The 67,169-nt window shown below is 38.6% G+C and overlaps 2 protein-coding genes across 3 annotated transcripts; one reads left to right on the forward strand and one right to left on the reverse strand.

Annotated features, from left to right (window-relative positions):
- Positions 1-22,776: 22,776 nt before the first annotated feature.
- AGBL5_1 (Cytosolic carboxypeptidase-like protein 5) lies at positions 22,777-29,015 on the forward strand. 2 transcript variants are annotated; one of them, XM_051213324.1, is made up of 6 exons: positions 22,780-22,973; positions 23,008-23,140; positions 23,175-23,280; positions 23,314-23,423; positions 23,463-23,573; positions 27,053-29,015. In XM_051213324.1, exons 1-6 carry the CDS (start codon positions 22,949-22,951, stop codon positions 27,384-27,386), a joined length of 819 nt encoding a protein of 272 aa, XP_051069294.1. In that variant the 5' UTR covers positions 22,780-22,948; the 3' UTR covers positions 27,387-29,015. The 2 variants fall into 2 exon arrangements, with proteins under 2 accessions (XP_051069293.1, XP_051069294.1); XM_051213325.1 differs by having other exon boundaries at positions 22,777-22,973; positions 23,175-23,573.
- A 2,511-nt stretch (positions 29,016-31,526) lies between these two features.
- Positions 31,527-57,170, reverse strand: MS3_00010607 (uncharacterized protein; the record flags this gene model as incomplete). The annotated part of the gene is made up of 10 exons (XM_012940866.2): positions 31,527-31,654; positions 33,147-33,293; positions 35,607-35,844; positions 37,295-37,419; positions 38,647-38,685; positions 39,543-39,798; positions 41,269-41,378; positions 54,627-54,698; positions 55,345-55,600; positions 57,072-57,170. 10 exons carry the CDS (start codon positions 57,168-57,170, stop codon positions 31,527-31,529), a joined length of 1,470 nt encoding a protein of 489 aa, XP_012796320.2.
- Positions 57,171-67,169: the final 9,999 nt, after the last annotated feature.

Raw genomic sequence — 67,169 nt, forward strand, 5'->3', positions numbered from 1 at the left:
TTTGCTCTTTACGGGCTCTGATTGGACATCGAAGCATTATTGTAGCTAATGTTTTAGACACCCTATTATATTAAGTGATTCCTCTGTGATTGTCGCAAGTGAATTTTTTTCCTTCTTATATATAGGGTGATCAAAAATCTAAACAAGTCAGACTAGATTATGTCCACTGCCTAGATTTTAACAAAGATTTCAGTTAATCTATCTGCTAAAACTGGACCATTGTAAGATCCATTTTGAATGCTTTGTGTGTTTGTGAAAATCCCTCCATGTATATACTTGCACTTTGTTCCTATGGGTGATCTTATCCGCAACGCAACCATGTAAACTTAATGTATCGCACACTGTCGTTTGTGCGTTCAAGTAACCACAGATTTTGCCATTTCATAATGTATTTTTAATTAAGCAACTAGATTATGTAGTTAATTTTGATCTGTTTTTAATTTTTATTCGCCAAGTCCGACTGCGTTACACTGTATGTCCATCGCACGCTGGGATGATGCTGTTGCTGTCATACATTATAAGATAACGATAAGTATGTTTGGTGTTTATTTCTAAACTGTACACCGATCACTGACCATATTTCATGATCACTGTCATTAAACAATTTCCCCAGCAATAACATCGGTAGCAAGATAGCTAAGTGTCTGAGCTTTTAGTTGCCCGCAAAACAGCAGTATACAGTCTTAGAAGATGAGTGTTCTGTGTCTCAATTAAATGCAGCTGGCTGTGGACAAATCTTAAGAATCTTTTTGACAACTGGGACTTTTAGTTTATCAGACACTCTGCTTGTATGTTTTCCTGTTAAACTAGACGCAGATGCATGGGAATACTTAAATGGGAGCAAAATGATAACAGCATTGCAATACGGTACTAAGCCCATGATATGCTTTGCGCAAGTAATAGTAGCTGACCTTATCTAATATTCATGAACTCAAGGTAAATCACAACTGCATAAATTCTTTGCTAAAAAACATGTGATTTGGTTATTTATATATTCCACATTTCTGACTAAATTCATCAATATTTTTTCATTTAGAATGCAACAGTAGTGAGCCTTCACAGACATTAAAAACTGTTTCGCCCTTGGAACTATGGCCCTATGGAACTGTTTACGGGAGATCCAACGAACAGCAGATGATAAAAAGGATGCTGGACTTCCATTTTAGTCTCACAACCACTTCCGGTATTTTGTGACTTCTTTTACCCTTTCGTTTGGAAAAAAACAACAAAAACTGCAGCTTAACATTACCAATACAACTTTTAAACGGGAACTTGGTTTAAACCTTTGTTTGACATTCGATTCTTAATGAAAGTTCTTGAATAAATTTTTGAATCTAATGCTACCTTGTTTTATCTGCATAATCGTTGCAAGAAACTTGTGATAAGCGAGCCTCTCAGCACCTAGTTCATGTGTTCAAATGGTTGTGGACTGAATAGAAGCTTTCGTTTAACAGGCTTCCGTGCCTAGTAGCAGGGGATCACCAATACCTCAAGGCAGGAAACTAGGTATGTTAACAATAAAAGAGGAAAAAGAAATCGGTAAATCATAGTATGGTACTATACTTAGTCCTTAAGAATAAATCCAGTTGCCTCTTAAAGGACTCCTGGGAAGTCGCTTGGACTAGCTCGGCCGGCAGAAAATTCCAGCATTTGACTTCTCTTAAGGGATAAAAGTTGTGCCTACAGTCCATTCTGCTATGTTGTGTCTCTAGTTTCTGGGTGCTACCCCTTAGGTTAGTGTTGGAACTAAGCTTAATTTGGTGTTCTAGGGTATGTCCAGGAGTGTTAAGGTTATTGTAAGCCATTAGGTCACTTCAAAGACGTCTATAATGAGTGGAGGCGCTCTTCATAAGGTGATTTGGTGCATATCTTCGTCATTTCCTTGGGAGACCTATAGACTCGGGTCCTCTCATAGCTTATTCTTACCACCATGGGTTGTCACGCCAGCTGATGGATGGACACGCGTTACACATCCTAACCATACCTGCTTCTTATCTTATAGCTTATAATTCAAATGCCATATGACAAGCATGCAATGCCCCTACCCGCACTAATGGAACACTAGTAACTCAAATGCACCCCGTATGGTACCTTACACTGGTTTACGCACTCGCTTAGCTCTTTAGTGAAAATCCCATGAACCCCCCTACCTCCATCAAAACAAATAAGTCTGTACTTGCAGCATATAGCAATTTTATTATTCAAAAGTAAGATATAACAGTTAGAATTGGAGTGAAATGGCAGTATACAGCAGATGCACGTGGTACATGTCTTCATCGATCAACTGAAATAGAGAACACGGATATTAGCTTAACAGGCTTATTTAGAAAGACTAGTGTCTAATTTGAACTTACTGCGTGAGAAAGTTATACTGGAACTACGAATGTTGGAGAAATAGAGCTTCTCGGGGCGTACGAAGCACTCAGACTGTAGGACAGTTGTCCAAAAATAATTCGAATATGATGGTGAAAATTTGCAGGTACTTTTCATCGTAAGGGTGAACATATTGGGTACCAGTTGATATCATACCGTAAGAAAACACAAATTTGCGAGTGGTGAAATATGATCTATAAAAAGTGAGCTTAATAACAGTTAATTACCTTTTTACTCCCTGATCATGACCCTTCGGCTTCCTTTTATGGCCAAAACAGCAAACATACACAAGACACTGGTAGCAGATTTCCGGCTTTTCAATGTTAAGCTTGCTTTAACGCACTGAGTAATGAGTACAACCCCTCTATTACTGTTATATGGCATATTTTTCATAACAAACCCTCTGCAATAGATTGGTAGCATCTGTGACTTCATCTATAATTGTCGGAAGTCTGGGTCCTTTCGAAATCAGTACCGACATACCCTACTGCTGGGCACTCTGTATTAGTTTGACTCGTTGGTGGGATAGTGTTGTCCATAATAATGAAGAAAATTAAAAACCGCAGATTGTTTCCTTTCATTTTGCCGATAACATCCTAAAGGACAGTTAGGAACGAACATGCGAACAGTTAGAGTCACAGGCGGCAGCAACAATTATTTTAGCTAAATAAAAACGAACTTCGGCTTCGGATATCTAGAAAACAATGTAAAACATAACCGATTGTCGTTTGAAAACGTAAGGTCTTATGTTAGTACTAGCCAGCTTAGCTGAATAAATACAGTGACTTCATTAGCAGCAGGTAAAACCCAGAAAACAAAGCAAAATCAGGAAAAATTTTGCTCCAACGTTCAGAGTATTACACTAACTTCTGGGTTTTAGCACACTGAAACATCAAATTCTGTAGCTACACAAAAGAAATAGCGGAAAATAACAGAGAACGAAGAAAGCCGGCCGACATTTTATAACACAAGATTAGCCAGATTGCCCGAAGAAATACATTGACTTGAGTAGAAGCAGCAAAAACCCAGAAAACATCGCTGATTCGAAATAAACTTCACACCAACATATAGAACATTACACTAAATGCGGCATTTTAGCACACTGAGACATTAAATTACATAGCTACACAAAAAAATTAGCTGAAAGAAGCACAGAACGAAGAAAGCCGATCGCCATTGCTCACAAAGATGGCAGATGTAACAATTCCCGCCTCATCCTGATTGGTTGCTAAGCTGAAGGGCACATTTACGAAATTGAGTTGCGTTTAATTGCAGCCTGTTCCTATTGATCCTCTTAGTTGTACATTGTTAACTTTTTGGCTACATTTGAATTGTTAATATTTGTATTTTATTATAGTTTTCGTTTTTACTACACCTTCACTAATTCCCTATGTTTCTTCCCGAACTGCACTTATGTTGTTTTACTTTATACTAAGTCTGGGCGGCAGCGTTTTTGGTTTATCCCTGCTTTTGATTGCTTGACCTGTGTTGACTGGAATTGTGCATTTTGGTTGTGAATTGAAGCACTCTTCCAGAATTGAGAACACTCTGTGTTATAGAGCGACCAATTATTACCTTTTGAACGAGTCTGCACGTGATCTATCCAGACAGGATAGAATAACAGTTATTTGTGGTGATTGTTTAGATTTGATCAATTGAACGATTATTGGTTGGATAGCTGAGTGGTTATATTTGTTTAGGTAATAATGTACACTTAAATTTATGATAAATTATAGAACCGTCATCGTACCCAATTACATTGTTTTGGTTTCAATCGGGCGAGGGTGCGTATCCAACTCATCCAGACAGCTGTCCTTCACTCCAAACCGTAGTTTGGATCTTACAACCATCATTCTTAATACTCTCAGAGTTTAGTCCATCAGGTCCTGCTGCTCTTTCTTGCTTTAAATTACTCATAGCTTTTTCAACTTCATTATGAGCTGCAGGACTTACTTCAGGGATCTGCCCATCAGACTTACAACAGTTTGCCATTCAGGTTGCTTAGAGAAAGTGGTTAACTGAAGTATGAATGAAGACTAGTCGAACTGTTCCCGAAAGTGGTCTACCTATCGGTTCAATCCCCTGAATTGGGAGTGAATAATAGTTTTGCCTTTTTCCGATAGCCTAACTAACAGCCAGGTTTTTAATACCTATCTCCCCGTTAAATATGAATAGTCTGTAGTGACCTGCTTTTATCATGAGAACGCGATTGGTTTAATGGAAACAATTATTATCATAAATAATTGTACCAGTGATTGTTTCACTGTACTTCTTTGTTTAACTGTACTAAAGACATTCTTCCTGCCGTTGATTGTGACTTTGCACGCGCTTACGTTTGCTCAGTGATTCCGCTTGTACTTCTTTGCCACGAGATCGCCAACAAGTATACCTCGCTACAACCTCCAATCGCCTTCCGATATCTGGTACGCAACCTTCTTGTAGCGGTGATTATAGTCAACTGCGACTCAACGCCACGCTACAATTGGTGAACCCAAAAATACAAACACTTTTTAATCGAGGCCAAATCTTCCAAAGAAGCCAAATGTGGTGAGTCTATTACTTAAGTATCCAAGCCTGTTGCACATTTTGACATTGATATTTTTCAATATATAATATTCTGGCAACAACTTGAGATGACGGATAAAGATAAAAATAGTATTAATATAATAGATTCTGACGTACAGGTTAAACATTTTCGACATGTATCTTTGATCCCTCATGACCCGAAAGTTTGGCTCGCTGCATTGGAGTCTCGGGTCGAGAACCGTCGCATTACAGGCCAACGGCGAAAATACGCCTACGCTCCGAAATCTCTACCAGGGGATCACATAGTCGCTGTTCGTGAGGTCGTCTTTAGCCCAATGTGCCTAACGTTTATGATCGTCTCAAGGAGACAATCGTCCATCATTTCCTCCCATCGAGGGAGGAACGGTTGGGGAAATTATTAGCACATTGTTACGACCTTGATGTTTGGCTTTTCTATCACGCGACTTATCGACCAATCAGAATACGATTTATACAATCTTCGCACTAGGCCGAACCAATGACGTTCAACTGGTATGAGCAGTTTAGCGTCCTTATTGGTCTTATGTCCTCCTAGCCCTTCCACTTGAGTCCAGAACACATTACCAGCTTCTGTAATATGAATCGAATCGTTTATTTCAGACATACTCGGTTTATATATCAATCAGACAGACCACAACGTACCATGAAATAGAAAATAACATATGTACACAAATAAGCCAAAAAGTGGCTGTGAACGAGAGGGACAGCAATTAATAGACTGAGCACAACTTCAGAACCGTAAATCGTACAATAATAAATTATAGGTCGAAATAAAGCTCATAATAAGCGGAATATAAATATACATAATCTAATTGTTCAATAGTTTTACAGTAAGCATATTTATAGAATATTAGTCCCTTAATAGTCCTCGGAAGTTACCTGTAATTTAATCTTCACCGGGATATAACACACGTCACCCTCTGGGTGATGCTAAGCCGAGCCACCACCTCACACGCCTGCAATCCCTTGCAGGACCTACGGCAGCTGATTCCGAAATTGTTGAAGAATTGTGGCTCAAATCGTCACCAGCACACATCCAACCAACGATCAAGGCCCTGCTCGAGGACGCATCACTCATCCAGGTGGCCCTCATAGCAGACAAAATATTTGCAAAACTGGCAACCGGGACAAGTACATAGACGCCTCAACGTCATCTTCGAACGTGGATGTCGGCACTAGTCACTTCCCGGCTCAAGGTGATAGAGACGGTTGCATTCATACACGTCGTAACTTCCGAGACCGTTGAGAAATACTCAAGCCCTACGTCCCTCGAGTCAGATCACGCTCTCGGAAAGCCGCATACACTCGCCCAACGAGGGCATCTTCCAACACGGCTTCGTGTGACGATATATTCCACGCTTTATTCGAGGAATTCCCCAAATTAACTAAACCACTCAAATATATTCCATCGGTGACCAATCGTGTGGTACACCACATAGTCACCCGCGGAACCCCGGTCACGACAAGACCGTGCCGACTGGCATCGGACAAGCTAGCTTTCGCTAAACTTGAGTTTGACAATTTACTAGCTACTGGTATTAATCGTCCTTATCACAGCCCCTGGGCCTCACGCCTTCACATGGTGCGCAAAAAAGATGGGGTTCGTTGGAGACCGTGCAGCGACTACTGAGCATTAAACGTGGTTACATGCTTTGATAGCTATCCCATCCCCCACATACACGACATCGCGGCGTCTCTCAAGGGCACGACTATCTTTTCTAAGATCGATCTGGTACGAGCATATCATCAGATCCCAGTCGCTCTTGAAGATATCAAGAAAATCGCTATCACGACTCCTTTTGGTCTGTTTGAGTTCCTACGAATGCCATTCGAATTACGGAATGCTGCTTAAACTTTCCAAAGGTTTGTCGACAACATAGTACGAGACTTTGATTTTGTTCATGTCTATATTGATGATCAGCTAATCGCAACATCAAACGTAGATGAACATTATTAACACCTAATACTCCCATTCCAACGCCTTCCAGATAATGGAATAGTGGTCAACCCGGACAAGTGTGAACTGGGCAAATCAGAAATAATGTTCTTGGGTCACATCATTAAGCAAGAGCGTATTTTACCTTGTGAGGACAAAGCACGTGCAATAAGGGAGTACAACATGCCGTCCACACTCAAGAAACTGAATGCATTTCTCTGTTTGGTTAACTTCTATCGACGTTTCATCCCACACGCGTCAGAACGGTTACGACCATTAACCGATTTACTCCTCGATAATCCACGCAAATTAGAATTGAACGATGCCGCACGTAATGCATTTTCAGAGGTCAAAACGGTTCTGGCTCAAGTCACACTCCCCGCTCATCCTGACTAATCATCCACGCTTAGTTTAGCGGTTGATGCATCGGATTTCGCTATAGAAACTGTCATGCAACAAAACATCTCCAGTAGTTGACAACCTCTTGGCATTTTTTCACGACGCCTTACTCCCATGGAGACGAGATATAGCGCTTTTGGTCGAAAGCTGCTAGCAGCCTACTATGCAATAAAACATTTTCGGCACGTGGTAGAAGGTCGCAATTTCATCTTATTCACCGACCACGAGCCTTCAACGTATGCTCTGCATACCAAGTCTGACCGCTACTCACCACGACAGTGCAGATATTTGGACTATATCTCTCAGTTCACGACAGACCGTCACATTAAAGGCGGGTCGAACTATGTTGCTGATGCTCTGTCACGTATCCAAGTGAATGAAGTTACTTCACCGGTGCTCGATATTCCTGCTATGGCCACCGCTCAAACAAACGACCCTTTTTGTACAGAAGCACCACAATCCACATCCCTTCAGTGCTAGGAAGTACCCCTAGCTACTAGTTCAGATACCATCCTACGTGATACTTCTACTGGTCTTCCCTGACCCATCGTACCCTTTGTTTACTGTCGTCTCGTCTTCGATGCCCTGCATGGACTGTCTCATTCAGGTATCGCGGCTACGTTACGCCTCGTCGCTGCACGATACGTTTAGCCGTCCATGAATAAAGATGTCCGTGTGTGGGTAAAGCAATGCTTACAATGTCAACGATCAAAAGTGTACAGGTACGCAGTTGCCCCCATTACAACGTTCGCAACGCCTGATGCTCGCTTCGATCACGTTCATATAGACATTGTGGGACCATTGCCACGATCGCACGGGTATGATCACATAGTCACGTGCATCGATCGTTTTACAAGATGACCAATACTCGTCACGTCTATTAAGGCGGAGACAGTTGCTCACCGCCTTGTATAACGATGGATAGCACTGTACGGTTGTCCCTCGACTGTCACGACCGAACGAGGAAAACAATTCGAGTCCGCATTATTCTCTTCACGGACCCGGCTGCTTGGTACGGAACGCATACGCACTACCGCCTACGGCCCAGCATCAAATGATTTAGTTGACCCGTTTCATAACCATCTTTAAAGTGCTCTTCGAGCACACGAAAATAAAAATTGGTACGAAACCCTACCGATCGTCCTCTTTGGTATCAGAACGAGCTTAAAGGCAGATATTCAATGTTCCGCCGCGGAACGTGTATACGGCACGATATTGCTTCTGCCTGGGGAATTTTTCACACCACGGAGCGGCAACGATTTCGATGTATCGTACTTCGTCGATCAACTGTCTGAATTTATGCGAACACTGCCTCCAGCGTCAACTCCATTACAAGATTGACAGGTCGCTCTCCCTCGAGAGTTATCTACCTGTTCACATGTTTTCATACGAGCAGATTCGGTACGCAAACTTTTGCAACAGCCTTATGAAGGACCTCTTCACGTGATTTCTCGTAACGAAAATACCTTCAAGGTTGATCGACATGGCCGCGTCGAGATCGTCAACATTGATCGTCTCAAGCCAGCACACGTCGATGACAATGCCCTGAATGACAACTTAAGACCCAATGTTAGACCGATCAAACCTGCTAGCGTGATCCCTACATCTACTTCATATACCACGCTAGATACATCAGAGACCTCGTTCTCACGTCCTGGTCAACAGCACGTATCACCTGCACCATCTATGGACGAGACTTCCGTCTGACGTCCAGATCAGCAGACCACGCAGCCCTCGACGTCGGATGAAAGTGCAGGCTCACGAAGTACAAATGAGACCACCGTCTCACGTTCCGGTCGCCAAGTACGCCTACCCGTAAGCCTTCGCGACTAACCGCACAATCAACAACAGATACAATGCGGGACTATTCTTATACTACATTCATGATACACCTTTTTTTCTCTCTCATTTTGATTTTTTTTGTATCCTGAGCCCACACCTCCGACCATCACCCATTCAGTCAGCCTTGGCAAAAGCTGGCTTGATCACCCATGCTTTTGTCAACGCACTCAGTTGATGTTCTGGTTCCGAATATGTCTGGCATATGTTTGGTCCCGCAATTGGTTGTTATGGTCGCTTTTGGTTCCTTGGCTCAACGTGGTTTCGTCCTATGTCTGCAGCGTTTTCTGGTCTGCACCACTTTGAACGCAATCCCCAGATCCTGGATACGAATCAATCGGGTGTGGTATGCTAACTCGAGCAACAAATACAGAAAGGTTCTCCTGGTACCGTTCCACGTAAAAGACCTACGGTGGCAACTCGAGGATCAACGATCGCTTCCTGTTCCACCAACCCTTTCTTCCTAGAATTGCACGGTTGCTGATCAGTCTCACGAAAGAAACCGCCACGTATCGAAAGTGTAAATCTTTTCTAGCAGGTATCCTGCAGTGACCTATTTTTATCCTAATTCATGACTCACAACCTCGAAAATGGGAATCATTAGTTTGTAGATAAAGTGGTACTAAGGAATCACCTCATTACAGCCGAAAGCGGTTCGTGATGAGTTGCAAGCCAAACTCAACCGTAGCTCAACTCTTACCGTCTAGCCCTAACATCATACAGTATGGCTGATGCCAGTTGGTGATAAAAATCCCATGTGGTTATGACCACTTTTCTCTACTATAGGGATTAGTTCAACATATACGAGTTAATTGTCCATATCAAATCTATTAATCCATAATTCGTTATACTTATTATTAACAATTGACTTAGAACTAAGAAGCACTTTCTGAGTGGCTGACAAATTGCTTAGGATCGTCAGTGTGGCTTACTTTTTCCGCCTTTCCCACCTCTTTTGCATTATCTACTCGTTACTGCTCATGATCATTGAGTAGACCGTTCACCAGCTCTCATATTAGTTTCATTTACTCCTGGTCGTATTCTCAACCACGAGTCTTCGATCATCTATCGGTTCATCAGACACCGCCAGAATTCACCGGATTTCCCAACCGTTTAACATTAGTTGCTAGTAGATATTACTACTGTCTCTACAGCTGTATCTGTACCTATAATATCAAGCCACTTTGTGGTGGTTGTCATTTTTATGGCTAACTAACTCCTTCAGTGAGTCCTAAGGTTTTTACTAGCCATGACTTTTCTACATTCAGTGGAACGGAAAAATATGTGCTCGTAATGATGCAAAGTTACAGTCTAAGTACTTAATTCATAATAGGCGGTAGTCTCCTATGAAGCTTTTTCAACAATGACCTATTCCACCGTGGTCTACTTGCGTCACCGCGCGTCAGATGACGACTTTCCTTAGGCCTAACTTTGGTGCTTGCTATGAACAGATCATTGTCTAAACATAATTGGAGTGGAAAAACGTTTTTATATGTCCTCCGAGCCGTGGCGCCGTAAGATACAGTTTAGTGACTTTTTGTTTGGTTCAGCATACCCACTTGGAGACTGAAATCATCTACCACCGTTGATACATATGAGTGTTTGGCTTTTTGATGGTTCTTGGGTGGCTCTCGATGGAATTCCCTTTTGGCCTTATTTGAGCTGCACTCTATATGAGGATAAGCATGAAAGAAGAGTATGCAAAATCTTCGGTAAATTAGTTTTCTTGCTTAATTATAGATATTTAGTTTGGTAATAGAGCAGCAATCCATTCATGTAACAAGATATTTATAACTAATTCTAAGTAGTCAGTCTAAGTCGTACGAATTCGAATATTAACCATTATAAATAAATCCGAAAACGACTGAATTTGAATGTGGTTCCTTTTTATTCTGAATAATCATCTGTCTTCATCCCTTTAATTGTGCTAGTGGGTCCACGGTTCTCCTGTAAATGCTCCACGCTTCCCGTGGTAAAAGAAGACTACGTAGAGAACAGAAGTCGAATTTTCATACTAACTAGGAATAACCAAAAATGTTTATTTTAGGTCAGATGGATCTCTGTGAGCACAACTGCACGTTTTGCATTTGAAAGTTGAGGCGGAAGCCGAATATTGTACACAGGGTTTATCATTTGACAGAGACTCTGCAGTCTATTATTCCTCATATTGACCTTCAGTGAAATGTTTGATCATGCCAACGTCCATCACTATGTCCTACTTCCAAGTTAAGAAAACTTATGAGCATATGTTAACCGCATCACTTCATCTACCAAATTCTGACACTTTAAATATCTTATGTACACGCCGAATCAACCACATTCGTAGACAGAGTCCGCCTGTTCGAGCAGAAGAGTCTCTGCATTTGACTGCCTAATCGGGGTAACATGTAAGTAAGATTGGTAGTCCATAATAGAAAACCTCTGAAAAATCATCCTTTACACACCCTAAAAACTTGGAAAAAATCTTTATCTACTACCAGAAACCTGAAAGTGCTGAATTAACCGAAAATTTCCGGAGTCATATAACTCGGTTTCCCAAGTGCATCAGAAACTAGAGATAAGTAGATGGAACTGCTGTGATATCTGCGCTTGTTAGTCAGCCGGTGTTGTCGTTGATGAATCAGAGATTCTGATCATATAATAATGTTATGTATTTTCAGATAACCGTATGTTACATGGAGCATGCCAAATTACAGACAAGATCAAATTATTACAGATACTACATGCCTTACTTCATTAAGTTGCAAAGTAATGTTGATATGTTATGGGGTACACGAGTAATATAAACAGGGGATAAATTTTCATATTCAAATGGTTCAAATGGTTCAAATGGTTGTGGACGGAATAGAAGAAGCTTTCGCTTAACAGGCTTCCGTGTCTAGTAGCAGGGGATCACCAAATCCTCCAGGCAGGAACCTAGGTATGTTAACAATAAAAAAGGAAAAGAAATTGGTAAATCATAATGTGATGCTGTCCTTGGTCCTTAAGAATAGGTCAAGTTGCCTCTTGAAGGACTCCTGAGAAGTCGCTTGGACTAGCTCGGCCGGCAGCGAATTCCAGCTTTTGACAACTCTTAAGGAGTAGAAGTTGTGTCTACATTCCGTCTTGCTATGTTGTGTTTCCAGTTTCTGGGTGTTACCCCTTAGATTATTATTCGAACTAAGCTTAAGTAGGTGTTTAAGAGGATGTCCAGAAGTGTTAAGAATACTATAAGCCATTAGTAAATCACCTCTAAGACGCCTATATTCTAGTGGGTAAAGGTCTGGTGAACGGAGGCGTTCTTCGTAAGGCTTAGATTTGAGTCCTCGAACTGATTTCGTGGCTCGCCGTTGGATACGCTCCAAAGTGACCTTGTCCTTATGGAGTGAGGGGGGGAGTACTATGTTTCCGTACTCTAAATGGGGACGGATGAAACTATTGAAGATTGTATGGAAAGTTCGTCCGTCAAACTGTCCAAAAATGCGCTTCAACGTTACCAGTGCAAGGTTTGCTCGGAAGGCATTTTTGTCACAGTTAGCGTAAGACTTTAAGTCATGGGGCACCAGGACTCCTAAATCTTTTTCGACTTGGGATACTACTAGAGAGGAGTTTCCTAAGTTGTAACTGTAGTTTGCGACATGTCGCAGATGGACTACTTTACACTTTGAAGTGTTAAAGGTAAGTCCGTTATCGTCTGCCCAACTTTGAAGTCGCGTCAGATCCTCCTGAAGTGCCTGTGTATCGTCTTGGTTGCGTATCTCTCTCCAAAGTTTCACGTCGTCGGCAAAAAGTAGTAAGTCTGACGTTACCTGTTGAGGAAGATCATTTATGTAGATCAAGAAGAGAAGAGGCCCTAGTACTGAGCCCTGGGGGACCCCACTAGGATATTCCATAGCCTGAGATAAAGTGAAATTAACCCTAACCTTAAAGTGTCGATTTTTTAGGTATGAAGTAAGCCAATCGATTAGAGGTGGTTTGATACCTAGTCGTTTGAGCTTGTTGATAAGACACAAGTGGTTAACCTTATCAAAAGCTTTTGAGAAATCAAGGTAAATGACATCAACCTTTCCCTTGCAATCGAGGATGCTTGTCCAGCTGTCCACCGCAGTCAGCAGGTTGGTTATACAAGAGTAACCCTTCCTGAAACCATGCTGTTGGGGTGAGAAGAAATTTAAGGACAGTAGATAGTCATTTAAACCGTCGCATATCAGGGACTCCATGAGTTTTGAAGGTAATGACAGAAGAGCCACCGGCCGATAACTTGAAGGTTCATTACGTCGACCACCTTTGAAAATTGGTGTGATATGAGCCAACTTCCAGTTTTCCGGTAATTTGCCTCGGCTAAGCGAGTGTGAAAACATCACGCTAAGCGGCATTGCCAGGATTGAGGCTGCCTCCCTCAGTATGGCAGGATGAACCATATCCGGGCCAGAAGTGTCAAGTCTTAAGTGCTGCAATTTCCGGAACACCAAGTCAGCGCTTAGGTCCACTTCAGAAAGTCCTGTGGAGTTGGAGATGAGACTGTCGTCAATAAAGTTGATGTCAGCCGGTTGAAATGTTTGAGAGTAATGGGCCGCCAGAAGGTTAGCGGCGTCGCCATCGTTGTTGGTCGGGCCGTTAAGACCTAGCAGTTGAGAAACTCCTGTTTTGGCTTGACGAAGAGGCTGCATAACGGAATAGGCTTCTAGGGTTAGAGGCGAATTTGTCCATAAGCTTTGTTTGGTACTGAAGCCTGTCTTCTCTTATAGCCTTCGTGCATGTGTTCCTGATATGTTTGTATTGCCTATACGCTCCATCGTTATTAGTTCGTTTGTATTCCGCCCAACAGTGCCGTTTGCGGCTTAGGAGGCGAAGGGTACGGTTCTTGATTACTGTAGATGGCTTGAAGCTTTTGGGAACCGTTTGAGGAACTGAATGGTCTGTAGCACATAAGAGCGTGTGCAGTAAGAAGTCCCAATGACCATCCACATCGATTTGAGGGTGAACATCCCAAACCACCTGTTGTAGATAGTCATGTAGAGCTGGCACATTCAGCCGTTTAAAATTCCAACGCAAATTATTGTTGGGATACCTTAGCTTAGTTTTGATGACAAAACTGAAGGCTATGACGGCATGATCGCTTTTTCCCAGAGGAGCCAGGATTGAGAGGTTGTCGACTAGGAATTCTTCGTTAGTGAATACACAGTCTAAGCGCGATGGTGTCTGACTGTTTCTCCAACGAGTTGCCGACCTCACATTTTCATATAAGCCCAAGTCATCGATGAGGTTGAAGAACCGAGCTTCAATTGAGTTGTCGCCTCCAGTGTACGTGTGTTCCGCGAAGTTGACTCTAGGGAGATTAAAGTCCCCTAGAATCAGGATGTGTGTGAAACCGAGACGGATAGAGCGGGATAGTCCTTCCAGCATACGACTATCGTACTCGGTGTCGGCAGTTGGCTTCCTGTAAATGACTCCGACTAGACACCTGGAAGTACTAGACAATCTTACAGAGCACCATATGGATTCCTCAAGATTGTCAAACTCGAGGTTGTGAACCTGGTGCACCTCCAAGCAAGAGCTTATGTATATGGCTACTCCGCCCCCAATTCCTGTTTTTCTGTCGTTGCGGAACAAAGTCATCCCAGGCAATGCTAACTCTTGGTCCGAGAACTGAGAAGATATCCATGTTTCAGATATTCCTATCAGATGGGCCTTATTAGCGTTGCTTAGTTCACGTAGTTCATCCAGTTTGTTTGGTAGACTCGCGGCGTTCATATATAAGCAGTTTATGCTTTCAATTTGGAACGCGTGAGCTTCGTCCTGTTTTTCTGTATGAACCTTATGTGAATGGACAGGTAGCCCACCTATGTGAGGTTTGCCGAGGTGGTAGGCCCTGTCCTTTACACGTTTTTTTTATCGTTTAGACAGTCCACAAGTGGAATGGTCAGCTCCAACTTGTCTTTGTTCTTGGTCCTAACTTCGTATGGCCTATCCGGGTGCATGTGGATTCCAGGTGGCAATCGACGTCTATTAGCACGAAATGCTTCCAGAACTGCAGCCGCCATGTGGGAAGATGGGAAGGTTATCTTCATTAGACGGGGTCTAAGATCACCGTCCTTCTTGGCTAGTCTCGTCACATGCTGAGTCAGTATGTGTTTGAGCCTCAAGGACTGTTTGATGAATTTCCATTCCCTGATGTCAGAATTTGATTGAGTAGGGTCTGCATTTTCCGGTATACCTTGGACAATTATGTTTCTTCTGCGGAAAAACTTCTCACGAGATTCTTTAGGGACGTTTCGTATGATACTGCGCTCAGAGTACGGTATGTCGGGCAGTATTCTTACGTTACCATCTGATTTCAGCAAGTGGCTTGCTAGCAAGACGTCCTCTACGTCGGTAGCAGCCTTAAGTGTTACTCGGAGAAGCCTCGGGTGATTTAGATGCTTAGAATCCTTTCCTCGAGTGAGCCGGGTGACCGTCAAAGGCTCTATTCTAGGAAGTTCGAGCTTCTTGTTCAATTCACCCCAGAGCATCCTGTCGTTTTTGTCCTGCAGACTGAGAGGAAGATCAGGCTTGTCAACGAGGTTCATGATAATGAGAGAATCGTCACGAACTGTTGTTAATTTACCAGGTTTCACGATGGGTTCAGGTTTAGTAACTTGTTGTTTGGAGGTCAGTGTGCGTTTATGAATCATGGGCTCTTTATTGACCGGACGAACAGTCTTGGGGGTAGACTGTGCGACTAAATTACCAGTTATTTTCCGTGCAGCAACTCTTGGGTTGCTCGGCTTAGGCGGTGATGCCTGGTTCTTTTGGGCTCTCTTAACGTGGGTCGAATCACATGCAGGGTTTTTGGCAACCACTGTTGTGTTCGGGGACCCTGAGCTGGGAGACCCCAGTTTGCCTAGAGAGTTCAGTACCGTCGACGTAATGATGGTACTGAGCCTCGACACGTCGTCGTTAGTGTGGATGGATGCTCCATCGATGGAATACCTATCGATATCCCTGTTTTTTAGTCCGTTGCACTCTCTTGTTTGTATATCAGTTTTTTTACTATCGTATTCCAAGTTAACTGACAACTTGTTCCGAAGACTTGTCAGTAGGACAATGATGTTACTCAGCAAGACTACGGAGTCTGTGTTGCACGTGACACACACCCACTTTTGCTCTGACTTGCTGAGTCTGTTGTAAGCAGTTGCTGTCAGATCTGTGCATGCTTCGTGGAACCAACCTTTGCACTTGTCGCACTGCATGCCAGTTGTGACAGCAAAACGGCATCCCGGACGTTTGCATGAGTTTTTTATGACGGTGTTGAAGCAAATTATGTTATAGATGCTTGCAAGAGCCTAGGACCTTTTAAAAAAAAACACTAAAAAGCACACTGAAAACGGACAAAAATGGACAAAACGAGTGATATAAACTGAAACTAGTCTATACGTGAAAAACAAAAAAAAACCGAATAGTAAGCTGAGGCAAAACCACAGGTAACTATTAAATATAGTGAAACTCAAAAAAAAAGTAATCTACCGAACGTATAGCTCAGGATAGATTCTTTAGAACTGAAATGGTACTTTTGTTGCGTAAGAACACAGCAAAAGTTTGATAAATGCAAATCACGTTAGGACTAAACTTCCCGTTCGAAAATATGACGCGCTTTGTGGGGGTTGCTTTGTAACAAGCAATTAGTGGTCGAGAATGAATAAAATTAAAGTCCAGAGCAGTCAGTCGAAGACGTCAAGTTGAACGTATTAGTTTTTGCCTCTCGATAGTGTCATCGAAGTTATTATAACCGGATTTTATTTTTATAACTTTTATCGAGTCATATGTGAACCTCTATTTAGCGCAATCTTCTAGTTTTTCCAGTGGAAAAAAAGCCAATTCAAGGTCAGGGATATGAGTCGAAGAAGTATTTGGCATAAAAACTTTTCATCAATACCATTGATTCGTGACAACCCATTGAACCGTATGGAGCCGCAATTTAAAAAAATGTTTTGCCATACAAATATGAGTGAACTGAAGCTATCTTCCCACCATCTTATTTGCCTCCCAGTAACGTCACCCACCCTTTTTCCTGATGCTTGGCCCTCGTAAACGGGTGGAATACATAAATATTGTTTCAATTTAAGCTCTATGTCGTACACCTTGTTAGAATACACTGTCGCTACCAGCTCCATGTCGCAAGTAAAACGGACAGCTAAAATTTTTTATTCTGAGTTCAACGTCTATTTAGTATATCGCGCTGCCATTATGATAACTGATAGTGTAAGTTATAGGACAGAACAGTGTTGTACTTCATCAAATGCTTTAGTAAAGCTGAAGTAAAGAGAGACAACTAGCGTCCCCTCATCCCTATTATTTACGGTATAATCAACGTATTCTAGGTAACAGGTTATGCTTGACGTTTTCGAAATAAATTAATGTTGTGAAGACACAATCAATTGTCGTATATCTAGATGAGTGCTAGTTGCCTTCTTAGTTCTAGACAAGATAGAAGCGTTGTTAATCGGGTGCTTGTTGACTATATCCAGTCCGGGCTCCTTTCCGAAGTGTGAATAATGCAGTTAGTTCTCCATTACCACAGGAAAATGTTGTAGGGCCGGAGAAATTTCACTAGGCCCTAGCCAAACCATCCGGCAGTTCAATCACTGAGTACCTAACCGATCATCGATCCCTGTCAAGATCAAGGATGACCAACGCTCATCAATTAATCATACGCCCTGGACTGGCCCATGCGGTGATGGTCTTACTTTCGCTTGTATCTATAGTAATAATATGTTTCTGTAATAACGTTTTTTGTTTTGTACAGTCTTCAAAATACGTTGATAGGGCAATACACATAGGGTGCTGACCGCGAGATGTGACTCCGACGTTAGCTGGTTTGTCACAGCATTTCCGTCTAACTCTAATAAGCCCTCAATCATTCGATATAGATCATCTACATTGGTGATCTACAATGTATTAATCATGGGACAGATTAAATATTCCAGTTAGTAGGATATGGATTAGCACGTATTCCATAGTTGCCAAGCCTTTTTTACTTTCTCTGTCCTTATTGAGTTCCCTTTGACTCCTGTGTACTATTTTATACTGGTTATTAATATTCAGTAAACAGTTGTATTCCTGGAAATTTATACGCGTGTGTGGTAGTGCAGGTTTGTCGTGTAATATTCTAAAATACCTACATACACCTATAGAGTTTATGGTATTTATCATTATAATTACTTCCTTTTAATCTCGGTAGCAGTTATAATCAGTTGTTGAATCGTTCTTTAATCCTTGTTTAGACGCACTGGTCCTCATATTGTCTGCTCCTGGTTCTGCTTTTGCTTGTTGACAAATTGTTATCAAGATTAGACACTGCTATTTCCTGCCATTTGAACTATCATATGTTGTAATTATTCTTTATGTTACTATTACGGGGAGCCTTTTTTACTTCAGACTTACAGACATTCAGGGTTTCACAGATACCTCAAAAGTTGAAGCCTGTAGCTAATTTATGTATATTATTCAATAAAGAACTACTTTTAAGACGAATCGCTCTTTTTGTGAACTCCGACTTCGCGCATATCTCAATTGTGTGGTTTAAATGTTTCAATAGATTTTACAATAATGAGGTTTTTGATGACCTTGTTGCATCCATTACAACATTCAGTAACTTCCAGTTCTGTTCATGTATATACGCTGAAACTGCTGTCCATATGTTTGTCCTGAATTCATCTAAAGAATGTCTGTACATATTCTTATGAAATAACGTGTCGATTTTGTGGGATAAATTATAATACGTTTCACCTTTCCACCTACTTCGTGCTTAGAAATAGCTCCGATAGGAATCAGGTGACCGAGTAGGTAATAGAAACGGAGAGAGGATAACGCAGTAACTCACATACCTATTGTAATCCATGAAATCCGTGTCAAAATGGACAAAATTGGATGCGAATGGAGTTACAAATTCATTATTATCGATCATTTCATTTATTTGGTTGAATCAAAATGCGGTTGTACGGTAGAGTTAGCCGTGTCAGGGTCGTACAAAATTATATCTAGTGACAGTGGACTTTTAACATTTCATCATCTAGTCTCGCCATAATTGTTGATACCTACTTGCCGTAACAGGCTCATAATATTTTTGCATACATGATCAACAATATGCAGTCTGAGTTTGAAAGTGAGACACTATCAAACTGGGGTCATTCATTTAAAAAAATCAGTAAAATGATGTAATTTTTTACTAATTCAGATACACAGACTAGATAGCAAATGGGTTTGTGCGATAGAACTAGAGAATTACGGTCAAATTCAATACCAGTGCCATTGTATTAGTAGATCTGTAACAGCTTAGATTGGTTGGTTAATAGTTGACCTTAAACAACCAAGCATATGGCAAAACAATATAGTTCAAGTATTCATTCACTTCCTTACTTTGCACAGACATTATATTTCCTAATATCTTATATTGAATGTTGAGAGGCTTTGTTTGTCTGAACAAATAATCCCACGCCCCACTGCGACTGCGCGAAGATAAAAGAAAGACCTATTCACTACTTGTCTGGTTTCTTCTATCAATAGCACGAGGGTTACCTTAAGGCACGAAAGATCTGATCCAAAAACAGTGGATTTGTTACGATGTCATTACCTAATTTATAAGATCTTAAGTGGAAGTCACATCACTGCTAACACTGACTCGTCCTCTCATGAACTCAGCAATATGAAGTCTGGCACTTCTGAAGGACAGCGTTTGGGTTGAGGAGAAATTAGTATGTTTAATATAATAAGAAAGAGATTGTGTGACCACACCTGCACGACCGACCAATGCACTTCTATTCCATCCTCTAGTGTTCACCCTTTGACCCTACTTAAAACTGTTACCCCTCATATAGGAGCATAAGCCTCTCATCAGCATTCTCCATCTAACTCTGCCCTGAGAAATCCTTCACCGTTCTTTCCAGTTGCTCTTGATCCTTTTCATATCTGCTCTCAATTCTCGACACAGTAGGTTCTTTGGCCTTCCTCTTTTCCGTTTTACTCTCCAGGTTTCCAAGTAAGCACCTGCAGTTTAGTGAACTCATCGTGTGTCCTATCCTCTTCCAATATCTTTTCCTAATTTCCTCTTCAGATAGAAGTTAGTCTGTTCTCTTCCACAGTAGGTTGCTGTTGATGGTATCCAACTAACGAATGTTCAGTATCTTACGTGGGCAATTCCTTGCGCTTTTTTGGTGATGGTTGTGGTAGTTTTCCCAAGTTTCAGCTCCGTACAGTAGGATTGCTTCGACGTTGGTATTGAAGATTCTGTGATATCGGTTGATAGTTGTTTTGAGTTCCCTATGTTTTTCAACAGTAGAAATGCTATCGTTGCTTTGCTGATCCTCGCCTTTACATCTGCATCAGATCCTCCGGGTTCACCGATCATGTTACCCAGATTTGTGAAATGTTTCACCTCTTCCAGAGTTTCTCCACCAAGTGTGACTGGATTGGTGTTCTCTGTGTTTTATTTGAGGATCTTGCTTTTTCCCTTGTGTATGCTAAGGCCTACTGACAAAGATGCTACTGAAACACTGGCTTTTTTCATTTGTATTTGTTCGTGCGCATGGGACAGAAGAACCAGATCTGCGAAGTCCGGATCGCCTAGCAAAGTACAGGCCGCCCATTGTATCCCGTGCTCCCATCAGATGTGGAAGTCTCCACAATTCAGTCAACCACTAGAAGAAAAAGAAAGAATAAGCGGCCTTGTCCGACTCCCTTCTTTGGATGCGTCTTTCTGCTGGTGTCAATGCAGGATTTTACAGTGCAGTCTGTCGTATGAATTCCGGATGATATTGGCGAAGAAAGATCCATAACCATGTAAGTAGATGTATAATGGTGTATCCTATTCAACTGATTGCTCAATTATGATGCGTACTGTCGCGATTTGGTGTTTGCACGACCGATTCTTACGGAACCCAGCCTGCTAATCTAGAAGATGGGCGTCTACTGAATCTTTCAATAGTTTCAAAAACACTTGAAAACTTCTCCCTGACACCAAAAGCAGTGTTGTGTCTTTGTAGTTCTTACACGCGCTAAGATTTCCTTTTCTTGGTATCCTGACGAGGTGTTGTTCTTTTCAATCCGTCGGAATTTGTTTTTCCTCCAAAATCAACTTGAATAGAAACTGGAGCGTGTTTGCTGCTACTCCTGTCTTTGGCTTCAGTGGTTCAGCTAGCATGTTGTCAGGTCCAGCAGCTTTCCCATTATTGGTTCGCCTGCTGGTCATTCTGATTTCTTTGATCGTTGTCGGAGTGAGATCTATAGGAAGGCCAAGCATTTACATATGCTATGATACGGGCTGCCTAAAACTGATAATTTATTGTGAATAATGTACCTGGTTGAACTGCTATATAGTGAACCATCTCATCCTTATCTTAGTTTTAGGTCGGTTTGGAGGAAACTAAGCCAAAATACAAATTCATAGAGACTTACATCACTGGTACTTGATTGCTTTCTCAGCCATCATGGTCACATCTTCCGCTTACCGTATCAAGCTTTGAGGTATAATACAAGGCAGTAACTAGTCGCCCTTTACTATGGCTCATCATCTGTATCCATTCATAATGAAGTTTTCCGACAGGAAAGATCTTGTTCGAAGATGATAGTATCTGCTCCTTGTGAATCAGGAAACCCATAATTTTGAGTTTCAGTTTGTTACAAGATATTTATCTTTGCAAAAAACGTACATTTCAACATATCTTGTCCCCGAACCCACACACATTTGAGTTAAACTTTGTCGTTTCTCACTGGTTTTATCGTGATTTCGATCTGACTTACAGAATTCATGTTTTTAAATAAAGCGCTTCCTCGAATGTATCCAGTTAAGTTGGCAGCTCATAGTATAGCCTGATAACTGGTGTAACAGATTCTTCGTACAGAGGTGAGTAGTTTATTCCACTAGATTAAGGCTGGAATCATCAAGTTGGTCTGAAATACAGTTGGTTTACTGAAACTACGCAAATAGAATGTAGATGCTGGGGTATTTTGTTGATGGGACTAAATCATAAATTGGTACTCATGAAGGCGTTTGAACCTTTAGTGTTTAGAAGACGAAAATTTTCAAACGGACAGACAGTATCCAGGTGTATGCAACGTTCCGAGTTTACTGGTATGCTGATGAAAGTGAATTAAGTTTAGGGTGCTCTTAAGGAATGAATCTAGTGTCCGCGGAGTGTCACTAGTATCACTTGTGTCACCAGAACAATAGGTCTAATTCATTATTGTGAATTTGTCAAAATATGACTAACTAACCTATAAGGTCTTACATCGATGTCACATCATTGCCTTTACTGACTCGCCCTGTAGTGGCAGTCAGCAGTGTGACTTTTGAGCACTGCAACAGAATACTTTGAAGTTTACTATAGAATTATATGAAACATAGAGTGACCGAAACATGCTATCTGCATAAGGTGTTCCCGCTCTTACCTTTCTCAAACTTCTCCATAATGGATCATTCTGTTCGATAGATGTATTCTACAGAATCTGAACCTGGATAGAGTATTTTAGCAACGTTCTTTTCAATGAGGGGGGGGGGTTGTCAACCTCGCTAAACTTCTTTCTTTATCCATCCTTGAAATCAACAATAATTCTAGGAGTGCCTCAAGCAGAGTAATTGTTCGAATGATTTTTATTCATAGTCGGCTGGCCAAAATATTCCAAACATTTCTTCAAACCTGTGCTTAAATATAGGTCAGGTTGCGCGCCATCATTAGTTTCGTTACTTGGTCGGCTCGACCGTTTCATCGTGCGTCCTATCTTTTCTCTATGTTCTAGATTGTTCACTTTTAGTTGCAGTATCTCTTTCTTCACCGGCTCACTGAAAACAAAACGTGTATCATATAGGGCTTCTAGTGGATTATGTTTGGACCACACCCACCAAAATGTAAGTTTCGTATTTAAGTCAATCATATGTTTAGCTTTGGGTTACTGCATGAAACTTGCGCTACATGAGACCCTTCATAATATAAACCAAAACATATGTTTGACGACTAGGCTGTCAAGAACCAGTTATGAGGATTTGGTTGAAATGATTTCTCAGTTAAATCAACTGTAAAAATAGTATGTATTTTCTACTTACATTTAGGTGTATCACTACGTTTGAAGAACAGTGTTCTTTCGTAAAGTTCGCTTTGAAAAAACAACAGGAAAACCTTTTCTGGCGATTATCGGCTAAAGTCTTCTGTAGAATTGTAAGCTATTTGAATGAACTTCGAGAATACTAGTCAAAGAAAAACCGTTCAATATACAGAACTTTTGAGCTTATCGAATTTTTGCGGTTATATGATGAGATTATCCGCTTCAAGTCACTGATTGATTCTCAACCTGAGATGCCGTAGCTTGTTGTTTAATCAATATATCTAATATTCTTTAGGGATTTTGCTAAGGAAATTTCTAATGATCCTTGTTGTATCTGCTTGGATAGAGAGCCCGACACTGTTCTTGCTTGTATGCACTCATTCTGTCAACCATGCATTAACAAATGGTGAGTTAACTTTCTGATTCAGTTGCCGTTTTACTGCTTCTTTGCAGCTAAGCATAGTATAAATTCATTCGCTCAAACCCTAGATTCCACTCTTGGATCTTTGCATAGCGGAATTTCTGAATCCAGAGTCCTGTTGTTGAAGTTCCAAAAAATAATAAACATGGCTGTATTTAGGATATTCATGTAGCTCTTAAGAATATTGTTTCAGTATATTTGGATTCTAGATAGCAGGGAGTCCTAAATACACAATTGTTTTTTGGACTAGTCAGCTGTGTATACTTGCATCCCAGTGTTGATGTATTCATGGAATATCGAAGAGTCAACAACCAAAAATTACAAAGCGAGACTAAAGATTAGTTGATTTGATGCTCGTTAACTTGGACACATATATCCTTTAATGAAGCTGCCAAGTTATTAACTTTTTTTGTCGAAGTGTTTTCAACTCAAGAAACCTAGAATTCTTATGTGTAGAAATATGCTGTCGTACTTCGTGATTCGCTATTAAGTCCATGATCATGCAAGCATTCACCAGTAAGCTATGTCGACTGATTAAATTCAAAGTATTTGAAACGTAGCTTTTGTGTGGCGCATATATATTTGGCGCATTCTTGTGCCAATATTTGTGTTCAGATAAATAAATAAATTTTGTAGTGAAAGCCTGTTACTTTATCATAAGATGCTTCACATCAAGCGGTTTCGCCGTTTTATTACCGGTTGCCGACAGCTTATCTAAATGCCACTGTTTTTCGTTATACATTCCTGAAGCTGCGCAAATGTTCGACGTTTGGTTTACATTCTGAGTAAAATATACGAAGTTCATGATTTTTTGAAGTTTTTGTCATTTGTATTGTCTTTGGTTGGTGAGTTTCATAAATACGGACATAACGTTGTTCCATTCCTTACAACTCAGAGAATAGCAAAATACCTAATCAGTTTTAGAAGGGTTCCAAGTACGCGAATTTCACGGCGTTGTGAGACCCGTCATACTTAGTGTTCAAGATCATTTTATTTCTATGTTCACTTGTCAAGTAGACAAAAAACTTATCTGTCTTAGTTATCACACTTTACATGACTACATAGAGGAGTCACAAAGATGATAAACCAAGACTTAGAATCATAATAGTAAAAGTGAATTCAGGAAACAGTAAGGGTATGTAATTGCACGACATTTAATATACAATTGGAGATAATGTTTAAATAGACCTAGTCCTTGTTGGTCGTATATGCCACACATGTTTTAAGTGAGAAGTCTAAATATACCGTGATATTTGATATCTGCAGTTTTATGTACTGACATTATGTTAGACAAGCCATTCATCCATATATAAGAGTAAGATTTTATTGCTGTGGTAGAGTGTAATGGTCCGATGTATTGTTCATTTGATATTAAACGGCAGTATAGCATTCTTTGCTGGATGGTCTTTGAGGCACTTGAATACCAATAACGATCTAGGTATTCACACAACTTTATAACGGATTGTGGCTTCTGCTCAACTTGATAGCCAAGGGTGCTTGGCGTGATGATCCGATAGAGCTGTGTGAGGTAGAAGACGAAAAGCGGGAATTTTAAGGTCCAAGGGTAAAGCTGTACGATTTACTATGGCAGGATTTACTGACTTTGGTTTTTTAACAAAGAGCTAGCAGTTGTAGCGATGCTTCCCCATAATTAATGGAAGACATCTGAATACATTGACTTTATGTTAGGCTTTAGATGTCTGCAGTACTAATGCAACTATAATAACCAGTCACAAAATGGTATCGAGTAGCTGGAGTAAAAATAATAACACCAAATACATTAGAATATGTCTTGAAGAAACAAACTAGATAAGAACGGAAATTACGAAATGATGGCTAACATGTAGTTTAGTATGAAATAAAAAGTGCAGCTACGCCACTACTACTGTGACGGTTTGCTAGGCGTGTTATATAAGGTCAACGGTCACAACTCTCAGTTTTCGCCTGGGTCCCGATAGGTGGATTGCTTACACAGCCTAAACCCTCCGTAAACATTCTCACGGACTGATGCTTCGTTCGAGTCTTCAAGGTTTTTTTCAGTCTATTCTCATTCTACCCACTATGGCTCTTAATGGTAGGGCTTAACTGGGAATGTGACCTCTTTCTCAACTACTATTTGCATCAAAGCCAAGGCTTTTGTCAGTAGATCTCCCAACTTCGTTGCTGACGCTGCGTTTAAAATAAGTATCAGTAGTCCTACTATGTACGAGAAATGCTCTTAAGCTATCGGTGATCAAATGCTTTCATGCCTTCCACCTTCAACTATATTAAATAACCAAGCGCTGTATGTGATCAGTGACACGGATTCCCAAGTACCAGGTCAGTTTGTAACCGTGGTGAAATATCAACTGCCAACCAGCTCGGGTTTATGAGGCTCTCGTGAATCATTAAGTGGTTAACATGCTTGAGTAGTTCATTGTTTACCCTTAAGCTAGTAATCAGGACATCGCTTCAGAAGCTTCAGAATACATCTTAATCTCATACTTTCTTATATTGTTGCTCAGGCTGTTTAGATATCTCAGCATTTTATTACATGGTCTGTTTTCTGACTCACTAAGCATAATGGCACTTTTATACTAAGGATAGTGGATCCATTCTTCAGTTAATCCACTACTGCTCTAAAGTCTAGTAATTTTCTAAGTATTTTCATCTAGATTAAGTTTGTTGTCGAGAAATGAATTGCCTGTCTTATTATTATATTACTATTTGACAACATAGCAACGATAGATTTTAGATAACATTGTGATTCAAGTATTTTTTGATATAATAGAAGTATCCATTGTGGTTTTTTTTAACAATTTAGATTTGAAATTCTTTAAATATACTGAATTGTTCGATTCCACTGAAAATGAGATTCATTTACTTGATAAACTCTTTGAGACTGTTTTCTTTCATAAGTATTACTGCTGCTCTAGCTGTCGTCAATCAAGCTGAAGTACATGTGAAAAGATATTTTAGAGTGATCTGTTTTTTCTTTTAAACGGTGAGTAATGAATACGCACATGTCTTCGTTACATTCATTGTTTCATATGCATACTGAAATACAGAGTAGAATGCTGGTTAATATACTTGCTACTTGGTAAGCTAGTCGACATTTTGTTTTTACTGTCACAGTTGTAATAATGTAATGAGTTCATCTCATTTTATCCACTCTTTTATCCACTGAAGCCATTTTTGGTGCGTGCTGGAATGCATTCCCGAAATCCTCGGATTTCCAATTATGCATAGTTGCCTTCCATAGGTATTGGATAGTTATATACAATCTACTGGTTACAGAATGTTTTATATATTAAGATGTCAAAATACCTACATAGTGAAGGTCAATAAAACTATAGTTATCTTAAGTGTGCCTTATATTCGGCTTCAGTAAGTCTTATAAATAATTCATTCACTTATGTGTAATATCTAAATATATTTTTATGTTCAAGCTTATTTACCTGTACTTTAACATTACTTTTATTTAGGGCCGGAATTAGTTACCAGTTGCCGTCAGCAAGTTCAGAATCGTCTGTTTCTGGTCAAGGATCCAGCAGCTGCAGACCTTCAGATGTTAATCGCACGCAGTGCCCCATCTGTAGGTCTACGTACACAAATACCTCTACATCTTGGGAGTTGATTGGCATTCAGTCTCCAAAAAATCATAGATATCAAATCTCAGGTATTGTTTTTCGTTTAATCTCACGTACTGGTCGACCGTCAGATACATTTCCTGAAGTTGATGATAATGGTACTGATTCCAAAGAAGAAACATCTTTCACCGTTATTGGCCATAAACATAATCCAACAGAGAATGTTTAAATTGTCTATTAGTTTCATTGTAACACACTGTACAGTAACTTCAGATTACTACACACTTTACTCCTATCTTCAATAACACATTACATCTGATTTTTTATGAGCACAGGTGTTTGAAATACTTAATCAAAGTTTTCCACTGAACGAAGAAATGATATAGTAACCACCAACCTTTTACCAAAGCCTTGAGAAAAGTATAAAAGTTAATTAATACTTTTCATAATTTCCTGATCCTTATATTTATGACATTTGATATGTATGATTAAACTCTCTACTTATATTTGGATATATGTTTGTCCAATTTTGAATTCTAAGCAAGTAAAGTTGAGTCACTTATTTCCTCTGGTTAAATCTGAAAAATTCTTTTCCGTAAATTACCGACTCTAATATTAACCAAACGAAGTAAAAATTGACATCACGTGTTAGATTCATTATCAATAAATAAATGAAGTCATTCATTTAAATTAACATAAATACCAAACGGAATCATACTTTGATTTCTAATCATATAACACTATCGCCATTGTTAACTACCGTTTAAATATCCGGTTCTCGTATTAGGATTTCACCACTGTCAGTTTTTCAAATCTCACAATGTGCGTCGTAAATTTGACCAAATATTTGGGATTATTTTTCCAGTCACTGATTAAATGAGAGAGATCTTAAAACTAGAAATGAAGATTTATACTAATTTATGCAACATATTCATCTTATGATAGATGCTTAGATGACGTGATAATTTCCTAAGAAAAATCTGTCTGAAGAATCATCGGTGAAAGTTGCATTACGTATTACATAATACGTGTGGTTTAAATCAACTACGTAGAACGAAACGACTAACAAATATTTCTCTGTCTTCTGTCAATATAAATTAGTTTTGTGTTGGTTGACAAAAACTATCTTTGAAGACTGAGTTTAAGTCATAAGATTAATAGTCTGTAGTATAATGACATATATGAATTATTATAAGTTGCTTCTCACGGACATCATATGAATATATTAGTATTAGTCCCTTTTGATTGATGCTTAATACGTTCAGTTTGAATCTCTTGTTTACTCAGTGTTATTATTTAGTTTAGTGGTGGATTGTTCAGCTTAAAGATTAATTTTAATTATTTAAACGGGTGTAAAAAGTAAGAGTATAAAATGGTGTCTTCGTTTGGGACTTGAATCTGACTTAATTGTGATGAGATCTAAGTATCCTGAGCTCGACCTTATGTAAGAGTGACTGTAAGGGTTTTCTACTTTTGATATCAATCTGTGATAAAAACTGACTTTCTATTGGATCTTAGTCATTTGTTTCTATGTTTCTTTCTTGAGTCCAACTTTTATTGTGAAATTAGTTTCTTCAATTTCTCATATTATTATTTGTATTGACTATTTCGAAAATTCTATTTTCATTTCTTCAACACAATTGTACACACTTGATTGATTTATCAAAAACTTTCATCTAACCAATTTAATTTATTGAATCATATGTTAATGTATCCATTTTTCGCATGAATAGTAGAAAAGTAATACCATGTGGTATTAATGACCTTCAAATTACTTTGAAAAACAAACACATTTTATGTTAAACCTCAATTGTTTTCATTTTTAATTAAAATAAATCTGTTCAAAAGAATTCAATAAGTTAAAATTCACATATTTCGTGAAGCATGTAAGTTTAAAAACGGAAAAGGCTTCGAAAAATGACATTTAAACCTGTTTAACAATAGTAAATTTTAGGAACAGTTATTTAGATCACTTATTTGACACAGTTTGTCCCATCTATAAATTTGAATAAAGAAAGAACAGTGATCGTAGAAGAATGATGTGGATCCAATTATTTCATAGATTCTCTTCAGCTACATACCATCTAAAATAGTACTAATTATTATGTAATATTTAAAGTTACTATTCTTTGAACAATCAGTCGATTGATCATTTAGGCTAACCCACATGTTGAGTTCAAGGTTGGTCATCGAGTCTGTACAAGCTTAATAAGATTTCCTCGTCTTCAACTCTTTAAAAGATCAAAAGTTTCAGCTTTCCATGGAAAGAAGCTTGAATACTAGATACAAAATAAGTATGTTTTATGTCAATATTTATCGTGGTATTGAACTATTATCATTGTTTTATTTTCATTTCATATATTTCGTATTTGAAAATGTGGTCTTTCCATTATTTCGTTTTTTACATTCCCATAACTCAGTTGTTTTTGGTATCATTTAAATTTCCAAAATAAAATTACAAAAATGAGACGTTTACCAAGTGATTTGGTTATCTAGCATCCCCAACATCTAAGCCACCATTAAAAACAAGAAGCACTAGACATCTATTTCATCCTAGTATGAGACTACCTAATGCACATCCTCAACCCCTCTGCAAAGGATAAAACCCGGGATATTTGGTCTCGTATGCAAACGCTTAATCTCTTGACCACAGACAGAATGTAGTGCTGTACATGCCTAGCTTTCATCAATTCGCGATATTGTAAGACCACTTTCCATAGTCTGGGGTAGATAACCGTCTCACACGCAACTTGGCTGAAGTCTCCTAGTCACACCGTGCTACCAAAGATAATCTTGCAGTACTGCGAAGTGATTGAAGTTAGAAATGTTCACCATCAAATGCTACAGTTGTGGACTAAAAATTAGACTTTCGCACGCTAGACCACCTGGGTTCTAGGATGAAGGAATTGTCTTACGCTTCCTGGTTTTCAATGGTAGTCTAGCTAACATTGGTTGGTGATTTAAACTACAATATTAGATTGTTTTCATGACGTAATCATCTACATTAACTGGTTGTATCTCACGAAATTAAGTTAGAAAATTATATACATACATAATAGTAGATTCGTCGAAATGTGATACTTTTCTGAATATAGTGTCTTCACTTGTGTAATGGAAATTAGCTAGGTACTTGATTTATCATCAACAAACTATGGTTTAAGGAATGAACTAATTCTTATAGCAGACTATAACGTACATGTGTTGTTCAAATGGAAACGTAAGAGAATTTCAGATTTACATTACTCAGTTTTTAAAAATCATGTCCTAAATCTTAAAAATAAATAGCTGTTTATTTCTTTTTATTTTATTGAAAAAACCTTTCAAAACTATTCGAATTTTCACTAGAAAGCAACCCATGATTTTGCTATAACCATTTAGTTCACACTATCTTTTTAAAAACAAGGACTTTTATGTTGTGGATGGAATCTTGTCTTAAAGTTAATAATTTCCTGTCATTCAGACACCGTTTTATGCGGAACAAACAATTTAAAATGCCACCCGATTTATTAACTGAAATCGTAAAAAGAATCTCAATAGATTGTAAGAAAATAATAGATTATTTAGGTTTACATATAAAACAAGAAAACTGAAACTGAGTCTTCAGTACAGACGTCATCAAAGACTCACTGAGCTCGTGAATATTTATCAACGATACTTATTGTTCAAAGGTACATAAATGAAATCTTGATATGTTTATGGTAAAAACATTGTGTTTGAAAGTTTATTCAGTTAATCATTCCTACTATTTTATATCAAATACACAAATGAACATGATAGGATATTGACTCATTGGAATTGTTTTATTCAATTTTATTACTGACAGATATAACATATATTAAACCTCATAAAATCTCGTTTTAAAAACAATGGAAAATTTTTATTGTATAAGTAAAACTATGAAAAATGATAATAAAAGGGTATATACTTTTCTTTTTACAAATACAAAGATTTCTACATACAGAATTGAAATAAATTTAAGAGTATGTTTTTCACTATTGTGTAACATATCAGATGCCAAAATATGATTCTGTAAATTAGAATCTGAACATCGAAAGAAATTATAATATATAGGGAAATTGGCATAAAAATTTATAAACAAAGCCGACAAAAAATGGAATTGTTTATATCACATTTAATTAAATACATTGATAGATTGTAGATGTAAAGAAAAGAAATTTATGCAATAAAATTTTACAGAAAATTCTTTCAACCTGAAAATTTATAGTAAATACATTTTCCTTTTTCAATCAAATAATACAAATAATATCGAAATATAAGTTATAATTATTATGATTATTCAATGTACATACTGATTATATTTTCTTTTCGGATCTATGTATAATGAGTATTATTAAATTATATTTATTTGCTAAGCAAATGAATGTATAAAACGTTGACCATTTCTGCCTGTACGAAGAGCAAAGTATATTCCTGCGGCAAATATTATTATGATTAGGATTGTTCCAATAACAATTAGCGCTATTACAGTTGGACTTACTGAAAAGAAAAAAGAATTATTGAAATAACACAATGATGTTGAAACACATCTTGTTGAATAAATCAACTAGTAAATATGCCAACAATGTTTCTAGATTATTAGATTCCTTCTAAAAATAGGTTTATCAGGGATTTATTATTATTATTTTTGTTACAAATATTGCACAAAGGGATTTTTAAAGTTATGTTTTGTTCCTACTCAATGCAGTTCTAATGAGCTAATAAGTGTTAAGGTATTTGCTAACTATTATAAGTAGAGTTGAATGGTGGTTAGCAGTGGGAACCAGGATGCATTTCTCGTTATATTTGAGACTCAGCTGGATATACCTGCTGATCATTACAGTCCTAAACGTCATTGGAAAGATTCAAACAACCAATAAAAATGAATTATTTGGTAAATAATTCATAAATTATATTGAATTTAGTGTGAGACTTTACTGAGTAATTTTTTTTACGGGGATTATCAATATTATCGGTGATTATTATAAATTTAGGATACAATTAAACGAACATCTAGTACTTCATTAAATAGATGTTTGGGGTGAGTTGTAATTTAAATTCAGGTTTTGTATATAACGGTAATTTTGTTCACTACTTATAAATATACAGAAAAACATTCCTCTAGCCAACCATGGATTAGAAATATAGCTGTCTGAATTCAGTATATCAATGTTACCGAAAAATCCAGCTAGTAAGAAATGAAAAGTGAAGTGATACCCGAAACAAATGTACTTATATAACAGTTTTTCATGTTGGTAACTTCTTTATCAATTTAGAATACACATGATACCCAGCCAACAGAATTTCGAGAGGACATGTATATTTAGTGTGACATTAGTTAAAGAAAATACTGATTTTGAAATGAACTTCAACAAAAGTTGAGAAGGGTCTTTAGATTGTAGATGGTTAGTTTTATATATATATATATACTAACTTGCAAATATATCTTGGAACTTCTTCATTCCTGACTTCTGGTTCGACTGTGTTTGGGATTCTTGATGATAAGATCGTTGCAGATAGAAGCATTGACAAACCCTAAATGTCCGTGACACCTTTACACATATTACTCCAGTCACATACTTTAGAAAAAGCTATTCGTATCGTGATCGACCTTTTGCAAAGTCAGTATGTTTACATTGCTTGGTCATCGATTGTTTACTAATGTGTGGTTAATGAGTCATAATTGTCGGCCGGATTCGGATGGACAATTTACTATGTTGCTACAAGAATAAGCATTTCGACTTTTCGATTTACTGTATCTCATATTAGGTAATTAAAATCAAGTACAAGGGAACTTGATTGATGTGATTTTAATACTCAAGACTGAAACACGTACTGTCATTGACTACTTATAAATCATTTAGCGTAAGCAGTGTTATATTCAGATATTTTACTTCGCAGTTATGAATTTTAAGTGATGCTAATTGTCACCATAGTTTTTTTGGAGGAAGAGGGCAAGGTGAAAGGCTATGCATTACGTGACTAAACGTACTTATACACTGTTCTCCGGGCTGTTGCATGTTTAAATCTATCCACATTGGATTACATACACAAACGGCACCGTCAGACCTTTCGATGCATTGAGCATGTGGTGAACATTTTGATGCGATCCTACTACAAGTTTCTTTTTGCATAATTACTAAACAGATTAATGAAGAACAGTGGATTGATATTAGTTAATAAAGATGGTTAACAAGTTACACAATATATAAGAATTATATATTTCATGCACACGTATATTGTACAAACTTTGCAGGTAGCGTGTGTTATGTGAATTGGTATATTGATCAATCGTGCTGCTGTGTGTATTGACTTGAGTTGCCGACTCAGTTTTAATGATCATACATAGTACAACAAATAGGTAAGTACTCCAGACATATTACAAAAATATACATGAATAAATGTTAGTAATCAATTGGTGAGACTATAATTTATGAACGACCTTTGTGAGACACTAAAGTGACCTTCAGAATGTCCACCTACTAACTAGAACCAAATGATGGTTATAAACCAGTGTGAGGAATTAGAATTTTGATTTAAAGTTGATGGTTACGGTTAGAAATTATATTCAAGGTTTCCATCATGAACTGATGAGACACTATTTAGCTAAATGGATGAATAAATTTCTCACCAAAATCCAAAAAACTGATATCCTAATTCTGATTTGTTCATCCCAAAATTATAGTCGCGCCAATTAGTCATATCAAAATAATTAACGGGACTGAAAAAAACACTTAATTGGATTAGGAGTGAACATATCGTACGACTGAGAAATAACTAAGTATATTGAAGCACCACTGAAAATCTGGAAGCATTGAATGGCCACATCATCATAGTATGGGACTTCTTAGCAGTGCGCATCCACGACCCCGCACGCGGGATTAGAACGCAGGACTTTCGGTCTCGCGTATGAACGCTTAATCTCTATACCACCAAGCCATCATCCAACGGTGTTACCGTCTAGCTTCAACCAATCGAACCTCGCATGAGAGATCATGGATGAGCATTGCCTCGTAGTCCCATATTATATTACAATATTTAATGCCATGATAATTAGTGTTCATGAAAATGAACATAGGATGGAAATTGACGAATTTCCAATTTTCACGTATATGAATTCTCTAGTAGTTAATTATTAGCATTTCAATAGTCGTTTTATATGTATAGAAGAGAACAATAAACTACAAGGTTTATACCGAATAATCTATTTATATATCTAAGTTGAGTCTTCACACTTATTACTGAAGATGTTAGTTTTTTTTATAAAATAAGCAGACATTATTCTTCCCTAATTAGTTTCTGGTCCCCGAATGCCCTAGTACGGCCGACAGTGGGGATAGCTCTCCCTCTTGAAATGCTCTCAAGTTGCTACGTGCATACAACCGCTGCCAGGGGAGTCCTACTCACTGCCTTATCGTGGCGGAGACGAAAAGCGAATGTCCGGCGCTTTAACCGAGTTGGTGGATATGGAGGATCCACCTAGGGAGTTGGAAAACCTTGATTTCAAACCAATAGTGTACATGGGCTCCAGGATCCTAAGAAAAAAGGCGTATGGACCAGTTATTGGTCACCAGCTACCATGGGATTGCATCCCCTTACGGTGCTTCACTGCCTTGTGGATTAGACCTTCAGGTCGAAGGCTCGGGTTGTGGCCCCCAAGAAAACCACCTGCTTCTGTTTGGGCACCTGTGCAACAGTTTAGCCCTCACAAAAATCGAATGATTTATGTGGCGCATATGTGTTTGGTGTCTCCTAGTACCAATGTTTATGTGTTTTAATAAATAAATAAAATGTAGATACATTTGAAAGTTTTCTTATAAAATGTAATACTTTTAAACAATGTTCATAAGGATAAAAGTAATATTTCTTCAAGTCTTAGTAGTATTATTATTAGATCTATTCTTGATCACTTCGATGGATATAAAAGCAATTAAAATCACACAGCATTTGACAATTACTTCATCTTGCTACAAGACTTTTCAAAAATCTCCAACTATAACCCCTTACAGGAGTAAATTTAAATTCTTGGAGTTTGAAATAAACAGAATACTAATGAGTTGCTTAATTGATATTTAAGGGAAATGATGACTTTTCGTTCTATTTGCTTGAATACGTAAACTTTTAGGAGAAACGATAATAATCTTTTTACGTAAAACACTAATATCTGTATGTGCTTCAGAATTGCTACATTTCCAACTGGAAGTGATGAAGCACAAAACTAATACATATTATGCTACTTACATCAATTTCATCAAGGGAAGAAAAATAATGTTGAAAACAGATGGATCTCGTAGCGGGGGTGTTTAGAGGACAAAAAACGAATGTCCGGTGCTTTAACGGAGTTGGAGGATACGGTGGATATATATATATATATATATATATATATATATATATATATATATATATATTAGTATTTTCTATACATAATGAATTTTTAACGATATAAACATACACTTCAGTGATATTATACGATTGGAATCGATTGACTGATTTTTTAACAGATCTATTACATATAATTGCGAACCCAACTGAATTGCTTGCAGAATTTGTGTTTGAGTCACATTGAGGTCATTTATGTATTCTACAATTATCTGTACATCAGATTTCACAGAACCCGGATAAAAACGAAGAACAGTACAAGTACGTACGGTGTATTGTATTGATGTAATATATCGAGGGCTGGCTTTTATCTGCAAAGAAATATTAGATGAAAGCATAATAAATCAAATTTATGGAGATCCATGTGATATGTTGAGTTGAAATAAATTCTTTTATGAATGTACGTCAAAGACGAATTTACAAGTAGAAGCATACAGTAAATATATAATGTCTGTTGCTTAATATAATAATAATAGTAATAAAATCTATGTATCCTATTTTGCTTCATATACATTCTGTCGACAAATCATGTTAATAACAGATTACACATAAAAATTTGAATATAAAAGTATTTGAAGTATGTATGTTTTAGACAATCTGATATTGTATACCATTTTGGTAAGTCGAGAATTAAAAGTACGATCAAGATATTATGTGTCGATCACAATGTTTAATTGTAAAATCAATAGTTACTGAAATGATATTTGCCAAGTGAATCTGCTAGAGAGATTGTGGTCTCCAGATCCGTGTACTCGTGAGGTGAAGAAGAAAAAGAAGGAGAATGCTATTAAGATGAACCTGGTTCTTATTGAATTTGTCATCTATGGATTTTGCATAAATATATCCATCATTAATGCATGAAAATTATTACAAATAAAATACAATAAGTTAGTCACTGAAGAGAATTTATTGGTTATGTAGACATTTTCGGCTCGCTTAACATTATGTTGTTAATTTAGCTCCACTGTCATCGTTAGCAACTAAAATATATTCGTAACCGCTTACGTTATGTGAAACCCCTGTTATATATATATAATAGTAATTTTGGGCGTAAAGTAAACTGTTTATGTTCCTGAAATTTTCGAAATCAACATACAATTTGGTTGTTAGTGATAGTTTCATGTGTTTAGTGTAAAGTTACTTTGACCCTGTAATAAATTTATATTTTTATTTTATTTCTGTAACAAATTCAAATATATATCAGTAAAAAGACTGAATTCATTCGTTTCCAAAAGTCTTGTGAATATGAAAAGAAAAATAAATTGGTTATTGTACCAAAGAATATCATGATTCCTTGCTTTTGAAAATAACCATTCAACACTCATTTTTAGAGTCTCATATACATTGACCTTCATAGTGGAGGATTGTCAAGCAATATTGGAAACAAATTCAATAAAATTGTTGGATTTTAAACCAATTCAATAAGTAGGCTTATTACATTCTTTATAAACTATATTTATGTTTTCACTGTTTATATTGATTGTGAATTCGTATTGTAAACTACTTGGCTCTTAATAACAATGTTAACAGGTGAAACTGGATAAGGTATTAATTTTTCTTAAAATTCAACGAATACATTCCTAACTTTATTTAAACCAAAACAGGCCTTTTTTATAAATCATGAGAACAGCATATTTGCATCTTGAGTATAAGTATGTAATTTATTAGGATGTAAGAATGGTCTTTTGGCCTCACAAAAGACCAGTCAAACATTCAGTTCTAAAATAGACGAACATAAAATAAAATGACATGATTGCATACCGAAGCACAGGTGTTTTCAGCAGTACTGTTGTAAAGTTCAGAAAATTTGTTAGACAGTTCGGAATTCCAATTTGTTTGTTGATTTCCTATTAAAACCTCCACTGTCATTGATAGTTCTAGTATATCTAAAATGATATTGATCACACTTTAAGATGTATAATTAAATCTAATGCAGTAAAACTGAGGATGTATAATTTATTTTAAAATTTATCTTCAGGTTAATCGGTGTTTGCAGGCATTAAAACGAGTGTATTCTTAAGAAGCTTATTAAACATTCTTAACATTTTTAGAAAAAAAACTGGATGTTATATTTATAATTTAAGATCAGTTGTAGCAATTAAACAACTTAAATGTTTATATTATTACTGGTTTAAGTTGATAAGATTGCTTAATGTAAGTTAAAGCATAGATTGTAATAATTGTTTGTTTTAAAAAAGGTTAATATTATTTTCATAAATCACAGCTTAAACCTTTACGTTAGACAACAATATGAATGTTAAAATTATCTTAATCTCTTCTTACATAGATGATACATTTTGAAGAAACATTCATTGAAGATGTTGGTTCATGAAGTAGGTAATATATCAGTAAAATTCCTGGATAAAGTTTTAGATCTATCACCCGGTACTAAACACTGTGATCTATTTAGTATCCTGTAATACTAAATGAAGACCTTTAGTAAACCTATGGGGAAATGTTATTAACAAGAGTGAAATAGTCAGATAATAGAAGAAGCTTGATCTGCCATCGATTGAATAAGATAAGTCATCGATAAATTATAAAACACCACAAAAGTTTTGAATAATTTACAATTAGCTGGTCTCTTCGTAACACAATCTTAGTTTTGGACAGATATCCAATCTAAGCCTATTATTTTATAATTTATCAACTAAATAAACCACTTGAGATCATTCGACTCAACCATTCTTTTCATAAAACCTTTCTCATTCTCTTTTCAACTTCTTAAAGAGTGAGGAATCTTGGTAATAGACTCTCAGGGAATTCCCGTCACTTGGATGAAAAATGGCTGAGTAGAACTTATGACCACAATTGATACTAATGAAAATATCTGCTGACCAATTGTATGCAAATGGTTAAGAGTTGTGGGAAATAATCATAATATTATGAGGTGAATATGAAATCTGATTCTATTTGACTGATAGTGTTATAAAGTTTTTGCTTAGTTTAGTAATATAACTTGATTAAATGAATATTGTGAAATGATAAGGACGTAAATAAGAAATCATCATTTTAAATTTCGACATTAATCTGTCAGTACAAGACTAATTAAAAGTTTTGACATACACTTAATATTTAAAGTATAAACAAGGAAGAAAAAAACAGCAACTCACTTTTCGTACTGAAAGTCGTTTTGCTTAATTCAGTTGTCTCTGAAAAACAATATGAATACATATTTTACAGTAATAATAAATCATGATAATTTGAACATAGTCAATATAATTTTTGTAAAGGATTTTATTTAATGTACTGATATAGAAATTACTTAAATACTATTGTAGTAAGCCTAATCAACTACTTTATTATTTGTCGACTCGCTGTAATTTAGACATTTAATCCACTATATAAAATTTTGTGTAAGTCTGAATGAGAAAATGTCTGGTCGTCAATCTTGATCTATTCTCTCATTGGTTGTAAACGAAGACAATGAATAATTTATTCGCAATCGATTAACATTCAACAATAAATGTGGACTTTTACCACTTATTTGTTTCCCTGTGTACTTGCTTTCTGCACGCTTGCGGATTTTACTACACCTTAACAATAAACCAACTCTACAAATAGTGTTGAAGGACATCTCATCAAGATAACAAAGAAAGGCGGACACAGCAAATGTGAGAACTGAAGAAGCATCACTCTTCGCTCAAAACCAGGAAAAGTATACAACAGGGTATTCCTAAACAGAATGAAGGACTTCACAAACGTCAAATTATCTTTCGCACCAATCCACCACATGCTCACAGACCACACAACACTCACACAGTGTGTGAGGTGACTGACATGTCACAAGAAGATGCGACCACCAGCAACATTCATTCAGTCATCGTCTCAATCCAATCACTTCATCAAACAACATGCACACACCATCTAGTGCTCACATCCACTTCGCTCATCCAGTACACTCATTCAACTCACGCAAACACACACACACCAGTAGGGGTCTCAGCTACAATGGACGAAATCCAACACCAATAATTCAATATAGCTTGAAAATATCACATGCACTCACTTTCTACTGTCAAGCCACTTGATGTATCGAAGTACACTTGCTCCGACCCATTGGCAACCATTTCTGCTATGTATGCCACAACAGCATTTCGAACAGTGTCTTTTGTCACTTCAGTCGATGAGAAATTCCCACTTGTGCTACTATGGTCGATGACTAATACTGCATTTCCAACAACTGATCCACGCGAGAAGCCAACAACTGTGCAATTAACATTGATTATTCCCTCAATATAAGTTGAATATATGCTGTCCAAAAGCTTGAAGATTTTGTGAGAAGAAAATCGTGCGTGTTATAACGGGATGAATATTGTAAAAGTTGGAAATTTGGAAAATGGTTTTTGAATTGTTATCATGAATATTGTTATTGCTATCAACTATGTTTTTCTTATATAATTACTAAGCAACTGGATTACTGTGTCTATATAATACGTTAACCACAAGCTTTTGGTTAACCCGTTAACCACTGATAGACAACTCTCCACTCCCAGATTTTTGCCAGTCTACTATTTACGGCTTGCATTATTCACAAACACTTTCGGCTTGTCTATGTATGCTTGTGATTTTTCACTCAGTGGTGCGATGTGGTCCAGCACGACTGTATATGAGTCCACGTATGCCTGAAGTATAAGAATGATAGAGGCCGTCTGTTGACTTCTCTCTTTGACTCAAGTTTGAAGGCAAAGAAGGACTTACAGTAGCGGAAAAATAGGAGCTTGGCTTGCATCGCCACAAGGTGGACGGTGAGGGTCATGCCTGTGGTTGGTCATTGCTTGGACACTGGGTCATGGAGGAAATAGTAAACACGGAATGGAAAAGAAATTAGAGTTAGAATTCCGATTGGTAACCTTAGCACATGATATCAATCAGCATCTCAAGCCACAGAAATGTGAGCGGTGGCTTTTCAATGGAATAGTCAGTAATGAATGAATAAATGAGTTAGTCGCAGTTGATAGTTAATGCGACATCACAATGTATAACATCAGGCAGATGGTGCTATACTGCCACTTAGCTCAGTGAGGCTACCCCATGGTGCCATTCATGTTAGGTTAGATGAAATTAGCTCATCGGCATAAATCATTGTTGTATGAATGTCGAACAAGTAGTTTGGTGGAGTTTCATAGCACCGAAGTTTTACATTCACGTGGAAGGAGAACAAATTGGTTTTCCAAACTCGTGGATTAGCAAATATATTTATCGACTGGGTAACCTCAGTTGTCACTACTTACAATATCAAAACGACTGATCCATTACAGGATCGTGCCCGTGCATGTTGACCACTTCTGGTAATTATGCTATGCATAATCAAACGAAACAAACACATTCGCCTTTATTTGATTGCAACAATATAGTGATTGGAGACCATAGAGTGTTTTGAGACTGCATCAGTTTGTGTAGAGTAAAACGAGATATGATCTACATGGTAAATGGTGAAGAACGGACACCATTAACCACGACGAGTTAAATCCATAATTGCATAAAACAATGATCATGGAATCTACCCAAACAACATCTTGAATTTCTACAGGTACTATTCGTCACAGTTGGAGAAAACAGTTAAATAGTACTCTGTCTTCTATAAATAGCTATTAAATAGCTACATATATTTCAAAAACCGTCTTCAAATGTCAAACTTCAACCCTTTATCAAAAGACACAGGTTGTCTATACATTTAATCAGTTTTCCTCATTTTTATGTAAATTCAATTGAGAACTCGGTAACAAACTTACCAAATTACAAATTTCAGCTGAATAATTTCGATATAAATCGGAACTAGGATCCAATAAACTGTCATTCCACTCCAAAGACTTGTTCAATCTAGTCAGCATTGATGAGACTGCTACAAAAGAAATTAAATAGTTTCCAACAAGTCAAAGTTCGTTGATTTAAATCCGACTTCTCAGTGAAAGGAGGATATTGAGTTGACTTACTGTTGCACAACAAAACAAAACTGAACGACCTCTCTTCAACTCCACACCACAAATCCAAGTGTATTCGATTATGATCTATCAAAGTGATGGACACTATGAAGTAAATGGTTGTTTGATTTCCCACATCCATGCACACTGAATGCGATATGCTCTTGGTTTGTTATGAAAATAAAGAATTCTACACCAAGTAGTAATGTCTACCCACACACATTGGTTAATAAGTGTAACAATATTGTGAGTGAAGTGACGCTCAGCAAACAAATATAACGTGACTTCCACAGTTACAGTAAATTTCAGTACTTGTTAGCTTTTATACGAATACAATTAAATTGTTCCACTTGGAAAGATTATGAATCATTCCGGTTTAACATAGATAGTGGCCAACGCGACCAGACGACCCTGAGAAACTCAACAATAAATACTGATTGACAAATAATTTCAATATATGAGCGTACTATATGTGACATCTCTTCGCTACACTGAATTTCCAAGAGGAACAATTCACCCAACCGTTTATGTAATGCAATGTAACCACATATTGATGAATGAAATGGAAAGCAGAATCAAAACAATCAATCAGGAAAATAAATTGGTGTGACAAAACAAACTGCTATATCATATTTTGACTTACCGATTACTACTGTTTTCGTGAGGTTGCCTTCTATAAAACATTTAAGTAGATAACGAAGAAAATTTTCATTAAAAGAACACATGGAGTTTGGTTACATGCAATGCAGATAGACAAGCAGAAACACAAACACAAAACATTGGAGAAAGGAACTTGAATTTAGATAAGCACACAAATGATGAAAACGTGAATTCAGGAGTAAACAATTTGGAGTGAATAGAAGGTCAAATCACTGAATGCCTCAATCAGGTCACTTCACATAATCTACTGCTCACATCAGGTCTGTTTCTAATGATTTCCAATTTTCTAATCGCTTCTGTAGATTCGCCTTTGCATTCAACATATTTCTGTACACGACCTAAATTAAACATATTTCACCAGCCAGTTTGTCATCACATTAATGTGTCTCTTCATTATTATATGACGGTGTAATAAACTAGATTAGATCACCTTGTCAGTCAATCATCATCAACCAAAACCTTGCAGCAAATGTGTCGTGGCACAATTGGCGATATGATATTAGTACAATCTGATATATTGAAGAATTTGAATTCCAACATAAATAACAATCAAGCAATAATAGTGATGACGAGAACAACAGTAGCAAACTACATTAACGTTCCCGACTTAGACAACAATGTAGCTAAACTTGCAGCAAGAAAATCGTAAATATATAACACTGATGTCGAATTAATTTCAGACAGTTCAATAGACAACAGCAGTTCGAAAACTTAGATGAAGTATGCGTAAGACGTATTAATAGAAAAACAGAAAATAATATCATGAGAGTGTCGTCCTTGAAAAAATCAAAGAATGAGTGTAATAACAGGGCAAAAATGACGCGGAGAAAATGGAACAAACTCACATAAAGCAGCAAAATTTTACGTTATTGAAAAATCAAAGAATTATGCAACGAGTTTCGACTGTCATAACGTAAATGAAATGTTCATAAAATTACACTTTGATGGGGAGTGTGATATGATTGCTTAAATGTCATGATCTAATATCAGCACGAACAGCAATAATAATTCCACGTTAGGTGGTGGTGTGACATTAATGTGATAATGATAATATGATAATTATTATAATCATAATGGAACGATGCGCTAAACAGTTCAGTGAGCAGAGGTGACACGAGGACAAAGTGTCAATAAGGTCATACGACTTGATCATATCCATGTCCCCACCGTACCGGCTTCGCCGAATGTGTCGGATTAGAGATTGAGTAGTTTGAGTGTCTCTTAGACCAATTCAGTTACTTAGTTTGATTAACGGATGCGTAGAGTTCGAGACGATCATCGTCCGACTAGTTTGCCAGGTTGCGTTAGGTTCGAAGTCGGGCCTACCACTTTAGTGGTGCTGTGATCTCTCTCCGATTTGCTCGTATGGTCGAAAACTGTGTTGTTTATCGATTGAGCAAGCTACGTTGAGTTCGTGCATTGAAAGTATGGAGTGTAGAGGGTTCATCATCGACGTAGTTTGGCTGCGTTAGGTTCGTCGTCGTGCTGGTCACGTTGAGTGGCCCTTCATTTTGACGACAACTAGATCGGACGATGTTGTTATCGACGAGCTCACCACTTTTGGTGGCCTGATATCTGACTCAATTATATCGTGTGATGATTGTCATCGAAATATACATACCGCCAACCCTCGTATATTATCATCGAATTAACTCGCGTTAGTGAATAACCGAGTTTGATGAGTCAAATACGAGAACGAGTTTTAAGTATGTATGTTTCGTACAATCATTGATCCAGACAAATGATCAGAGAAACGAAGCGAAGAAAGTGAAGAGGAGAGAGCGAGACGAAACGAAATGATGCGCAGCGGACAAGGTGAATGAGACAACTCGCTTGAACCAAGCGTCAATCGATATTTGAAGTCCAACGAAAATAGAATACAGATCGATGAAGAATAGGATCAGCGAATAACAAACATAGTAACAAATAAAAACAATCAGGTTAATAGGCAAACAAGTGAACTGGACAAATGGGTTCGAAAAGAATAAACAAAATGATCTAAACTAAAGAGCGTAATGCATATCAGAAAACGAAAAACAAGCACGACAAAAAAAACACTGACAGAACGTAAGAAAACATACAAGCGAGGCAATGGAGGAACAGAACAGAACCATAAAAAAACCATCAAGAAATAATAAAATCGACGGTGGAAGTACAGAAAAATATTCAAAAAGAGAACGAGATATACTCGAGTAGACAACACGCAATTCACCAAATCACCAGTAGTATCAGTTCTGTGCACAACTAACTCAAACACATCTCACACAAACAACACTGCGTACATTGCATACACACAATCAACTAACACACTCACCTGTTGTACTCTCCGTCAACATAACCTCAGTTGCCGTAGTGTCGGTCTCTGTAATCTCGGTCTCCGTCGTCACTTCGTTCGTGCCAGTAGTGGTCTCAGCTACAATGGACGAAATCCAACACCAATAATTATTCAGTCAATCAATCAATCAATCAATCATCACATCAGTCCTTCAATCAATCAGTCGTTCATTCAAAAACTCAACAAATCAACAAATCAATCAATCCATCGATCAATCTGTCAAATAGATTAAACCTTCAACAATCCAAACATTCGTCCAACCACTCCTACAAACACTCGTACAAACACTCGCACAACCACTCATCAAAACATTCATCCAATCAGTCTCCCATGCATTCTCTCCATCAACAATTCAATCCACTTGTCCAACTACTAAGTCAACACAACACACATTATCATTCACAGACACACACAATGAAACAACATCTCGCCCTCTCCTTCCCAAACACACTCACTCACTCACTCACTCACTGAATCACGCACTCACTGACTCAATCAATCAACCAATCAATCAATCAGACATTCACACACAACTCAGTCACATACACACACACGAACACAAATTAGTTCACATCCATCCAATCGAGTGCACTGCATGCAATCCACCAAATCACCAGTAGTATCAGTCCTGTGCACATCTAACTCAAACACATCTCACACAAACAACACTGCGTACATTGCATACACACAATCAACTAACACACTCACCTGTTGTACTCTCCGTCAACATAACCTCAGTTCCCGTAGTGTCGGTCTCCGTCGTCACTTCGTTCGTGCCAGTAGTGGTCTCAGCTACAATGGACGAAATCCAACACCGATAATTATTCAATCAATCAATCAATCCATCATCGATCAATCAATCAATCAATCATCCATCAATCAATCATCATCAGTCCTTCAATCAATCAGTCGTTCATTCAAAAACCTCAACAAATCAACAAATCAATCAATCAATCCATCGATCAATCTGTCAAATAGATTAAACCTTCAACAATCCAAACATTCGTCCAACCACTCCTACAAACACTCGTACAAACACTCGCACAACCACTCATCAAAACATTCATCCAATCAGTCTCCCATGCATTCTCTCCATCAACAATTCAATCCACTTGTCCAACTACTAAGTCAACACAACACACATTATCATTCACACACACACACAATGAAACAACATCTCGCCCTCTCCTTCCCAAACACACTCACTCACTCACTCACTCACTGAATCACGCACTCACTGACTCAATCAGTCAATCAATCAACCAATCAATAAATCAGACAATCCCACAATAACTCACTCACACACACACACACACACGAACACAAATTAGTTCACATCCATCCAATCGAGTGCACTGCATGCAATCCACCAAATCACCAGTAGTATCAGTTCTGTGCACAACTAACTCAAACACATCTCACACAAACAACACTGCGTACATTGCATACACACAATCAACTAACACACTCACCTGTTGTACTCTCCGTCAACATAACCTCAGTTGCCGTAGTGTCGGTCTCCGTAATCTCGGTCTCCGTCGTCACTTCGTTCGTGCCAGTAGAGGTCTCAGCTACAATGGACGAAATCCAACACCAATAATTATTCAGTCAATCAATCAATCAACCAATCAATCAATCAATCAATTAATCCATCAATCAATCATCACATCAGTCCTTCAATCAATCAGTCGTTCATTCAAAAACTCAACAAATCAACAAATCAATCAATCCATCGATCAATCTGTCAAATAGATTAAACCTTCAACAATCCAAACATTCGTCCAACCACTCCTACAAACACTCGTACAAACACTCGCACAACCACTCATCAAAACATTCATCCAATCAGTCTCCCATGCATTCTCTCCATCAACAATTCAATCCACTTGTCCAACTACTAAGTCAACACAACACACATTATCATTCACACACACACACAATGAAACAACATCTCGCCCTCTCCTTCCCAAACACACTCACTCACTCACTCACTCAATCACGCACTCACTGACTCAATCAATCAACCAATCAATCAATCAGACATTCACACACAACTCAGTCACATACACACACACGAACACAAATTAGTTCACATCCATCCAATCGAGTGCACTGCATGCAATCCACCAAATCACCAGTAGTATCAGTTCTGTGCACAACTAACTCAAACACATCTCACACAAACAACACTGCGTACATTGCATACACACAATCAACTAACACACTCACCTGTTGTACTCTCCGTCAACATAACCTCAGTTCCGTAGTGTCGGTCTCCGTAATCTCGGTCTCCGTCGTCAGTTCGTTCGTGCCAGTAGTTGTTTCAGCTACAATGGACGAAATCCAACACCGATAATTATTCAGTCAATCAATCAATCAACCAATCAATCAATCAATCAATTAATCCATCAATCAATCATCACATCAGTCCTTCAATCAATCAGTCGATCATTCAAAAATTCAACAAATCAACAAATCAACAAATCAATCAATCAATCCATCGATCAATCTGTCAAATAGATTAAACCTTCAACAATCCAAACATTCGTCCAACCACTCCTACAAACACTCGTACAAACACTCGCACAACCACTCATCAAAACATTCATCCAATCAGTCTCCCATGCATTCTCTCCATCAACAATTCAATCCACTTGTCCAAATACTAAGTCAACACAACACACATTATCATTCACACACACACACAATGAAACAACATCTCGCCCTCTCCTTCCCAAACACACTCATTCACTCACTCACTCACTCACTCACTCAATCACGCACTCACTGACTCAATCAATCAACCAATCAATAAATCAGACAATCCCACACTAACTCACTCACACACACACACACGAACACAAATTAGTTCACATCCATCCAATCGAGTGCACTACATGCAATCCACCAAATCACCAGTAGTATCAGTTCTGTGCACAACTAACTCAAACACATCTCACACAAACAACACTGCGTACATTGCATACACACAATCAACTAACACACTCACCTGTTGTACTCTCCGTCAACATAACCTCAGTTCCCGTAGTGTCGGTCTCCGTAATCTCGGTCTCCGTCGTCACTTCGTTCGTGCCAGTAGTGGTCTCAGCTACAATGGACGAAATCCAACACCAATAATTAATCAATCAATCAATCAATTAATCCATCAATCAATCATCACATCAGTCCTTCAATCAATCAGTCGATCATTCAAAAAACAAATCAACAAATCAACAAATCAATCAATCAATCCATCGATCAATCTGTCAAATAGATTAAACCTTCAACAATCCAAACATTCGTTCAACCACTCCTACAAACACTCGTACAAACACTCGCACAACCACTCATCAAAACATTCATCCAATCAGTCTCCCATGCATTCTCTCCATCAACAATTCAATCCACTTGTCCAACTAATAAGTCAACACAACACACATTATCATTCACAGACACACACACACAAACACTCAAACACTATCTCACACTCTCCTTCCCAAACACACACTCACTCACACTCACTCACTCACTCACGCACTCACTGACTCAATCAGTCAATCAATCAACCAATCAATAAATCAGACAATCCCACAATAACTCACTCACACACACACACACACGAACACAAATTAGTTCACATCCATCCAATCAGTGCACTACATGCAATCCACCAAATCACCAGTAGTATCAGTTCTGTGCACACTAACTCAAACACATCTCACACAAACAACACTGCGTACATTGCATACACACAATCAACTAACACACTCACCTGTTGTACTCTCCGTCAACATAACCTCAGTTCCCGTAGTGTCGGTCTCCGTAATCTCGGTCTCCGTCGTCACTTCGTTCGTGCCAGTAGTGGTCTCAGCTACAATGGACGAAATCCAACACCAATAATTAATCAATCAATCAATCAATCAATCAATCAATCCATCAATCAATCATCACATCAGTCCTTCAGTCAATCAGTCGTTCATTCAAAACTCAACAAATCAACAAATCAATCAATCCATCGATCAATCTGTCAAATAGATTAAACCTTCAACAATCCAAACATTCGTCCAACCACTCCTACAAACACTCGTACAAACACTCGCACAACCACTCATCAAAACATTCATCCAATCAGTCTCCCATGCATTCTCTCCTGGCGGGAAGACGACATGGAAGACAGTCACGGAGCGGTTGGTGGCGGAGTTCGACGGCCCAGTGGACAGAGAGGACGCGCTGCAGAAGTTCCGGTTGGCGAGGTTGCCGGTCGATGGTGACCCACTGGTGCTGGCTGTGGAGCTTACCAGGTTGTTACGCCGTGCGCTGCCGAGTCTGGATGAGGAGTCGGAGGCACAGTTGTTAGCGTCACAGTTTATCGAGAGTGTGCCTGCCACCGTCTCCCAACAGCTAAAACTGGTGAACGCAGCGCAACCGATGGATATCAGTGAACTGGCGAAGGTGACTCGTCAGCTGATGACGCGAACAGTAGCCCCGGTCGGGTGCGAAAAAGCAGGAGATGAGTAATGTCGAGAAGAAGATTGAGGAGCTGGAGCGTGAGATTGCAGCAATACGAGTGAACAATAAAAGGAACGATAAATGTTACGCTTGTGGAGGGACAGGAAATTGGAAGATAAACTGTCCAACAAGACGAAGACGCAGATATGTTAGACGTTACAACGAGTGTTCTTTCTATCCCAGGAATCTGGTGATTGTTGCGTTAGTAGACAGAGGGGCAGTATATACGAGAGTGAACATAAATGAACGAGATTTAGTTTGTCTGATCGATACAGGTGCAGCAGTATCGTTAATAGGCAAAGAGCAATGTAAGAGAATCAAGCCGTGTACATTAGCTGTCCACACGATAGGAGGCCATATGTTAGAGGTGTTTGGCGTATCTAACAGTATCGTAAAAGTGGGGGATGCTGAGATAAATTTTCCGTTCGTGGTAACCACAAGCCTATCGAGACCGATATTAGGAGCAGATTTCCTAAGAGAAGTAAAAGCGATAGTTGACTTAAGAAGCGGTAAGATGGTCACGAAATATGGTTCATTGACGATACACGAAATTAGCGAAGTGGCTGAAATAAGAGTTGCAGCCGATGTCTCGTCAAAGAAACCAAACATTCACGAGTTATGCAAAAAGTATGCGAAACTATTCACTGGAGATGGGGAGCCGTATGGATTTTGTGACAGAGTAAAGCACGAAATACCGATAAAGAACAGTCGAGTAAATATATTTGCAACACGTCGTGTCCCGGTGCATTTAGAGGCCGAGGTAAATCGTCAGGTCCAGGAAATGTTGAAAGAAGGTATAATTGAGGAAGCGGACAGCCCATATAACTCGCCAGTACTCTTGGTGAAGAAACCAAATGGAAAGTATAGATTTTGTGTCGACTTCAGAGAATTGAATAATATAACAGACCTGAAGCCTTGTGCAATGCCAACAGTGGTGGAAACATTAGATCGGCTACAGAATGTCAAGGTGTTTACAGTGCTGGATTTACGGTCAGGTTATTGGCAACTGCCTATAAAACAGAGTGATCGAAGCAAGACAGCGTTTACTGTACGTGATAAACAGTATCAATTTAAACGAATGCCGTTCGGGTTGGCGGGTGCACCGTTCACGTTCCGAAGATTAATGACACTACTGCTCAAGAATCTAGATAATGTCGAGGTATATGGCGACGATGTAGTTGTGTACAGTCAAACAGAAACAGATCACATCAAGCATGTAGAAGCGGTCTTAAAGCGAATTGACGAATTTGGACTTCGGATTAATAAGGAAAAGTCGCAGATAGCGAGAAGTAGCGTCACATTGTTGGGACATAAAGTGGGAAATGGAGAAATAAAACCGTTGCCGGAGAAAATTCTTACCATAAAAAATATTGCAGTACCTAATTCGAAAAGGAAGTTGAGACAGTTCCTGGGAAGAGCGGCGTTCTACAGTCGATTTGTCAAGAATTTCAACGAAATAGCAGCACCCTTACATAAGTTATTGAGCAGCACCAAGTTTACGTGGACTGAGACTGCCGAACAAACGTTCAACCGAATCAAAAACATGCTAGACGATCGCCAGATGACGCTCAGACTGCCTGAACCGGGAAGACTGTTTACAGTGGCCACAGACGCGAGTGATCATGGTATAGGTGCTGTGTTGAGTCAGGCTGATAGAGTGGTGGAATACGCGAGTCGCGTCCTCACACCTGCTGAACAGAAGTATTCAACCATCGAAAAGGAGTGTTTAGCGATCGTGTGGGCAGTGGAAAAATGGGGACCGTACCTTTTAGGTAGACGATTTCACATTGAGACCGACCATAAACCCCTGCAGTGGTTGAAAACAGCAAGAGACCCCTGAGGGAAGTTGGGGCGATGGATGATACGCCTGCTAGAATACGACTTCAGTATCCATCATGTTCCAGGAAAAGAAAACGTAATGGCGGATTACTTGTCAAGACCAGACATGAAAGCCGACCTGCCATTAACAGCATACGCGGTGAATAGTTTAGAGGGAGACCCATTAGAACTCGTCCGGCAGCAGAAAGCTGACCCTAACCTTCGAGAGGTAATCCGAGTGATAAGAGAGGGAGCAGACGTAGACAAACGAACAATGGACAAGGAGGTAATAACGCTGCTTCGGCAAAAGGAACGACTGAGAGTGAACTCATATGGAGTGCTGACCTGGCAGGACGATGATGAGAATCGGGTGGCGGTGATCCCGAAAGACTGGTGGCGTAAAGTGATACACGAGTGTCACCAGGTAGCACATACAGGCATCGCAAGAACGACGGACCTACTACGACAAAGTGCATACTGGCCTAGCATGAGAGACGATGTGGCTGAATACGTGTTAACCTGCCAGCAGTGTCAGCTAATGAAAAGCGATCGATACAGACAACCGCCATTACAGTCCATCCCAGTAACCGCAGTCGGTGATCTATGGTCGGTGGATGTGATGGGACCGTTTCCACAGACGGTGAGCGGTAACCAGTACCTGTTAGTGATGACGGAACATGCTACACGTTGGGTAGATGCCGTACCCATTGCAGACCAGCGGGCAAAGACAGTGACCGAGGTGGTAATCCGGCATATTGTAGCGTGTCACGGAATACCGAAGATGATATTAACTGACCAGGGTCCCTGTTTTGAAAGTGACGAGTTTAAAGCCCGTTTAAAGCAGTTTGGCATCAAGAGAATACGAACTACACCGTATCATCCTCAGACAAACGGGCTTACAGAGAGAAACAATCGGACGTTAAAGGAATGGTTAGCATCAAAAGGGGGAAATTGGGAGAAAGAGCTACCATTGATTTTGCTGGCACATCGTTCCTCCACACAAGGAACAACCAAGAAGTCACCTTTCTTGCTCATGTATGGCAGACAACCACGACTTCCAATGCATAATAAGACCTGGCCACAACAACAGAAGTGGACGACAACAAGGTTAAGAAAAGAGAGGAGGGAGGCAATAAGGAACGTAGAGAAGAAACAAATATCAGACACAAAGAAGGCGGAACAACAGAGGAGAAAGTGGAAACCCTTTGCAGTGGGGGACCTAGTAAAGTGTAAAGAACGAAAAAGTAAGATAGCAGGGGGAGCAGGGTCGGGGAAGCTGGCCCCAAAGTGGGAAGGAACGTATGTTATCACGGGGAGACGCGGCTCGGTTTACACAGACCGGAGAGAAGACAAGCAGAAGCGCGTAAATGCTAGTCAGCTACAGAGATGGTTTCAAGATCATCATGGGTGTGAGTCACGAAAAGCACTAAAGAACACAGCGGTACGAAGATCAGAAAGACTTCGACGGCAACATGTTAAACAAGGGGAGGAGTGTGGTGCGTGCTACTTATATTGATATAAGTAGAATATAACGTGAGGTAAAAGAACGTAATGTCTGACAGCAGAAGATAAAGAAGATCAAGAAAGAAAGAACAAGAACACAATGGAATTTGTAAGATATCGCATGAAAAAGAAATGTGAGACAATGGATTGATGTTTGCAACAGCAACAGTCCGGTTTGATATGATAGAATGATATTTTGCAAATAAACGATTTAATAAATAACTCCAAGTATTTCTGTAATCTGTCCTGAATAAGACTGGCTGTGCTCACACAAGATCTCCTTCACTAGAGTATCAGCTCTGTGCACAACTAACTCAAACACATCTCACACAAACAACACTGCGTACATTGCATACACACAATCAACTAACACACTCACCTGTTGTACTCTCCGTCAACATAACCTCAGTTGCCGTAGTGTCGGTCTCCGTAATCTCGGTCTCCGTCGTCACTTCGTTCGTGCCAGTAGTGGTCTCAGCTACAATGGACGAAATCCAACACCAATAATTATTCAGAATCAATCAATCAATCAATCAATCAAATATCCATCAATCAATCATCACATCAGTCCTTCAATCAATCAGTCGATCATTCAAAAATCAACAAATCAACAAATCAATCAATCCATCGATCAATCTGTCAAATAGATTAAACCTTCAACAATCCAAACATTCGTCCAACCACTCCTACAAACACTCGTACAAACACTCGCACAACCACTCATCAAAACATTCATCCAATCAGTCTCCCATGCATTCTCTCCATCAACAATTCAATCCACTTGTCCAACTACTAAGTCAACACAACACACATTATCATTCACAGACACACACACACACACACACACACTCAAACACTATCTCACACTCTCCTTCCCAAACACACTCACTCACTCACTCACTCACTCACGCACTCACTGACTCAATCAGTCAATCAATCAACCAATCAATAAATCAGACAATCCACACAACTCACACACACACACACGAACACAAATTAGTTCACATCCATCCAATCGAGTGCACTACATGCAATCCACCAAATCACCAGTAGTATCAGTTCTGTGCACAACTAACTCAAACACATCTCACACAAACAACACTGCGTACATTGCATACACACAATCAACTAACACACTCACCTGTTGTACTCTCCGTCAACATAACCTCAGTTCCCGTAGTGTCGGTCTCCGTAATCTCGGTCTCCGTCGTCACTTCGTTCGTGCCAGTAGTGGTCTCAGCTACAATGGACGAAATCGAACACTTTTAATAAATTAATCAATCAATCATTACGTCAATCAATCCATGAATCACTCTATCTTTGAATCATTCCTCCCTACGTTCATACATTAATTCTTTGGGACCACATTTTCACGAATACTTACTTTCTTGTGTTTTGTGATTTGTTTATTTTTATCTTTTTTATTTTGCTCTACTTTCGCTCTTTTTCTTGTTTTAATTTTTCTCTGATTTGTCAGTTCGTTTCTTTATGTTTCTATTTTCTTCTTTCTATGTTTTCCCAAATTTTTGTGTCTTTGAATTCAGTACAATTTTATTCACCTTCAGAATTGTTAATGTTTTCAAAATAGTTCAGCGATTTATCGAACTTCATTTTCTCTCGATGTTTCTATCTACAGTTTCTTCCTTACATGTAAATCACACGGTCACATTTTCATTTTCAATTGATGTTTCGTCAATTCAGTGATTGTTCTACTATTTACCATTTGTTTTTATTCTTTGGTTGTTGATCCTCACTATTTCTGATTTTACATTTGAAGCAATCTCCTTGTACTTTCGACATAAAAGCAGATAATGAGGAACGCGAACTTGATTATGGATGAATTTCCATTACTGCCCGAAATGTCGTTTATCTACTTGTAGTAATTTAGCGTTTGTTAATTTCTTCCACGTGAAGCATAACTCGCTGCTTTCACTATGTGTTTTCATACATACACATCAACTTAATTCGTTCTTAATATAACTATTCGATTTATCAATCGTTCTTATCTACTTTTTAAATGTACTGCCTTACATTCCGACACCCTGATTACTCGTGACATCTTTAATTTTATGTCATATGGGGACCTTACACATACTTCAAACATCTCTGCGTTGTCGCGAATACTGATATATGATATTTTGGATTTTTCTAACTAATTTACTGTCACTCCATATTCTTTTATCTGAGAAAGATTATCTCAATAATACTTCAGTCAAAATTACTGGTCGAAGAATCAACTCACAAAAGTGAATATTCAGAGTATTTTACTCGTACAATTTGCAATCTTAAGACATAAGTTCTCGCGTATATTATCGACTCAGTGAAAAAATTGCAAACCACTTACTTACCCGTAGTCTTGTTATCTTCGGTATTCTGGATTCAGTGATCACCTCAGTGGTTGCCACATGGATTACAGCTGAAAATACAATGAGAAACGTGTATCTATTCACGTCACAAAAAGCTGAGTATACATGACAATTAATCCTGATTATGATTAGCTTCTAGCCATGGCAGGCGACTAGGTATTTGACAGTAAATGAAGTCGAGACACTTTCGCTGCAGATGGTTTGCAAGTGATGGAGTTGTTTTTCAAACTTGTGAACAATTCCATTTCCTCGTTGATCGAACACTGAACATTCCATTTCGTCGTGTGTTGTGATCTCACCAACTGTAAGACTCTTTAAAATGTAAACGGAATTCTATATCAAACAGCATATATGGAAAGGTCCTATACAAGTGACTGAGGATAAGACAGATTTCTATTGTCTCTCTAGAACAACAAATTTGAAATAGGACCAAACAGTTTCATGAACTAAAATTAAGAGCATCTAATAGATGATCACATCATACATGCATGCTAATTGTTATGCAGGTGATATTTAACGTGAGAAATAATCAGTTGAATCCTACAACGTTCGCTTCCGGTGTCGGATTCCCTATCATCAACTTCCAAGATGCATTGAGAACGTGGCGCTCAACTCGCAGGATAAACTGGTTTATTCAACCGACGTTAAACACAAAATTCAATTTCAATATAGCTCGAAAATATCACATGCACTCACTTTCTACTGTCAAGCCACTTGATGTATCGAAGTACACTTGCTCCGACCCATTGGCAACCATTTCTGCTATGTATGCCACAACAGCATTTTGAACAGTGTCTTTTGTCACTTCAGTCGATGAGAAATTCCCACTTGTGCTACTATGGTCGATGACTAATACTGCATTTCCAACAACTGATCCACGCGAGAAGCCAACAACTGTGCAATTAACATTGATTATTCCCTCAATATAAGTTGAATATATGCTGTCCAAAAGCTTGAAGATTTTGTGAGAAGAAAATCGTGCGTGTTATAACGGGATGAATATTGTAAAAGTTGGAAATTTGGAAAATGGTTTTTGAATTGTTATCATGAATATTGTTATTGCTATCAACTATGTTTTTCTTATATAATTACTAAGCAACTGGATTACTGTGTCTATATAATACGTTAACCACAAGCTTTTGGTTAACCCGTTAACCACTGATAGACAACTCTCCACTCCCAGATTTTTGCCAGTCTACTACTTACGGCTTGCATTATTCACAAACACTTTCGGCTTGTCTATGTATGCTTGTGATTTTTCACTCAGTGGTGCGATGTGGTCCAGCACGACTGTATATGATTCCACGTATGCCTGAAGTATAAGAATGATAGAGGCCGTCTGTTGACTTCTCTCTTTGACTCAAGTTTGAAGGCAAAGAAGGACTTACGAGTAGCGGAAAAATAGGAGCTTGGCTTGCATCGCCACAAGGTGGACGGTGAGGGTCATGCCTGTGGTTGGTCATTGCTTGGACACTGGGTCATGGAGGAAATAGTAAACACGGAATGGAAAAGAAATTAGAGTTAGAATTCCGATTGGTAACCTTAGCACATGATATCAATCAGCATCTCAAGCCACAGAAATGTGAGCGGTGGCTTTTCAATGGAATAGTCAGTAATGAATGAATAAATGAGTTAGTCGCAGTTGATAGTTAATGCGACATCACAATGTATAACATCAGGCAGATGGTGCTATACTGCCACTTAGCTCAGTGAGGCTACCCCATGGTGCCATTCATGTTAGGTTAGATGAAATTAGCTCATCGGCATAAATCATTGTTGTATGAATGTCGAACAAGTAGTTTGGTGGAGTTTCATAGCACCGAAGTTTTACATTCACGTGGAAGGAGAACAAATTGGTTTTCCAAACTCGTGGATTAGCAAATATATTTATCGACTGGGTAACCTCAGTTGTCACTACTTACAATATCAAAACGACTGATCCATTACAGGATCGTGCCCGTGCATGTTGACCACTTCTGGTAATTATGCTATGCATAATCAAACGAAACAAGCACATTCGCCTTTATTTGATTGCAACAACATAGTGATTGGAGACCATAGAGTGTTTTGAGACTGCATCAGTTTGTGTAGAGTAAAACGAGATATGATCTACATGGTAAATGGTGAAGAACGGACACCATTAACCACGACGAGTTAAATCCATAATTGCATAAAACAATGATCATGGAATCTACCCAAACAACATCTTGAATTTCTACAGGTACTATTCGTCACAGTTAGAGAAAACAGTTAAATAGTACTCTGTCTTCTATAAATAGCTATTAAATAGCTACATATATTTCAAAAACCGTCTTCAAATGTCAAACTTCAACCCTTTATCAAAAGACACAGGTTGTCTATACATTTAATCAGTTTTCCTCATTTTTATGTAAATTCAATTGAGAACTCGGTAACAAACTTACCAAATTACAAATTTCAGCTGAATAATTTCGATATAAATCGGAACTAGGATCCAATAAACTGTCATTCCACTCCAAAGACTTGTTCAATCTAGTCAGCATTGATGAGACTGCTACAAAAGAAATTAAATAGTTTCCAACAAGTCAAAGTTCGTTGATTTAAATCCGACTTCTCAGTGAAAGGAGAATATTGAGTTGACTTACTGTTGCACAACAAAACAAAACTGAACGACCTCTCTTCAACTCCACACCACAAATCCAAGTGTATTCGATTATGATCTATCAAAGTGATGGACACTATGAAGTAAATGGTTGTTTGATTTCCCACATCCATGCACACTGAATGCGATATGCTCTTGGTTTGTTATGAAAATAAAGAATTCTACACCAAGTAGTAATGTCTACCCACACACATTGGTTAATAAGTGTAACAATATTGTGAGTGAAGTGACGCTCAGCAAACAAATATAACGTGACTTCCACAGTTACAGTAAATTTCAGTACTTGTTAGCTTTTATACGAATACAATTAAATTGTTCCACTTGGAAAGATTATGAATCATTCCGGTTTAACATAGATAGTGGCCAACGCGACCAGACGACCCTGAGAAACTCAACAATAAATACTGATTGACAAATAATTTCAATATATGAGCGTACTATATGTGACATCTCTTCGCTACACTGAATTTCCAAGAGGAACAATTCACCCAACCGTTTATGTAATGCAATGTAACCACATATTGATGAATGAAATGGAAAGCAGAATCAAAACAATCAATCAGGAAAATAAATTGGTGTGACAAAACAAACTGCTATATCATATTTTGACTTACCGATTACTACTGTTTTCGTGAGGTTGCCTTCTATAAAACATTTAAGTAGATAACGAAGAAAATTTTCATTAAAAGAACACATGGAGTTTGGTTACATGCAATGCAGATAGACAAGCAGAAACACAAACACAAAACATTGGAGAAAGGAACTTGAATTTAGATAAGCACACAAATGATGAAAACGTGAATTCAGGAGTAAACAATTTGGAGTGAATAGAAGGTCAAATCGCTGAATGCCTCAATCAGGTCACTTCACATAATCTACTGCTCACATCAGGTCTGTTTCTAATGATTTCCAATTTTCTAATCGCTTCTGTAGATTCGCCTTTGCATTCAACATATTTCTGTATACGACCTAAATTAAACATATTTCACCAGCCAGTTTCTCATCACATTAATGTGTCTCTTCATTATTATATGACGGTGTAATAAACTAGATTAGATCACCTTGTCAGTCAATCATCATCAACCAAAACCTTGCAGCAAATGTGTCGTGGCACAATTGGCGATATGATATTGGTACAATCTGATATATTGAAGAATTTGAATTCCAACATAAATACCAATCAAGCAATAATAGTGATGACGAGAACAACAGTAGCAAACTACATTAACGTTCCCGACTTAGACAACAATGTAGCTAAACTTGCAGCAAGAAAATCGTAAATATATAACACTGATGTCGAATTAATTTCAGACAGTTCAATAGACAACAGCAGTTCGAAAACTTAGATGAAGTATGCGTAAGACGTATTAATAGAAAAACAGAAAATAATATCATGAGAGTGTCGTCCTTGAAAAAATCAAAGAATGAGTGTAATAACAGGGCAAAAATGACGCGGAGAAAATGGAACAAACTCACATAAAGCAGCAAAATTTTACGTTATTGAAAAATCAAAGAATTATGCAACGAGTTTCGACTGTCACAACGTAAATGAAATGTTCATAAAATTACACTTTGATGGGGAGTGTGATATGATTGCTTAAATGTCATGATCTAATATCAGCACGAACAGCAATAATAATTCCACGTTAGGTGGTGGTGTGACATTAATGTGATAATGATAATATGATAATTATTATAATCATAATGGAACGATGCGCTAAACAGTTCAGTGAGCAGAGGTGACACGAGGACAAAGTGTCAATAAGGTCATACGACTTGATCATATCCATGTCCCCACCGTACCGGCTTCGCCGAATGTGTCGGATTAGAGATTGAGTAGTTTGAGTGTCTCTTAGACCAATTCAGTTACTTAGTTTGATTAACGGATGCGTAGAGTTCGAGACGATCATCGTCCGACTAGTTTGCCAGGTTGCGTTAGGTTCGAAGTCGGGCCTACCACTTTAGTGGTGTTGTGATCTCTCTCCGATTTGCTCGTATGGTCGAAAACTGTGTTGTTTATCGATTGAGCAAGCTACGTTGAGTTCGTACATTGAAAGTATGGAGTGTAGAGGGTTCATCATCGACGTAGTTTGGCTGCGTTAGGTTCGTCGTCGTGCTGGTCACGTTGAGTGGCCCTTCATTTTGACGACAACTAGATCGGACGATGTTGTTATCGACGAGCTCACCACTTTTGGTGGCCTGATATCTGACTCCAATTATATCGTGTGATGATTGTCATCGAAATATACATACGGCCAGCCCTCGTATATTATCATCGAATTAACTCGCGTTAGTGAATAACCGAGTTTGATGAGTCAAATACGAGAACGAGTTTTAAGTATGCATGTTTCGTACAATCATTGATCCAGACAAATGATCAGAGAAACGAAGCGAAGAAAGTGAAGAGGAGAGAGCGAGACGAAACGAAATGATGCGCAGCGGACAAGGTGAATGAGACAACTCGCTTGAACCAAGCGTCAATCGATATTTAAAGTCCAACGAAAATAGAATACAGATCGATGAAGAATAGGATCAGCGAATAACAAACATAGTAACAAATAAAAACAATCAGGTTAATAGGCAAACAAGTGAACTGGACAAATGGGTTCGAAAAGAATAAACAGAATGATCTAAACTAAAGAGCGTAATGCATATCCGAAAACGAAAAACAAGCACGACAAAAAACACTGACAGAAATTAAGAAAACATACAAGCGAGGCAATGGAGGCACAGAACAGAACCATAAAAAACCATCAAGAAATAATCAAATAGCCGGCGGAAGTACAAAAGATTCAAAAAAGAACGAGATATACTCGAGTAGACAAAACTCAATTCACCAAATCACCAGTAGTATCAGTTCTGTGCACAACTAACTCAAACACATCTCACACAAACAACACTGCGTACATTGCATACACACAATCAACTAACACACTCACCTGTTGTACTCTCCGTCAACATAACCTCAGTTCCCGTAGTGTCGGTCTCCGTAATCTCGGTCTCCGTCGTCACTTCGTTCGTGCCAGTAGTGGTCTCAGCTACAATGGACGAAATCCAACACCAATAATTAATCAATCAATCAATCAATCAATCAATCAATCAATCATCAATCAATCATCACATCAGTCCTTCAATCAATCAGTCGATCATTCAAAAATCAACAAATCAACAAATCAATCAATCCATCGATCAATCTGTCAAATAGATTAAACCTTCAACAATCCAAACATTCGTCCAACCACTCCTACAAACACTCGTACAAACACTCGCACAACCACTCATCAAAACATTCATCCAATCAGTCTCCCATGCATTCTCTCCATCAACAATTCAATCCACTTGTCCAACTACTAAGTCAACACAACACACATTATCATTCACACACACACACACACACACTCAAACACTATCTCACACTCTCCTTCCCAAACACACACACTCACTCACTCACTCACTCACGCACTCACTGACTCAATCAGTCAATCAATCAACCAATCAATAAATCAGACAATCCCACACTAACTCACCCACACACACACACACACACGAACACAAATTAGTTCACATCCATCCAATCGAGTGCACTACATGCAATCCACCAAATCACCAGTAGTATCAGTTCTGTGCACAACTAACTCAAACACATCTCACACAAACAACACTGCGTACATTGCATACACACAATCAACTAACACACTCACCTGTTGTACTCTCCGTCAACATAACCTCAGTTCCCGTAGTGTCGGTCTCCGTAATCTCGGTCTCCGTCGTCACTTCGTTCGTGCCAGTAGTGGTCTCAGCTACAATGGACGAAATCCAACACACATAATTAATCAATCAATCAATCAATCATCAATCAATCAATCAATCAATCAATCATCATCAATCAATCATCACATCAGTCCTTCAATCAATCATTCATTCAAAATCAACAAATCAACAAATCAATCAATCCATCGATCAATCTGTCAAATAGATTAAACCTTCAACAATCCAAACATTCGTCCAACCACTCCTACAAACACTCGTACAAACACTCGCACAACCACTCATCAAAACATTCATCCAATCAGTCTCCCATGCATTCTCTCCATCAACAATTCAATCCACTTGTCCAAATACTAAGTCAACACAACACACATTATCATTCACAGACACACACACACACACTCAAACACTATCTCACACTCTCCTTCCCAAACACACACTCACTCACTCACTCACGCACTCACTCACGCACTCACTGACTCAATCAGTCAATCAATCAACCAATCAATAAATCAGACAATCCCACACTAACTCACACACACACACACACACACGAACACAAATTAGTTCACATCCATCCAATCGAGTGCACTACATGCAATCCACCAAATCACCAGTAGTATCAGTTCTGTGCACAACTAACTCAAACACATCTCACACAAACAACACTGCGTACATTGCATACACACAATCAACTAACACACTCACCTGTTGTACTCTCCGTCAACATAACCTCAGTTGCCGTAGTGTCGGTCTCCGTAATCTCGGTCTCCGTCGTCACTTCGTTCGTGCCAGTAGTGGTCTCAGCTACAATGGACGAAATCCAACACACATAATTAATCAATCAATCAATCAATCCATCAATCATCAATCAATCAATATCAATCAATCATCATCAGTCCTTCAATCAATCAGTCGATCATTCAAAAATCAACAAATCAACAAATCAATCAATCCATCGATCAATCTGTCAAATAGATTAAACCTTCAACAATCCAAACATTCGTCCAACCACTCCTACAAACACTCGTACAAACACTCGCACAACCACTCATCAAAACATTCATCCAATCAGTCTCCCATGCATTCTCTCCATCAACAATTCAATCCACTTGTCCAACTACTAAGTCAACACAACACACATTATCATTCACAGACACACACACACACAAACACTCAAACACTATCTCACACTCTCCTTCCCAAACACACTCACTCACTCACTCACTCACGCACTCACTGACTCAATCAGTCAATCAATCAACCAATCAATAAATCAGACAATCCCAACTAACTCACACACACACACACACACACGAACACAAATTAGTTCACATCCATCAATCGAGTGCACTACATGCAATCCACCAAATCACCAGTAGTATCAGTTCTGTGCACAACTAACTCAAACACATCTCACACAAACAACACTGCGTACATTGCATACACACAATCAACTAACACACTCACCTGTTGTACTCTCCGTCAACATAACCTCAGTTCCCGTAGTGTCGGTCTCCGTAATCTCGGTCTCCGTCGTCACTTCGTTCGTGCCAGTAGTGGTCTCAGCTACAATGGACGAAATCCAACACCAATAATTAATCAATCAATCAATCAATCAATCAATCAATCAATCAATCAATCCATCAATCAATCATCACATCAGTCCTTCAATCAATCAGTCGATCATTCAACAAATCAACAAATCAACAATCAATCAATCCATCGATCAATCTGTCAAATAGATTAAACCTTCAACAATCCAAACATTCGTCCAACCACTCCTACAAACACTCGTACAAACACTCGCACAACCACTCATCAAAACATTCATCCAATCAGTCTCCCATGCATTCTCTCCATCAACAATTCAATCCACTTGTCCAACTACTAAGTCAACACAACACACATTATCATTCACAGACACACACACACACACTCAAACACTATCTCACACTCTCCTTCCCAAACACACCCACTCACTCACTCACTCACTCACTCACGCACTCACTGACTCAATCAGTCAATCAATCAACCAATCAATAAATCAGACAATCCCACAATAACTCACTCACACACACACACAACACGAACACAAATTAGTTCACATCCATCCAATCGAGTGCACTACATGCAATCCACCAAATCACCAGTAGTATCAGTTCTGTGCACAACTAACTCAAACACATCTCACACAAACAACACTGCGTACATTGCATACACACAATCAACTAACACACTCACCTGTTGTACTCTCCGTCAACATAACCTCAGTTCCCGTAGTGTCGGTCTCCGTAATCTCGGTCTCCGTCGTCACTTCGTTCGTGCCAGTAGTGGTCTCAGCTACAATGGACGAAATCCAACACCAATAATTAATAATCAATCAATCAATCATCAATCAATCAATCAATCAATCAATCAATCAATCAATCAATCATCACATCAGTCCTTCAATCAATCAGTCGATCATTCAAAAATCAACAAATCAACAAATCAATCAATCCATCGATCAATCTGTCAAATAGATTAAACCTTCAACAATCCAAACATTCGTCCAACCACTCCTACAAACACTCGTACAAACACTCGCACAACCACTCATCAAAACATTCATCCAATCAGTCTCCCATGCATTCTCTCCATCAACAATTCAATCCACTTGTCCAACTACTAAGTCAACACAACACACATTATCATTCACACACACACACACACACTCAAACACTATCTCACACTCTCCTTCCCAAACACACTCACTCACTCACTCAATCACGCACTCACTGACTCAATCAGTCAATCAATCAACCAATCAATAAATCAGACAATCCCACACTAACTCACACACACACACACACACACGAACACAAATTAGTTCACATCCATCCAATCGAGTGCACTACATGCAATCCACCAAATCACCAGTAGTATCAGTTCTGTGCACAACTAACTCAAACACATCTCACACAAACAACACTGCGTACATTGCATACACACAATCAACTAACACACTCACCTGTTGTACTCTCCGTCAACATAACCTCAGTTGCCGTAGTGTCGGTCTCCGTAATCTCGGTCTCCGTCGTCACTTCGTTCGTGCCAGTAGTGGTCTCAGCTACAATGGACGAAATCCAACACCAATAATTAATCAATCAATCAATCAATCCATCAATCAATCAATCAATCAATCATCACATCAGTCCTTCAATCAATCAGTCGATCATTCAAAAAATCAACAAATCAACAAATCAATCAATCCATCGATCAATCTGTCAAATAGATTAAACCTTCAACAATCCAAACATTCGTCCAACCACTCCTACAAACACTCGTACAAACACTCGCACAACCACTCATCAAAACATTCATCCAATCAGTCTCCCATGCATTCTCTCCATCAACAATTCAATCCACTTGTCCAACTACTAAGTCAACACAACACACATTATCATTCACAGACACACACACACACACACACTCAAACACTATCTCACACTCTCCTTCCCAAACACACTCACTCACTCACTCACTCACGCACTCACTGACTCAATCAGTCAATCAATCAACCAATCAATAAATCAGACAATCCCACACTAACTCACACACACACACACACACACACGAACACAAATTAGTTCACATCCATCCAATCGAGTGCACTACATGCAATCCACCAAATCACCAGTAGTATCAGTTCTGTGCACAACTAACTCAAACACATCTCACACAAACAACACTGCCTACATTGCATACACACAATCAACTAACACACTCACCTGTTGTACTCTCCGTCAACATAACCTCAGTTGCCGTAGTGTCGGTCTCCGTAATCTCGGTCTCCGTCGTCACTTCGTTCGTGCCAGTAGTGGTCTCAGCTACAATGGACGAAATCCAACACAATAATTAATCAATCAATCAATCAATCAATCAATCATCAATCAATCAATCAATCAATCATCACATCAGTCCTTCAATCAATCAGTCGATCATTCAAAAATCAACAAATCAACAAATCAATCAATCCATCGATCAATCTGTCAAATAGATTAAACCTTCAACAATCCAAACATTCGTCCAACCACTCCTACAAACACTCGTACAAACACTCGCACAACCACTCATCAAAACATTCATCCAATCAGTCTCCCATGCATTCTCTCCATCAACAATTCAATCCACTTGTCCAACTACTAAGTCAACACAACACACATTATCATTCACACACACACACACACACTCAAACACTATCTCACACTCTCCTTCCCAAACACACTCACTCACTCACTCACTCACTCACGCACTCACTGACTCAATCAGTCAATCAATCAACCAATCAATAAATCAGACAATCCCACACTAACTCACCACACACACACACATACACACGAACACAAATTAGTTCACATCCATCCAATCGAGTGCACTACATGCAATCCACCAAATCACCAGTAGTATCAGTTCTGTGCACAACTAACTCAAACACATCTCACACAAACAACACTGCGTACATTGCATACACACAATCAACTAACACACTCACCTGTTGTACTCTCCGTCAACATAACCTCAGTTCCCGTAGTGTCGGTCTCCGTAATCTCGGTCTCCGTCGTCACTTCGTTCGTGCCAGTAGTGGTCTCAGCTACAATGGACGAAATCCAACACCAATAATTAATCAATCAATCAATCAATCATCAATCAATCAATCAATCAATCAATCAATCAATCATCAATCATCACATCCTTCAATCAATCAGTCGATCATTCAAAAATCAACAAATCAACAAATCAATCAATCCATCGATCAATCTGTCAAATAGATTAAACCTTCAACAATCCAAACATTCGTCCAACCACTCCTACAAACACTCGTACAAACACTCGCACAACCACTCATCAAAACATTCATCCAATCAGTCTCCCATGCATTCTCTCCATCAACAATTCAATCCACTTGTCCAACTACTAAGTCAACACAACACACATTATCATTCACACACACACACACACACTCAAACACTATCTCACACTCTCCTTCCCAAACACACTCACTCACTCACTCACTCACTCACGCACTCACTGACTCAATCAGTCAATCAATCAACCAATCAATAAATCAGACAATCCCACACTAACTCACACACACACACACACACGAACACAAATTAGTTCACATCCATCCAATCGAGTGCACTACATGCAATCCACCAAATCACCAGTAGTATCAGTTCTGTGCACAACTAACTCAAACACATCTCACACAAACAACACTGCGTACATTGCATACACACAATCAACTAACACACTCACCTGTTGTACTCTCCGTCAACATAACCTCAGTTGCCGTAGTGTCGGTCTCCGTAATCTCGGTCTCCGTCGTCACTTCGTTCGTGCCAGTAGTGGTCTCAGCTACAATGGACGAAATCCAACACCAATAATTAATCAATCAATCAATCAATCCATCAATCAATCAATCAATCCATCAATCAATCATCACATCAGTCCTTCAATCAATCAGTCGATCATTCAAAAATCAACAAATCAACAAATCAATCAATCCATCGATCAATCTGTCAAATAGATTAAACCTTCAACAATCCAAACATTCGTCCAACCACTCCTACAAACACTCGTACAAACACTCGCACAACCACTCATCAAAACATTCATCCAATCAGTCTCCCATGCATTCTCTCCATCAACAATTCAATCCACTTGTCCAACTACTAAGTCAACACAACACACATTATCATTCACACACACACACACACTCAAACACTATCTCACACTCTCCTTCCCAAACACACTCACTCACTCACTCACTCACGCACTCACTGACTCAATCAGTCAATCAATCAACCAATCAATAAATCAGACAATCCCACACTAACTCACCCACACACACACACACACACACGAACACAAATTAGTTCACATCCATCCAATCGAGTGCACTACATGCAATCCACCAAATCACCAGTAGTATCAGTTCTGTGCACAACTAACTCAAACACATCTCACACAAACAACACTGCGTACATTGCATACACACAATCAACTAACACACTCACCTGTTGTACTCTCCGTCAACATAACCTCAGTTGCCGTAGTGTCGGTC

Source organism: Schistosoma haematobium, chromosome 3 (assembly GCF_000699445.3).
Source record: "Schistosoma haematobium chromosome 3, whole genome shotgun sequence".
NCBI classification, from domain to species: domain Eukaryota; kingdom Metazoa; phylum Platyhelminthes; class Trematoda; order Strigeidida; family Schistosomatidae; genus Schistosoma; species Schistosoma haematobium.

Excerpts from the sequence above, each read along its gene's own strand:
- AGBL5_1 (XM_051213324.1), top strand. The coding sequence starts at position 22,949 with ATGTTTGGACCACACCCACCAAAAT. Across the intron at positions 22,974-23,007 it reads TGGACCACACCCACCAAAAT|CTTTGGGTTACTGCATGAAA; the intron begins GTAAGTTTCGTA and ends TCATATGTTTAG. Across the intron at positions 23,141-23,174 it reads ATTTCTCAGTTAAATCAACT|GTGTATCACTACGTTTGAAG; the intron begins GTAAAAATAGTA and ends ACTTACATTTAG.